The sequence below is a fragment of the Mesitornis unicolor genome, unplaced genomic scaffold, assembly GCF_000695765.1.
Source record: "Mesitornis unicolor isolate BGI_N332 unplaced genomic scaffold, ASM69576v1 scaffold617, whole genome shotgun sequence".
NCBI lineage: Eukaryota > Metazoa > Chordata > Aves > Mesitornithiformes > Mesitornithidae > Mesitornis > Mesitornis unicolor.
In genome coordinates, this window is record NW_010195506.1 from 1 (window position 1) to 65,196 (window position 65,196).

Below are 65,196 nucleotides of genomic sequence, written 5' to 3' on the forward strand. Positions count from 1 at the left end.
GGACAACTGATTTTAACACAAGACTTACCATGGAGTTAAATTTCTTATGGACTTTTTTTTGTTTTAATGAGCAACTACTGCTTTTTTATCTGTTTTAATTTTGTTAGTTTTGCCAGCTTTGTACATTCTTCAAGACTCTCAGCATATTTTGGTGTTATTGCTGGTTTCCACTGCAACCATTAATCTCTCATGACTATCCTTCAAAAAAAGTTCGTGTGAACATACCTACGATGGGATACCTATAAACGTTTAAATCCAGTCAACTGAAGTTTTGAAGTTAATGCTTTAAAACCCTACAAAAACCTCCTCGTTCAATAGCAGATTGGTTTTAGTTTGCTGTAGCTTATTTCTCTGAACCAAGGCCATTTTATCTCTGACTGAGCACTCCCACGGGCATTCAGCTTCCCCGCACCAGCTTCACCATTTCAGCTGATTTCTCTTAATGCACTTCTGAGTGTCCCTGTGAAGGAAAGCCACCAAGGCTGTGAAGCCCAGACTATTTATTGGAACTTTGGCTTTGTTTAATGAAATGTTTAGATCGTGCAAATGCTAAGGTTCTTTTCTCATAGTTTTGGAGCAGCTTCTCAAGCTGATAACTTCACCAATGCCTCCATTAGAATTAGTGTGTCACATCTTCTTAAAATGCTGCTTCATTCAAATTGTTATCTGGTTTATACAGAAGATTAAATATACCAAAGTACTGTTTAAATAATTTAGCTAAGGCTCCCTTCGTGCAAGAAACAGCAAGGGATTCTTAAAAATATCCTTTGTTTTATTATTGGACGTTGATTTTTCTGAAGTCTGCGCTCTTGCTCTTATTCCTACCATGCTGCGCACAAGCAGGCTGTTTGTGTTTTAAAAGCAAAATGCAAAATAGCGCTTAATTTGTAGTCCAGGCACAAAGAGCACTTTTATTCCTCTGCACTTAAATGAATAGCAAAGCTTGAAAGAAACTTTAGTTTAAAAATGCTGCCATCCAGTGGTTATTTGGTGTGTAAAACTGCTGCTTTTTGATCTGTACATCTGCTATCTCACCCATTTGGATTCTCAAAGAGCCAGATCCTCATAGCTTAAATAACAGGGAGACCTTAAGTACTTATTTACTTGTACTTGAGTATAAGTAAACAGCGGAATGCAGTTGTTCATGAGTGACAGGCATCATTATGTACATTGATGTTTTGTCTCTGCCTAGAGCTTGTCATGCCATACAACAGTTTGAAATTATGCATTCTTTCAGAATACTTATTTCAAGTGATTCCACTTCACTGCATGAGGAAAAGCTTAGGAGTGCAAATCATATCCAGACATCCTTGGATGGGATGTTTGTCTTCCTGGGAAGACAAGCCCACAAAGTAATTGATTTCTAATAAATGATTTCTGCGTCTATCTATGGTACAGAAAACTTGTTTTTAGTAATAACTCAAAACAGATGGCACTTTAGAGCATATCTATATAGAGAGAAAGTAAAGCTCTAAAGATTGTAGGTTTTTTCCAAAATAATTTTATAATGATGAATATCTTGATAAGTAGTATATTAATTATCTCTTTCCTGCAGGGCTGCTTTGTTGGGTTTGACCTGGCTCATGCGGTTGGGAATGTAGAGCTTCATTTGCATGACTGGGGAGTAGATTTTGCCTGCTGGTGCTCCTACAAGGTAAAATAGCTTCATCGTGTGAGATTATTTTCCATAATGTTACTCATATGATGGGTCAGCAAACAGGTCAGGTGAATAAGAACTGCACCTGAACTGTTGATCAAGACTTGGCTGAATCTTTGAACCAGCCAAAATGAGGACAAGGGACACTGACATTAGTGCTGGTTTTGTTATGAGAGGTTCCAAAAGATAATAGTGTCAATGACCTGCAAGGTCTTGTGAATGTGAGACGGTGCTAGTGGTGGTTAAACATCTGCTCGAAACACATTTTGCTCAGTGGTCACAGTGTCAGAGGCTCTTCTTTTATTTCCTCCACTGAGATCTTGCGGCTATAGGATTTTCTTAAGTGATCCCTAAATAATATTAAAGAATATGAAATAATTTCAGATAATAGAACAAGGTATCTTTAGTTCCTTTGACTTCTCTTGAAATTAAGAATCAACAGACATAGTCAGAATAATTGTTTGATGACTTTGCTATATGTATTATTACATGGGATTCTTTCAACCCTACTTCAATTTTCTAGTCTTTTGTCTGTTAGACTTCAGATATCATATGTAAGCCAAGAAAGATATTTGCAAAACTAATCTGAAAAAATATATCTGCTTTTACCTACATCAGCACTTCAAGACAAATGCTAAGATCTGCAGTTAGAAACCACTAGAAATGTTAAAATTGGTCTGTTTTATAGAGTGGGGTGAGGGAAGGAAAGCTATACTTTAAAGATAATGAGCACAATGTGTACATGTTGATTTATTCCTTGCAGTATTTAAATTCTGGAGCAGGAGGCCTTGCTGCTGCCTATATTCATGAGAAGCATTCCCGGAGTATTAAACCAGCGTAAGTGCATTTCTATGCCCAAATAAAAGGTGTTCTGAAGTTTAAATAGGAAAATAACTTCCCTTTGAGTTGAGATCTGAAAATGGGAAAGTGTACATAGCCCTCCTCATAGACTATGGACACATGTATCTATATATGTATATATACATATGTATGTGTATATATATATAGATGCAGAAGAAATTCCTTGCTTCAAAACTCCCTTATTGGGCTAATATTTTTTACTGACTTATCACTTCAATGAAAAGGGGTAGTACAAGTTTAGGTAATTTGGTTATCTGACTTTACCTCAGATAGGGTGTTTTATGTTAATTATAGTAAATTCTTAAATTAATAATGCACATGCTCACATCTTAAATAAACTTCCTCTTTATAGTCTGCTATCAGTTCTGAACTAAATGTAATCATAAAAGAGAATGCTTATAATGTTAAAACCAAATAACTTAAATCATGCCTATGAGACTGCTTAATGTAAAGAGAATATTTAACATCTTCCTTTAAATATGGATTTTTTTTTTTTAGTCATTGAAGTCTTTGGTTGATGAATAAAATCAAAGACAATCTCAACTCTGTCTAATAGCTCTTTAATACTGGCATGTTTTCATTAAAATTATATCCACTGGTAAAGCTAGGAAGCATTACACAGAGATCTGTGTTCTCAAAGACTGTATAATCCATGAAAAGCTGCGCTATCAACTGAGGTTAGGTGCATTAAAAAAAAATACCTGTTATTTAAAAAGTTGTATGACTGTACTCTATGTATGCATATTAAGAACAGTAGGTTTATTACTTTTAATGCAACAACAAATGTAAACTTTTCTTTCTGGCTGTAATGCTTGGAGAAATTGCTGGCGCTTACTTTTATTTCAGCTTGAAGAAGGAAAACTAAATCAGGTTTCAGAGAGAAATAATATTATAATAAGCATCTTCGCTGAGCTATGTGCTGGTTTCAGACTGTCTAGACTCCCAGTAGATAACAAAATAACACTGATAAGTTCCTCTCAGTCACCCATAACAGAAAACTCATTAGGATGACATATGACCTGCTGCGAGCTGATTCGATCCACTCATGTGGACACTGGCAAAATATTCCAAATATTCTGGGTATTTCTTCTGGAAAGTTTTTTTGGGTTCTTTCTGCTTTCCTGTTAGCCCCATTGCTCTCATGGCCAAACCTCTGGGCCCTGTCTGTGGGAAGCTGGAAGATGCTGAGCAGTGAAAAAATTGTGGGCCAGCTTGAAGTCGCAGAATAGCAATAGGAGGAATGAATAAAACTCAAGGACTTTAAGTCTTTTTTCCTCCTTGATGAAATTCTGAAACTTCTGTGAGGGTACAAGCTTGGTATTGTAGGTAAGAGCTTAAATTAGTTTTTCCTGAACCAGCTTCTTCATACATAGTCATTAACTTGTGTACTGAATCTGGATACTAAATGTCTTAAATACAATTGCCTGTATGAAATGGACTTTTTCAGCCTGGGGCCCAATTAAGGACTTCCTACATAGACCTTCTGCATTATTTAATCATAGTTATTTCATATTCCCTGAGATTTGATAATCACTCATCAAATTGTTTGTAGTTAATATGCCTGGGTTGCATTACTTTCTTTCTTTTCCACATCAACCAGCCATTTCAGGTCTCCAAATAAGGCAGTGAGACAAAGGAGAATTTGTCTATGTCAAAGTATTCAATTTTATAGCTGATTTAAATGCAGAGCAATTTGCTGTATGTTGTACAATCAAATAGAGTGGAATTTAACTGCTCTGGAAGTTGCGGGTTTTATGTTGTAGCTGAAAAGTCTTTGGCTGTCATCTGAATCAAGGATGACACCCAGTGGCCACATCACTTCCTTCCAACACAGCAGCACCAAGCACTTGGTTTCTTTGCATCTCAACCTGCACATAAGAGGGTAATTAACTTCCAATCCAGCTGCTATCCTTTTCTCATTTAAACTGTCTGAAATATTGTTTTTAACTCATGGCTGATATTATGCAAGTCACTTTACCTCTCTGTATAGATTTCTTTAATTTGTCACATACTTCAGGTTTTCTGCAAGCTATTGACTAGATAGTTATTTTTATATTGAAATAATGTATTGTATTTTTATATAGAAATATATTTTCTGACCATAATTCAGAGAGGCAGACCTAGAACGTTTGCCAAGTGCCTTTGCCTGTAACTGAGGCAAAAACAACTTGGGTACTTACTGAAAATTGAACAGCTCAATCCAAAATTTTGATTTTAAACCCTTGAGACCAGCTACTGCCCATCACCAAAAGCATTCAGGTATTATGTTTTAACTTCCCTTAATTTCATGAGTATGCTTTTGTCTTGCTAATAAGAGCAGCATAAGCAAACAAGCTACACAGTTTCAGAAACTGGGTTCCCCTCCAGCTGCTCCATCCAGAACCTGCTCCCTGGACAACAAAACAGTTATTTGCTGCTCCTTTATTTAAAATGCAACTTGAGAAAGGGTTATTAATTTATTTAACAGCCTTACCACTATAGGTTAGGGCCATGCTGAAACTGCTTTCAGCTTTGAGTCTGCAGACCAAGGTTGTGCCTAACGGCAAACCTATGCAACCCAAACCTGGTGTTACTCAGTAATGCCACGTCACATCCCAGCAGATGTAGGGCAATGCCAACCCCACTTCTCTTCTTTATGGATGTGCAAGCTTCCCACAAGAGTTTTAAAAGGTGGAAAAGAGTTTATACCCAAGAGCACCCTTAGGTGTGACAATTAGAAGATGGGGTCTATGGGCTCGACTCGTGTGTCCCCTTGTTTTTTGTCACTGCAAATACTGTCTTACGCTCCCTGGCTTAGCTAGGGATAGTTCTCTAATTCACTGCAAGGGCCATGGGTCTGAAAGTTACATGTTGTAACTGTCCTAATTAACACCTGGACCCAAGTATGTTGGGTAGTCCTTTGCTGGTCCTCTATCTGTCTTCCTAGAGCAGTAAAACTGAATCAATCTGACATATATGGGTCCAATATATCTCCATTCTCTCATGATCTCACCTTCTTTGAAGTCTCTTTTAATACTCAAATAGCTTTTTTAATACCTGCTCTATATATCTCAATGCAATATATTCTTGGCTAATCGTGCTAGGAGAAGGTTTCAAATAAAAAGTGACCTGGACAGAGCAGAGTTATGAAACACTACTGAAACTGGTCATGCAGGCTGATTCTGTGCTACCAAGTTTCCACGTAAATGCAGTTATGTTGTGGAGGGGAGGTTGCCAAGACACAGAGAGCTCTAAGCTGACCAACTAACACCAAAATTTTGCTTGACTACGTTTTTCGGCTTCAGAAAATTTTCTCTTTCTATTTTTTTTCTTCCCGTTTCTCAGTTTTTCCATTTGTAAAAAGAAGGATAACTAAAATCCACCAAGCAAGTTAGCCCTAGCAAAATGTGGATGTTGGTGAGCGCCTGGCATGGAAGGAGCAGGAGAAGTCAGGGGTTCACAGCAGAGTACCTGCAGCTGTAAAGGTGCAGTGGCTTCAGCTCTGCTGTCAGCTGCCATAAGGGACAGGAGGGGAAAAACTCCCAAAGTCCTGAGATAGGAGAAGAAAAAGAAAAACTCCTCCTAGTCAAATCCCTGTAAGGAAAAAGTAAGGCACAATTTAAAAAAGATGAAAGGGAAATAAATGTATGTAAAGCAGCCAGGAGAATAATAATAAGCCTTGGCAGAGGATTAAATGAAAACTGTGCACAGCCTAGTGTTTAAAATGAAAGGATTTATCAAGACTTAACTTTAGCACAGACTAGCAGCAGGTAGAGTTTAAAAATAAAAAGTTTGTGTGAAGTGAAGAAATGCTGTATGTGCAGGAAGCAGCTGATGCCCAAAGAGCGTGTCGGCTTTTACTGTAGGATAAAAAAAAGTATCAAAGAACAAGAAACAAAAAGGTAACTATTTCATACCAGCTTTGAGAAACACAAGTTATCTTCAGACAATTTCTTCATGGACAGCAGTAAGGTATCAACTCTTTCTCTTAGATCACTTTCCTTTCTGTTGTCCTGATTCCAGAGAAAATGCCAGAGCACAAATGGCTTCTTGCTACTTCTTCATAGAGACCTGCACAGATTTTTTGGTATGTGAACTTCTACTCCGGTGTGAGTTAAGCAAAAATAAGCTTTTCTAGCTCCATACATCTCTCCCTTCTCATGTTACCCAGGTGCTCTGGGTAATAATCCACCTCCAGCGCAGACCCTTTCTGCCCTGTAACTTTGTTTTGCAAGAGGTTGGTCAACCCCTTCCAGGGGTGGTAGCTCCACCTGAGTTGTTCTTTATTTTATTGATTTATGAGGAGAAATCACATTATTTCTATTTTGAATTAAAGCCACATAATCTCTGACTAAATACCTGAAGCTTCTGTGAAAATGCTGAAAATAATGTGGCTTTGGAGCAATGCACAGTGGGAGCAAAGGACAGCCATAAAAAGATTGGAAAGGCTGTTTTATATCTGTCGTATTGGAAAGAACTAAACCTGCTCTTATTTAAAATGCTTCTAGGAATAATAGATTAGGATGGTTCAATTCTGACTGATTTTTGGAGTCTATCAGCTCTGAGTATCTCAAGGCCAGAGACTTCTAGGGACCTGCTCTGAAGGCAGCAAGGTGGAAAGTCAGTGGTCACAGGTGGAAGTGTACCCCCTGCTGTCTGCAGAAGGGTTTGTCACTGGTCCTACTGGACCCAAATTGTGGACTAATGTATACACAAAATGTTTGTGGAGTGCAATGTGCGTCCCAAAGTGCATAAAGTTATCCCATACTAAGGTAGAAATGCACTGTTTCTTTGCCAAGGAGATGAGAGCAATTTAGCTCCTTGAGCTAATTTAGAAACCAAAAGTTAAAACCTCCCTTGGGAAGAGACTGTTTAGGAATAAAGGCATTGGCTAATTAGGTTTAATTGCATTGTCTTGGGACAAGTGATTTATTAGGCCAATCTAGACCCATGATGTGCCTGCAGGGGTGTGTTCTCGGATTCACCAACCGAATGGCAAATATCCAAGAGCATTTTTTAACTTTGGAGTGAGTCTCCCAGAGAAAAAAAGAGAGAGGTTAATGTGCACTCACATCATCTGTTCCCATCCTCATTTCTTCAGCTCTGCATATCCTTTTATGTGGCTCCCATGATTGTCTCCTTGCTCTCTGTCAAGCATTTTTGTTTCTATCTTCCTTCAAATCCTCCCTTGTAATTAAGCCGTATCTTCAAGCAATCTTGCTGCTTTTCTCATTATGAATAATCTTCTCATTGTTTCCTCCCTGAAGGGCTTCCTCTAAGTTTTGTCATCTTTGCCCTGGTCAGATTTTAAGGTCTTTGAGAGAGGAGCTGTATGTCTAATTGTAAACTTATGGGACCATGTACAAGTAAATGTTCTGTATATCAAGTCGGCATCACCGATAGGGTAGGTGGAGTACGAGTGAAAATAATGTGCTGTTTTCCTTCCCTGTGTGTACTCCCATGCTACCTAGATGTTTACTCTTAGTTTTGAAAGCTCAAATCTTGAAATGGAGCATGTGGAAAATCAGAGGCATGGCTCCTGTCAAATTTCTCAAATATATAAAGCACTGTTTTCCAAAACTGTGGTGCTGGGCTGTTTCCTGTTATCAAGGCATCAAAATGCTGGGATAAGTGGAGATAAACAAGTAAACAAAAGTACTTAGCTTGTATGAGTCATATCCTCTCCAAAATAATATTTATTGCATAGGTATGTTTGGCTGCAGACATCCGCAGGTATTCTGGGGGCAGATTTGAGGATTTTATCTATAATGAAATGTTTGCGTGACAACTTGCTGTTTGTTCAAAACTCCACCAACAATATGAAGATTTGTCATGTAAATCATGATGTTAATCACAGCTTTTTTTTTTTTAAAAATAATTTTTACTTAAAGGCTGAGGTTGGTCAAATTCTTGCTATAATCTATAATGGTATTAATTCTTCAGTAATCGCTAAGCTAGTGAGTTTACACGTTAGATCTAAGGAGGTTCAAACTTCTCATGCATCTTCTGGGCCATGCCGTTTGGACACACACTGTTTTGTCTGCTCTGCCATGGCCCATACCCACTCCCAGCCTTGGAAACGAGAGGGAGGTGGTGGTGTTCCTTGAGGATGTGCTTTCCCATCTGCCACGTCTCATTTTTCTCACCAGGTGGTGTAAGACACAACTACTTCAATACATGAAAGGAACCCAACAGGCTTAGCCTGATGGAAAGGTGAACGTAGCCTGGGGGCAACTCTTGCATCCCTGTTAACTAGCAAGGAAGAGATCCTGGGGCTCTCCTCTGAGTCTGTATGGTTGCTGTGATTTTTTTTTTTCCCCCTACTTCAAAGGAGGTGTGTTGTTATCTGGCTGCTCTTTGTGCCTCAGTTCTCCACTTTGAGACAGGTAGTTTAGAAAGCAGTTTGCTGTGTCTTGATTTTTCCCCAATAAGAGAAGGCTGAATGAACTTCCAGAGATGCAGTGTTTGAGCTGGTGTCAGACACCTCTAACAAAATGAAAAGAAAACGTTCTTTGCCTGCCTTTTTAATTAGTCACAACTGGAGATCTGTCTCCTCTCTTATGCTTATCTCAATTTGTGCTTTTCTATATCCACCTCACAGAACCTTACTCTCTTAGGGAGGACAAAGTTTATTTTCAACAAAAAGCATCAAGTAAATCTTCTGCCATTTCCACTAAGCTTTCTCTTACCTCTGTGCAGAAATGTGCTGGAACTAATGTAATTCTGCATTTGGGATTTTCTACTAGATATTGACTCACTTTCAGTGTTTGATCGTTTTTCACTTTTCCTACTTCAGATTTCCACTTTTGGTGCTTTCTATGAAGCTTTTCTCTGAAGATTCTTATTTAAAGCTGTAGTCTACACATGTCCTTTAAAAATGAGGTTCGCTCATGCTTTTGTGTTATTTCATTAGCCCACAGTGGGGAATTGTTTCTAATTCTTCCTCACTGAATGTGCTTTGAGATCATGGTATGCCTTGAAATTGCTCTAAGCTGAAAGTACCAGCAATATCCATTATACTTTTGAGCCATTAATACAGTTACCTTTTTTTTTACCATTTATATCCCCTGGAGTATGGTCCTGTAATTGTCACTTACTGGTTCAGCTGTGGTCTCCTGCACTGCATGTCTCCCAGAGCTATTTCTGTCCCTGTCCTGGCTGAACACCTCTCTGGCCTCAGCCGCAGCTCTAGGATCACACACGCAGCTCAGATCGTGATTCATATCACAGCCGGCACCTGATTCAAGCCATAAGCATTTTTAAAGGTAATTGGAAGGTCATTGGCCAGGTTAAGGAAATAATTCACCCTCTTTATTTCTTGATAATTTGGTATTCTCTGTGTGTGCATGCTGGGGGAATTGTGTGGGGGTTTTCTTTTTTGCCTAGTTTACACTTGTGCTTATTTGTTTCCACTTGTTCATGGGGTTTCTGGTCCTCATACCCCCTCTTTCTCCAGGCTGAACCACCATCTCTCCAGCACTCAGCCAGGAGAAGATGTTCTCATCAGGGAGAGCAAAGCAAGTTCACATCCTACCATCCTTTCCTTTTTGCCCATCTCCACACATCTCTGCAGAGTCAGGAGCTTCTGAGACCTTCATTTTTCCTTGTTGCCCACTTTCTTTAAGCCACCCTTCCTCTCATTTTCCACTTGTGAAATATTTATTTTCCGAGCTGTTTGCTGATGGTAATTCCTTGCTACCACAGCCACCACTCCTCATTTGAACTCATTGGCAGTGCTTGCTGGCAGTTGTCTTTTGCTGCCTTCTACTGTGTGGAAACTATAGGGCAGCTACAGAAATGCAGTGCTCAGGTGTCTGAAGAGCAGTTTCCTGTGAGATGCTGTACAGTTTATTGAGCAAAAACCTAACAATTTCCAAACCTAATTCAGTTTAGCATCCCTCTGTTTTCATTGACAGTTTTTTGACTTAACTTTCTAGCAACCCATTGCAGGGAGATTTGATCAGTGTATGTTGGTGGTCACTGTTGCAGATACAGGTAGTTTGTGATGTGAGATTAAACCCATACAAGCATCCTTATCCACTGGCTTTCTCACCTTCTTCTACCGTGGGAAGAGCTCAGGGGCTCCTGAAACCAGTGTTGGACCTCATGTCAAGCATATTTTAGGGCCCAAAATACTGGTAGTTTATGTGCTACTTAAAGTTAAGTCAACTACAGCCCTGTAAAGAAAAGTCCCTAACTCACATTTACCTCATGTTCTCTAGTGATAGATGAAATTTAAACTCTTTGAGGAGGAACCTTTTAGCTATGAAAGATGCGCATTTTTGTTCTCCCTTAATGATTGCATGTCTTAGACTTCAGGTCAATAAACTCTGAGTTTTTTTCTCCTCGAGTATCACTTAGTATTAGTAAGTGTTTTGTAACACAACGACTGGGTTCTGTAGCAACTCTGCTGGCACTTAAAACTTTGAATTCAATTAGTTCCAGCCACTGACACTGAAAAGAAAAAAAGAAATCTCATCTAATGTGGATTGCTTCTTGTTTCAGGCAAAGAGCAGAGGTGATAACTTTTACATTTTAACTAATAAGTATTCTGGTATGATAAAGGTCTTGCATTAATATTGTGACTATTGTATTCAAAAACAACAAAGACCCGAGGAAGTGCAGCTTCCCAGGTCTTAAAACTTTTATCTTTCAGTTCAGTCAGATACATGTATTATTTAGAAATCTATCTAGATATTGTCCCCTCAAAGATTCGTTCAAGGGATCAAGGAGATTGTGTAGTTCAGTAAATGTATCATAGCAATCAAAACCACCCAAGTCTCCTTTAAGTCAGAATTCACATTTAAAAGTACCTCTAGGAGAGACTGTTGCTTTCGCTTCTTGTTTAATTTAATCTATTTGAAACAGCCTAGGAAATATTACTGAATTCTCAGAGAATATAGTATGCTTTTTTATCACCATAATATAATTGGGAACTATTCAATACTTCATAAAATCGCTGAGAACTTTATTAATATCTCAATGGGTAAATTGGCTCCCCGCTTGATTTTTAATTTCTGGTGTTAGGCAGAATATTTGATTTCCCTTTACTAAATGTGCTAACACACTGTTGGCTGTATTCCCCCTTTTCATACAGCTGATATTCGGCTAGTGGAAGTGATACATGAGCACTTTGTGATAATAGTTGTTCGTAAGCTGATTTAACAGTTTTTAATTCAACTTCATTAGCCTTAAAGGGGTTGTTTTTTTGTGAGATCTTTTCCCGGGATTTAATTTAGGCTCCAATTTTGTCTGCTGCTTGATCATACCTTTCTTTTGCCTGATCATGGTGAATGAAATTATCATCCCTCACCGCGGGCGCCTTGGAGGCTTGGCGGAGAGCGACTCCAAGGGGCCCTGATTGGATTCGCAGCATCGCAGCCATTTCTCTTTCTCATGCCCCGATCACAGCAGCTTGTTTCCTGCTACAAAAGTGTACTCAATCTCCTTTTTGTTTTGACCTGGAGGGATAATATGGAGGGACATGTTGAAATTGGTGTATTCCCACTTGTGTTGAGTCTAAAAGACTAACAAGGAAAAAATCAATTCGAGAGGAGCGTGTGCACCCTCTTATCTTCAAATACCTATCAGCTGTAAATCACCTTGCACTTGATTGACCAAACAGCTTAGGTTTTTCAGCCAAGAGTCTCTTTAATTGTGGCAATGGTTGCATTAAATTCCCCACCTGGAAGAACAGCAAAGCTCAGGGAGCTGAGAGCTGCCTGGCTGCTTTTGGAAAAGGGATGATTACTCAAATGCAGAGATTTCTTCATTTTACCCATTGCATGGTTAAGTGAGTGTCACTGTTTAGATTATGGAACTGTTTTTCAGGATCTTGGTCTTTGCCATTAAAATTTGCTGCTAGGCAGAAAGTGAATGTAGCTATTTTTTAATCAAGACAAGCCTCAAAATAGAGGAGAAAAATTGTCTCCCTTTAGATGGTACTGAAAATGCAAGCTACTTAGCAGAAGAAAAATGTCATGCTATTAGCCTGTAATACAATCATATTACTTTGGTCTTTTGACAAAGTAAAGCCTCATTGATATTAAATATGAAAAGTTACTACTTTCACAGTAGCAACTTTTCATAAGGAGTTTTGATTTTTTTTTTCACGGAGTTCTAAGAGACTGGTCCATTAATAATGTATGGCATTGCTCACAAGTCACATATGCTTAATAATTAGGAAACATTTGTAATGAGTTGAAAAGGGTAAGGAAAGCATCAGAGTACGTGCAAGTCCTAAACTACAGAAGTCTGAGGCTAATAATTACCTGGGCTTCAAAAGCTTTTCTACTTCTAACAACAGATCTTACTTAAAATTAACAGCACACGTTGCACAGAACAGAATAGTGAAAGAAGTTCAATCTTACCATTTGGGATGGAGGATATCTAAATAGATATAAGGAAGGGGGAAAAAAGAGGCTTTAAATATAGCTTCTGGCAACATTGGAAAAGTTTTCTGAAGGAGGCAGTGAGAGTTAGGTTGCCAAACATTGCTCTTCTAACAGGGGCTAGACATATACTATAAAATATACTCCACAACTGATAGCTTCACAGTATATGGAGAATTTCACTTGCACAGGGGAGTTAAAACCTTTGAATTCTGCATTTCAGCGATGAAACTGGGAGTCACTTTTCAATTATTCTTTGTTTTCATTAAACAGACCCCTTATCCCCAAACCAAATATTGTTGGAAATATTTTTCACCCTTCCAGAGAGCTGTCAGCAGTGGAGCCCTGGCTCAGAGCAGGACCTTGCTGTGGTTTCCAGTACAGCAAGGACACAGTTACAGTGGAATAACATTGTCCATTCGCTTGGGCTCCAGTCTTGTTACAGCTGTAAAACACCATGTGGAATTAAGCAATAGAAATTTTAATATTTTTTTTTAATTTATATTTTATTTTCTTGAAGTAAATCCCAGTAAAGTGATACGGATAAAGAAAATTATTAAATTCTGAGCTCAAGAGAAACCTGACAGTGGAAATAACTTTTGAGGCTGAGAGGAGAATTTGAGGAAAGACTGAGAGGAGGGAAAGAAAACAGTGGCGTCTGCCACTACCTCCAAATCCCCTTTCCATATCTGTATTTCAAAAAAATCCAGTGTAAGATACTCCAAGGAAATCTTTTTCTCCATTCTAACATGGCCCTCATTACTAAGTATGTGAAAATGTTTTAACAAATGTATTCTCACCACTCACCAGAGAGTCAGGGCAGTACTGAGCAGCATTGCTAGGGATGAGGGCTTGAGGCATGGAAAGACTAATGACTCATCCGTGGTCAGACAAGTCTGTGATAGCAAAGAAAATTGAAACTCGCTCTCAGACTCCAGTCAGTGAGCCAAAAATATGTTATGTAAAGCAATGAGAGGTTTCTTCTGTTTTCTTGTAAGGAAAGGGGGGGGTCATTCTTGGTGTTTATTCTAAATTTAGGCATTGAATCCGAAGAAGCATAATCGTGCTCATGTGTTTGCAGTAAAATTAATGCAATAAAAATGAAATTAAAAAGTATAAAAAATTGCAATTAGAAAACTGCAGTAAAATTAATGCAGAGTAGAATGCAAAGACTGTGCCCTGGCTCTTGAGCCTGGGGATCCTGTCTGTGCTCAGGGTTTGCGAAGAGCTGCTGGTAAGTGAGCAAGGTGGCTTTGAGGAGGTGATACAACTGATTGTATATACAGAGTTTGGCTCTTGTGGTTGATCTCTGAGTGCAGCAGCATTAGGAGATGCTCCTGCTCAGAACCCGAGTCCTGACTGCTTTTTCAGTCTCTGTTGTGCTATGTGGAGCCCAGGACACTGGCAGAATGTATTTTAAGGTTTAAAAGTAAACTTCCAGATGAGCTGGAGATTCATAGATGAACATAAAGCACGTTAAGGAATAATTTTGGTCTTTGGAAGCTGGCTATACCATTATTTTTTTTTTAAACTGCCTTTTGAAACACAAAAACTAGGTAGAGGTGGACTCTGGATGTGGCACCACTGGTGTGGTGTCACCAGGTTCTCCTGGACAGCAAGATGATGATCAACCATGGCCAAATCACCATGACTGAGGTCAGATGTATTTTGTCTCTAGCTTCAGGCTGGCTCCAGCCCCAAAACTTTCTGTATTCTTTTGCAGTCTAATTCCTAAGATTTTACGGGTGGTTTATTTAACACATTTCTGCTAATGGAGTGATATTGGAGAACCTCTGTTCTCCAAACTTGTGTCACACTCTACTGGGCCTCTTGGTTTTCTGTTACAGGCCTTAAAGCTGTCGTGAGACATAAGCACTCGGCATGGATGTGCTATGGATGTGCTCTTCAACCAGCCAGTTGTGTCAGGGACATATAGGACTGCAAGAAACCAAACTTAATGATTATTGTTGGTCTTTTTGTTTCTTTTCCTGCACGAGGCAGCTTTTGCAGGTATAGCATAGTATCTGCCTCAGTTTTGTGTAGCAGACTTTGGGAGCCGGGAGACACCTCGTTAACTCCTCAGAGTTGATTCTTACTCATAGCTAGAACAGCAGCATGAATACTCAAACAAATCTTCACCAACAACTGGAAGCTTTTGCAAAAATAAAGTGAAGTGTGAATGAAGAACTTAGCTGTCACCCAGCAGCTGCACCAGCCGCTTTGCTGATACTGCCTTCCCCAAAATTGCCTGATGATGATTTAGCTTAATCTATGGTTTCATAGACATACTGTGCTTTGCTGGTATATGCTCATAATATAGATACAATCTAAGTAACGAGTATGAAAGTTTTAGATAGCATTGTGACCCGATAGCAGAGAGAAGACAAACTGTTCTGTGCCCAGTGTAATATAAAGTATTATTAATTTCACACTGCATTCCTGTTGTAGTTTGTCAACACGCTTTCTCACAAATGTAAAATGAATTCTCCCACAGTATGATGACAAGATACTTCCAGCACATTGCCCTGGACTGTGAAAGTTGGGCCACATTAATAGTATTTCCCTGTTTTCTCTATCACTACTCAAGAGTTTCTTTTTTTTCCCTTGCCAAGGAGGGAAATGAGACCCATGTTGCTTCAGGCTGTAAATTATGAATGAGTAGCATGATCATCTGTAACTTCGAAGCAAAGGTCAAAGGAATTTTTTTTGTATTATTCTGTGTTCTTTAACTGGATCGTCTTTGATGTTTACACGGCACATACATCATGATCATTATATCCCGCTCTCTTGCATCATTAATGTCACTACAAACCAGATGATTCAAGTTATGAACAACCAGTGCTTCAGCCTAACGCAGACAGATAAGAAGGAGGAAAATGAGTTAAATAAAAATGCTTATCAAAGGGATTGTTCCCTGGTGTAAATACACTTAAAGAGAGTATGACTAAATGAGAGGATACTGTCTCTTTCTGGAGTCATTTTCCAACCCAGGAAATCTTTGTTCATTGATCTGTAAAACCAGAGAACACTTTGGGGTAAAAATAAGGAATCTGAAAACCTTTCAGCAATATTTCATTATATGCCCGCTTGTTTCATGAAATTGAGCTAGTAACAGTTTGCTTTAAATTTTCTGTAGCACATCTAAAAACTGCTTCTATGCATAGACTGGAAAGCTGCAGAATAACCTGGGAAAGCCTCAGTGTTATCAAGCCATGAGGATGTGGGTTTTGTTTGAGGCAAAAAATAGAGCAACGCATTATTTAGTTTAAAAGTTGTTTTCTTAGAGAAGTGGATTTGTAAAAACATGAACACCTCACAGAAAAACCCACAGCTGATTCATCACTAATTGACTCTCTTTTCTGGCATGATTGCAATGGGGAAGAGAAGGCTGAGGGGAGACCTCATCCCCACCTACAACTACCTCAAGGGAGGTTGTAGAGAGGTGGGTGCTGGTCTCTTCTCCCAGGTGATGGGGGATAGAACAAGGGGAAACAGCACCAAGCTGTGCCAAGGGAGGTTCAGGTTAGAGATAAGGAGGAAGTTCTTTACTGAGAGGGTCGTCAGAGGCTGGAACAGGCTGCCCAGGGAGGTGGTGGAGTCACCGTCCCTGGATGTATTTAAAGAGCGGGTAGACGAGGTACTTAGGGATATGGTTTAGGGGGTAGACAGGAACAGTTGGACATGATGATCTCAGAGGGCTTTTCCAACCGAGCGATTCTGTGATTCTGCGAATGGGTTTCATGTTGACTGTTGCTGCTGGATGGAGAGATGTTAGATGTGGAGATGCTCCTTGGGCGGCTGCAGGTACGAGGGCAGTGTTAAAACAAGGGCTCAGTTTGGATGCATTGACATGTAAAGGGCATGGACCGGTAAAACGTTATTCTCAAAGGTTTAGAGTGAGACGCTGGCAAAATTAGACCCTTTTCTCCCCAGACACATTGATTTTTAATACACTTCACAAAATAAGTTTTATGTGCAATGAAAAGGATATAGCTCTAGAGTTCAGTTACTAACAAATTTAAGGTCTTTTTAAACATAACCACATGATATAAAGCTTTTCAGAGCCTTCCACATTATGCATTTTGCGAAGATTATGACCTGGAATTCAAAGTCAATTTAGATCTTGTTGTCTTTGTTTTTGAAGCAGGAATAGTCAAAATGGGGCCTGCATTTCAAAATACTCATTTTGCATGCAGAGTAACAACTCTTTAATAAGACATTTTACTGCAGTATTTTAATGTGCAGTTTTATTGCCTATTATTTTTAGCGAGCATTTATAAAGCCTTATGTTTGGGGTTTAACACCTTAGCTATTTCGCATCATAACAGGTTGAAATTTGGCATAGCAGTGGCAACCCTCGTTTCAAACTTCTCACAGAAAATTGTAAACAGCAAATTGCTAATTTGTAAAGATTTTGTTAATTTCCACACTTTGAAGCCTGTCAACTTAAATGTCAAATAATATGACATCCATATGGACCATTAGATCAATGAGAGTGTAGGACCAGAGCTGCCTCAAAGTGCACATCCTGCAGTGACACCTCTGAAGTTCTAGAACAGCCAAAAAAGAAGAAAAAAGAAAAAAGCAAATTGTCAAAGTTATGGTAGGAAAGGGCAAGAGAGCTAAAACTGTCATTAAAAAAAATCCTTCATTCTGTCATTTTGGAAACGTTCCGAAATTTCAATTTCGAAGTTGCAAACGTGGCGCTGCAGCAGAGGTCTGATTTTAAGCCAGCTTCAGAGTTAACAAGTTTTCAGCACTCAAAATGCAACCAGAGTGATTTCATCAGGCCTGAGCTGGGTAATATTCTGGTTGATGTTTGTTTTGTCTTTGACTTTAGGACGGGGTCCAAATAGGAAATAGTATTGTTTTCTCCTTGCTACAAAATAATAGTTCAAATATTGTATTTCCCATGGATTTTTTTTCTGCTTAAAACTTTTGGAATTCATGGAATGTGTGTGCCGTTGACATCAGGAGTATGTTGTAGTAACATACAATATTCAGGGTTTATCGTAAAGCACTCTCTATGTATTATACCTTTCATATTAAATAGCTGGAATATCTTTTATGATTCAAAGCATCAGTAACTTGGGCAGAAGATGCATTATACTTTATTTGGAGTATATTCGTTTTGGCAATGTAATATCTTACTTGAAATGGATGTATATTGCACTATTGATTTTCATGGGTCTTAGAATAGTAAAAACATCATGCAGCAATAAAGAAAAAACATGCTTTTTCTGTATATGCTATGTTTGGATGCAGCTCAGAGCCTTCCATAGAAGCAAACATAAAACCTGTGTTGTTACACAGAAATATGAAGTACTTTATTTTACACTATGCAGTATTCATATAACAAGTTTTTAACTCAAATGTGGTCTTAATTCTGCAGAGCAAAGCTTTTTTAAGGATACCGCAAAGAAGCGTTCCTGCTTTAGAGAGGGACAGTGACTTTCTTTTTTCTTGTTTGCTTCCAGGAAGGCTGATCTGTTGTGAGTTTCACTTAAAGATGTTTTTACTGTTACAAATCTGGAACATTTGCCAGGCTTCACTCCTAACAACTCTGCTACCCAGCTCAGAGAAAACTGAGCAAAGCCCTGGAAAAATTAGTATCCAGTAGGTCCAGTCTTTAGAAGATCAAGAAGGAGACTGTGGTGGTCACTTCCTAATATTGTAATAGCATTGATACATAGCAAATTTCAAGTAGTGCTGATATTATTAGTCACCAATGTTACCGTGTACTGAGTTAAGAAGTAGACAACCCAAGAGAGTTGGGAGAGACTCCTTGATTTGCAATACTGACCTTATCACCTTGGGCATTGGATGATTCAGTGGATCCAGCTGCTTTAGAAAGCTGTTTATAGCTATGTCCTTGAGCATAATTTTCAACAAATACGAGTTAATAATGTAAAGTCATCTTTAATGTACAAGCTTAGATAAATGATCTTCAGAATAAATTCAACTTTAATTGGTTTCTTGTAAGGTTTTTTATTATTTTTTTTCTGGATATTATCTTACAAAATGATTTTTGGATTAAACTGGCTTGGTTTTTATTTTAAAGTTTTTTGAATAATAATTTCAGTTCAGAAGAAGAAAGCTTTACTCAGGATTCACATTGCTGTCTCACAGTAAGGAAAAGGCAATGTCCACGCAATCATTCGAGGTCCTGTTGTCTGCCTGCTGTCCACCACCAATTCCTTTTCTCAGTGAAACTAGGTCAGATTTTATAACCCTTTTAGCTTTCAGTATTCATTAACTTAAGCTCAAGGCTTGAATTTTTAATGCCTTGGAACAAAACACTGGAAATATTTCTCTTCTATTTTTCGTTTTGTGAAATTAATTCAGACAAAAGAGATATTGTTAGAAATCAATAGTTAAATTGAAAGATCACAGAATCACAGAACGTGAGGGATTGGAAGGGACCTCAAAAGCTCATCCAGTCCAATCCCCCTGCCGGAGCAGGAACACCCAGATGAGGTTGCACAGGAAGGCGTCCAGGCGGGTTTTGAATGTCTCCAGAGAAGGAGACTCCACAACCTCTCTGGGCAGCCTGGGCCAGTGCTCTGTCACCCTCACTGAGAAGAAGTTTCTTCTCAAATTTAAGTGAAAGATGTGGTACATTTTATCATTAGTAGTTAAAGGAGAAATTCCCAAATAGTAATATTAAGTTTTTAGTGTTAGCTATTTATAGAATTTATTGCATTTTTTTGTCATTGTTGGAAATACAATGTACTCTTAAAAATGTATGTATTTCTTAATCTTTCTTATACATTTCTTAACTCCTAATCTTACTTATATGATTCTTAACTCTCAAATCTAAATTAAAAGACATTATTCCAAGATTGCTATTAATTTACTTTCTTTACAAAACCTTAGGCTAATTGGCTGGTGGGGTCATGACTTCAAAACACGATTCCTCATGGAAAACAGTATGTACTTTTACACTTTCAATTTTAACTTATGTGATGTATTTATGTATAATAAACTTCACTTTTGTAGTAGTTTGTGCAGAAAGTCTTAAACTTTGCATTTGCTCACTTATGTTGAGGGTATTAAGCTAAACTCATCCTGAATATGTAATACAATGGAGTTAACAAAATAAATGTGGGAATAAATTTAGTTTCTGGGCATATGAGTCTGACTGCTTCTAGATATTTTGTTGAAATACCTTCAAAATGCAGATGTAGAATATGGATGAAAGTTTCAAAGGATCTCAGTGCATTAAATGTATGAATCTCTGAGGAGCGAGGTTCTGCTAACACTCACCTGGGTGATATCTTAATTTAGGATTAGTTCCACTGGAATTAATGAGAAATTATATAAATACAGGTAAGGCAACCTGACATAAGTCATGAAATACCACTAATGTTTCAGCATCTCCAAATCCTCTGTGCTAGCAAAGGCTGGGTTATAAGACAAAACCAAACCTGCTCTGAAATAACTAAATATTTATTGTCCCATAATGAAATGAGGACTTTTTTCCAAACCTGACAGCTTGACTGTTCAGCTTCATTTTAAAGTATGGCAAAGAGAATATCCTGAGGGATCAAGAGGAGAAAGAATCTGTTTTTGGTTTGTTTGGTTGTTTTGTTTTTAATATCTTCTTAATTTTCTGTGGCAGGGCCTATTGATGTGACTTTGGCTGCAGAACACCTCTCTAATAGCCTCAGTCTGCTCTCTGTTTCCTGACCAAATATAAGAAAGTGGCACTGCAAAAAGCCAGCAGGAGACACAAATTGCCTTGAAATAACTGTTCGAAGAATTTAAAACCTTGTTTATTCACTTCCATGGGTATTTTATAGGGAAGAAGTTGGGCAACGATCATTATAAAATTAACCAGTCTGCTGTAACTGGAAAGCATCTCCTCCACAACGTCTTGCTCTGGTGCTGGAGCATGAAATATAAATGGTGACACAGAACTTACAGTGAGGCTTTGTAGGTCCATTAAATGGATTTTGTGACATTTCACAGCCGAAAGTCTACGCAACTTTCCTCTGTGGCCTGGAGCTACGCTGAGCTGTGTACGTGGTCTCCCACGTGTCTCGTCAGTTTAATAAAATTCAGGAGTATGATTCCCTGCTCGTGGCGCCTCCGCCAACGTGGAATTTCTCTGGTTTGACTGAAAGAGATTCCAGGGTAAAGGTGGTTTTTAACACACACACCATTTAAACAAATTAATCGCAGTTCTCTGGTTCCCATGAAGCTCCTAATGAGGTCTTCCGCTGGATAAAATTGGGCTTCTCTCGAAGTTAAAAGTATTAGCGGTGAATAGATTACTATTTCCTTTTAATGACTGATTCCTACAGGCCACATTAGTGAAATATTTTATTGCGTGGGGACGGACTTCAAGATAAGGTCCAATCCATTAAAAGGAAGAAATCAAAAACACTAACATAAGTTATTCATTTTCCAGAATTGCAACTAAGTGAAGGAATTAATGGATTTCGGTTATCGAATCCTCCAATTTTACTGGTCTGTGCTCTGCAAGCTAGTTTAGAGGTAAGTAATTGCTTTACTTTGAGCCTGAATTTGAGAGTGTAAAAATGTTAAATGAATGTTAGGTGTTTTATTGCTGTCTCCCTTCAAAAATTAATTGCAGAACAGTTAAAAAGCGAAGAGGAGAAAATGAAAAACAAACAAAATAACCCCAACAACCCTGAGAGACCCAAGGCCTTTAATAAATACACCTGTCCCTTCATGATTCTCATAAACTTTGTTATTGGACCTCATATACATGAGGTTTGCACCTCCAAGCCTGATTGAAGGCATTGTGTTTTTCCTGGATTTTATGGGCTCAAACAGGAGCTCTTCCCAATGAGATACTCAGAGTGACTCATGCAAAGGATGCCATTAGACATTTTCCTGGGAAAGAACCACGTAACCCTAAAAAGTTGCATCCAGAGTTGCTTCTACAATATAGTTTCCCTGGGCAAAACAGACTTAGCTCCTTCATGAAAGAAAAATGGCTGTGGTCACAGGGTGTCCTGGAGTCTAAATGGAACCAGTGGTTCTGGGAACCTGTTCTCTGCTTTAGTCCCTTTTATTACAGACAGAAAAACCAGAAGCTGTCTGCGAAAGCTTCCTAAAAGAGTTATTGTATAGAGTGTAAGAGTTATTGTAAGAGTGTCTTATTGTAAGAGTGTTGTATAGCTCCAAACTGGGTTTTGTTCCACCTCTTTGTAAGTTTTTTGGTGGCCAAAGGAGCACAGCCACATCTTTGACCCATCTCTTTATTCATTGCTGAGATCATGGCTGTGGTAAGGGCAGTCCTGCTGCACAGAGCTGATCCCTTCCTGGCTGGCAAGAGGCCACCCATGTGCTGAAAGCCTCTGGTCCACCTTGGAGAGCAAACACAGCCTCATCTGAAGGCATGGGGCTGTTCTCCAAACCCCTGGTACCATGCTGCGTTTTATAGTGAGACATAGCACCATTTCTCTTATGGATGGCTTACCCCTGAAATGCAAGATTCTAGGTCTTTGTGGATGAAAAGGATCATTTCACATAGATTTCCCTACTGCGTGTTACATATGCTACTATATTAAAATTTTTCCTAAGCTGCTTTTCAAGCCAGCCTTGGTTAGCAAGGTTTTGCCATCAGCATAAATGGGAGAAATTTATTTCTGCTGGCATTCCATTAATGCTAGTGTAACAGCAAAGCTGATGCTGGAACAAAGAGCAATGCCCATACACTGTATACCCCTCTTTATTTACTGAAAAAACAGTATCTTAAGCAAACAAAATCAGAAAATTACCAATTGTGCTCTCTCCAGCTTTACATGCAATGCTGAAGGACTGCAAAGGGCACAGCGATGCTTCTTGTTCTGCCTGGCAATTTATTTTGCTAGTCCTTAACCATCCAATATATTTTTTTAAACTTTATGTGACCTCCGAGATGAGCTGAACGCTCTTCTGCTATGACCCAGATTGTCAATGCTCCAGTTTGTGTGGGTTGCTGTCATTTAGCCCGCTGCGGGGAGCCGCAAACAATGAGGGCTGGAGCAGCTTCCAGCGCCTCCCGTTTCGGAGCCTGCATTACCTTTTGGCACAGCCAGGATTTCCCAGTGCTAATCGCTCTAATACAGTGGGAAACAAAGTAGTTTTCATGTCTGGCAAGAGATGGCTAGTGAAATTGCATGCCACCTTCACTGGGACACATTAAGCAGAAGGCAGTGTTTCCAATGGAAACAATGAAAACTGCAAGTGTTAATGCATGTTATTCCTCAATAATGCCTAAAGTGACTGTTACGGCAGTAGCTGCTCCCTTTTATGGAAAAAAGGGGAGCGCTCTGCAGCCACATTCAAAAAGATCTTTTTCCAAAAATTTCACCCAGGAGGCCAAATATTCCTTGCACAAAGCCCGAGCAAACAGATTTTTGTGTGCAGCCTAAGGAGATCCATCCCTCATCCTGCTGTGAAGCCCCGAGGAGCAGGAGGTAGGGCTTCAGTATACCTCCATAACATGCTGAGCAACTGTGAGGATGCTTTGCCTGCCCCAGTGGCAAGGGAAGCACCTCCAGATTTCTGGTGACCTGTGCACGTACTGATTGCTGTGCCTCTGGTCCCTGTCAAATTTATTCCCACAGCTGCACTTTCACCATGCAAAGTCTGCCTTACAGCAGCTGTGTTTTGTTTCACAGTAAAAAACATTGGGGTTTTTGGGGTTTTTTTTTGTTCTAAATAGTGGTTATGATAGAATCACAGAGTGATACTTCAGATATTCTACAAAACAGTGATTTCCAGGTGCTTATGGAAAATAGACTTTATTGTATTTTGTCAAGGATTTTGCAGTTACCTCCTCCATGTTACGTTATAAGTAATCTTAAAAGCGTTACTCCTTCAGAGTGGAGCAGTGATTTCTTGAGAGTGAAGATCGTGGATTTTCTTACAGGACCTCTGCCTTGCCCTGATTTATTTTGCCATTTTTAAGCCATCACTTTTGCATGTCTTGTGATGTTTTTGGATTTCTGCAGCTCACCAGTTCTTGTAGATGTGTAAGAGCATAGATCTATTAAATCAGAATCAAGTGAATAATTTTTGTTTGCTTCAAATAATAGAGACAGAACCTGTACAGTACTTAAAGCAGTAAAGTCCATACATTAGTATAAATTTTGTGCTCTCAAAGACAAGAATTTGTAGATTGGTCATGGTGTTTTTGGTCTTGAGCCTTGGATTTTGTTACTTGAGGTACATACAAGGAAAAGGTTGTATGTGTTTTTTGAGTTTCATAGAGTCCTGTTGCATGTATAGAGAATTTATGGATCATCTTCAGATAAGCAAATGAATGCTCTATTAGCAAACTGGTTTTGTGTACAAGTTCATTTATGGATATATGGCCGTGTGCAAAACTTTTTAACAGCAGATAGAAATGTCTTTCATTATCTAAAGTAATAACATTATCCTGTGTTTTCAAAAGCCCAGTCCCTCCATGTCTGTCTGCTATTACCTCTTGATTCCAGTGATAATGTGTAGAGAAATCTGCTATGCTTTTGGTCTTCTTCACTTCCTTTTTATTTTCTATAACAATGCATTATCATTCTAATGAATTAAAAACGTTACAGGTTTTTGGTCAAACCACAATGAAAGCATTGAGAAGGAAATCCATTCTCCTCACCGGTTACTTGGAATACCTGATAAAACATTACTACAGTGAGGATAAAACAAATCCAGAGAAGCCCTTTGTAAAAATAGTCACGCCGTCTCGGATTGAGGAAAGAGGATGCCAACTCACGCTATCCTTTTCCCTTCCAATCAAATCTGTGTTTAAAGAGCTGGAGAAGAGAGGAGTAGCTGTGAGTAAATCAAAGTTCATCTTCCTATGAGCTGTTTTGTGAGCCTGCACTGCAGTGAAGTAATAATCTTGTTTTTATTCAAATGTAGACTCATATTCAAATATACTCTTTCCAAAAAAAGCAAATGGCCAAACCCTTGCTCTTGGCGAGGCAGAGGAATTAAAAAGCTGTAATTTCCTTAGAGATGTGTCTTAGCACTCAGAAAAAGAGGCCACTGAATGGCACTGCCATGTAGTGGCACAGTTACTGGTGAGCACTGCTCAAAAAAGAATAAAAGTTAAATTTAAGGCTTCGTATTTGGTGATTTAGGAATGCTGGGAGGCGAGGCTGATAGCGTAATGCCGTAGAAATGAAATATGGGTTTTATTTCTGCTGGTGACTTGTGTCCCCGAAGGACAATTCTTCTAGGCTTAAATACGCTGCTGTTTTGGTGCTGCCAGGGAATTCCAGGAACTGCTGCTTTTAAGAGGGCACGGGGCCTTATGCTGTTGGCTTGTCTTTGCAATGCAGTAATAGGCTTCAAATATGAGAGATTATTCTATTCAGTAAAATGTTCAAATTCACAAAGAGGGAAAGAAAAATACTGCAAACCCCTTGATATTGCTTGTACCTGTAATACAAGACACTCTGTCTTGCTGGCAGCTTTCTGTTTCGTGGTGACTTTTTTGTCACCTCCGTGCCTCTTTCAGCTGTGGGCTGCAGTAGGTGTAAATATAGGTAATTAGTAAATAATAGGTAAGAATAGGTAAATTACAGGGTTTGGAGCCCCTCAATGGCACTGCTAGAGTCCTGCTCATCATTTTTTAGGCAATACACTCCTCTTCTTGCTATGTTCTTCCCAATAATTCCCTTCACAGTAGTTTCTTGGGGACCTCAAAGTCTCTCCTTGGTGGTCCAGTCATTCTTCCCTGAAGACAGGGATGACATTCAAAAATACGGTGTGACAGATAGATATGAAGTGACCTGAATTTACTAAGTGCTCCCTTTCTGTTTTGCAGTGTGACATGCGAGAACCAAACGCTCTTCGTGTTGCCCCAGTTCCTTTCTACAATTCTTTCCGTGATGTGCACAGATTTATTGAAATCCTGGGATCCGCAATTACATCTTCAAAACAAACAGCAAACAATACTGCACTATCTGGGTCTTATTGATGGCTCAGCTGTATCTTTTAATCTATTTCTGACTAAGATGCATTTATCCCGCTGAGCGATTCTTTGCTGCGAGTAGCCTGAGCTATTTCCCATGCAATTTGCAAAAAAATGTCTGTGCTTGAATAGTTATTTACAACAGACATAGTTTTATTAAAGCTCATATTTCCACTCTGCTTTGACTTTGACTTCGTGAATTAGTATGCTTTGTATATTTTAATGGGGCTTTTCTTAAACATTTTATGTAGTTTTATTACATTAGCTCTGAGAAGCATGGAAGAATTGCTATCAACTAGAACAGGAATGAAAAAAGAAATCCCTTCTTTATTATAAAAATGATGCATAATAAAAAGTGGAAAAGAGACAAATCACCAACGTTAAAAGATACAGGCCAATTTACATTTTTAATTTATCAATTCTATTTAAAGTACATGGTATACTTGAAGAAGAAACGTTGAACAATTAGTTGTTTCAAAACTGCATACTGAATTTTCCAAAGCGCCTAACATTTTTAAATTCGAGTTTAATCAATGGTTTAATTGAAGAATGAATTTACATTACAGGTACCTTCCTTAGTGTGATACATTTGGCTAAAAAAGCCATTTACTCTTTATCTTTCTAGGTAGTCATCATGGAGATGATATGCTTGAGAAAGCTGAGAACAGTTTTAAATGTGTGTAAGTCTGAAGGGCTGTACGAGCACTCACTGCGGTTTTTACAAGGCTTATTTCAGATTAGGCAGAATGTGTATGCAGGAGCAAAATATCTCATTGTTAACTTACAGTGTGGCCCAATTTTTTACAGAGATTTGCAGTAGACAGCTAAAAGCAACAAAGAGAAACTGCTTATCTTCAATTAACTTTTTGCCCAGAGTTGTTTTAGGATACAGTTAACACCTTGGCATGAATGGCAACTAAGATCCTAGGTCTGTAGCTAGACATTGTGTACCCTTCTTCAAGAATCAACTAAAAATTTCTCTCTGATGATACTCTGTGTGTGTGCTTTTTGGTATGAAAGAGTCATTTTTATTCTACTTCAAGGGTGAGAAAAAATGTGGAGGAAGAAGGGAGAACTATTCCAGTTTGGCTCAAGGGCATTTTTGCTGGTCGAAATTTTCACTCTTTGACCATCTCCTGCTGCAGATGGAAGCCCAGAGGCCTTCAGAGTATATACGTGTGCTCTAAAATTCCCCGAATATGGGTAGTTTTAAAATCCTCGCTGCAGTAATACCTATTTTGTTGGTTGTGATGTGTAGGGGGAAGCTGAAAGAACTGCAAATAAAGCATTTGTCGGTATCTTTAGTCCCTGTGAAGAGTAAGAACAGTTTCTTAAACTAGGCTATTGTTATAAAGAATAGCACAGGAGTCTCTTCATCGCTTTTTAATTCAACTAATTTAATACCATTGTATTGCAGACCGGGTATCTCTATTTCAGTGGCTGTGGCTTTGTTTTTATACTTGTATCTGCAGCACAGCTACTTTTATCCGTTAAGTGATGTGATCTTAGAAAAGGAGCATTTTCTGTAAAGTGACTATTGATGACAAAAGCACAGAATATAACACTGCGATGATCTACAGTGTTGAAAAGTGTTTTAATTCACTGCTGCTACCTTTGAAGTGCTTGTGCTGCTGTACAGCTCTGGCTAACAGTCACTTATGTCTTCCAATAAGGTTAGGCAGGCTTAATATAAATTCAGATATGATGCTAGGTCATAGTATAATATGCCTTATTTTGATATCAACTGGATCTGGTTTGTGTGACAAACCCAGGAAGAGTAAGAACCTCAAAATCTCTTTCTAAATACCACTAGACAACTGTTTTGGACGAGTGTCTTAGGAGTTACAGGAAAATAAATGGTGAATTTGGAGATTTTATTTTGGCGTCTGCATTAAAGTCATGAACAGGGAAAACAATTCCTTGTGTCTCTGATTGAGGAAAGTGAATCAAGTAGGGTAGGTGAAGTACTTACTGGATCTATACAGTCTAGGTTTTGAAAGACTACAGATTATTAATAGATGTTTAGAAATATTTTGTTTTTGTCAACACTTCAGACTACAGGTACAAATATTGACCCTATAAATAAATGTTTGAGTTCCATTTGATGAAATTCAGAGTCAAAACTCACTTATTTCAGCCTTTCTGAATTACTTTCTCTTTAACCTGTGAGCTGTGAAGATAAACATAAAAGCTCCTTGCTTTTATAAGCACATATATAAATTCAGAAAATTATTTCCAAAAAGTGAAGGAAGGCTATGTTGCATTTTACTGAAACAAAATTGTCGCATAAGCATCAGCTTCACATGGTCTTTCCCTCCTTACAGTAAAAGTTTTGCAAAATGAATAATACTGAAAGTTAACATTAGGTGTCAGTATTTTACATATTATTTAGTGAGGGAATATCAAGTGAAAGAGCTGTGCAAAAAAAAGGAAGAATATTACAGTCTGCTTTTTCAAATGCTCTGAGTTGTAACAGTTAGAGTAACATCAGGAATAATTATGTGTGAAATAATTAACTGTATATACCCCAAATGCTTCCTGCTAGTTACATGTCTGATTTAAAATTCAGTATTAAGTACTGAAGCTTTCTAATTGTGATAACATTTAGTTCTTGGAATGTCGGAGGAAATTACATTTTTCAAATAGGACTGCGAGACGTGAGTGTCTGTAGATGACAGAAAAGGGATACCTAGATAGAGAGGTAAAATGCCTATGAAATGAAGGAAGATACACGTGAATATGTACATTTTTGTGATCTTTGTATGTGATATGTAAGTGATCTTTCTCAGCACAACAAAATCTAGTGCTGTACAGATCTGTCAAACTCACTGCAACTGTTGAAAATGTGAGGGAAAAATATTACGGGATCCATTTGTGCATTTTATTACCCTATTTTGCTGTGGGAAGATTAAAGAGAAGGTGAAGTCCTCTTTCATAAGCAGAAAAGGATGGTTTTGTTTTTCAAAAGAAAATGAATGAAGAAAAAGGTATGACATGTATTTGTTTTCTGATCTGAGCTTGCTGCATGATTGAGAATGAGAAGGACGTGACCCATTTGAAGAGCTTAAGTTGCAAAACATTGGGAGCCTTTGGTCTGACTCCTGCAAAATCCACCTTGCTTTCATTTTATCAGCAGAGTATTATTTATACATGGGTAGATTAAGCAAGAAAGATGAAAGGAGAAAGAAAGGATGGAAGATAATAAATCAAAATAATTCACTTTTTAACATATGTTACATTATGCTATGGTCATGTTCCCAAATCCAACTGGGATGGGAATTCCCCATCAAATTCTCCCCCCAGGGGTAGGGATGGGCCTTAGTTGTCTTCCCGAAGGTAAAAATAAACATCTGGGGCAAAATTCACAGAGGGGCCTTACAGGATGTGTAAACATCAAAGCAGTGACAGCAATGTAATGAAGACATGGCGGTGTAGGTGTTTTATTTCATATACTCACGTCTAAAACTCGCTCGTTCCAGATGCAATTAACATGTCATGTCTAACGTGTTTCAGAGAGAGCTGACCTGCTCAGAGACCCTTAAAAATCTCAACAGGCTCCCAGCAGAACCTCTGGGCTCCCAAACTGATGAAAATACATTTCTGAGAAGCTAGCCACTCTCTACGACCAGCTGAGAGACAGTTTTGCATTGTAAGCTTCAACTTTTGTCAATATTTGTGAAATATATTTAGAAAGCTTCTTCAGAAATGAATAAGTTATAGATCAGTAATTCATACTTTCTATATTCCAAGTTTTTATTACCTAAACTTACTCTTCTAAGCATCATTTTATGTTTCTAGTTAAATATAAGTGAGAATTGATTGGGGTATTTCTCAATGGAATTCTATCTTTATTTCATCATAATTGCTTCATATTTGAATAATGACAGATGAACTACTTCATTCAATTGCAGTTTTAAGGCTTTGAAGTCACAATAGCAGCAAAGGATTTAAATCCTGAAGCCATTATTATGGCAAAGAAGACATCAGGGAAAAGGAAAACTTATGGTGGTGTAATTTTCTAGACAGAAAAATACTTTTGTGGTTGCACTTTTTTTCTCTCTCTCTTTTTTTTATTCCTGGACATTTTGCTAACATTAAGAGGAGTCACAAAGCTTCAACAAAATGAAGTAGCTGCAACTTCTAGCAAAACAAATGGCTTCCATCCACCCTTGAAGAAGACATTAGAAATGTTGAATGAGAGTCCACGCTGTAAGTAAACTTCTGTAGTTATTTTCCTTTGGAGTTAGCTATAAACCTTTTAAAATTCTAGGCAGCTGCAATACTGTATTTCACCAATAAAGAGTTCATTAGATCTTTTTTCTCTCTGACATTTACATCTAGTCCTGAGTACATGTTAATACTCCAAGGTATGAATTTCAAAGTTCCCTTTATCTTTGTGTACAGTTTTAAGCAATTAATCAAATGATAAAAAATAGCTTTAAAATAAGAAACGAATTGTGAATTTAAAGTATATGTTCAAAAAGTTGCTACATTATAATTTGTGGAGGATAGGGCCTCTCATCAACTGGGCTAAGCACAGAAGTTATTTTTAAAAAAAACCTTACATTTTATCGAAGGATTTTGAAGAGATAGCCAAATTGTTAAAACATGACCAACTCGTATATCCAAGATAGTCCTTTCTCCTAGGAGGCTACATCAAAGTGGGAGAGGCATAGAAAAATCATTATTTAATATGTTCAAAATGACTCCCACGTGGGGCAAGATTTATACAGGCTTCTGAAATAAGCATGGGGCAGGCAGCACTGAAAAACCTTCATCTGAAATGAAAGCAAATGGCAGTCTTATCTTCACACACATGTATGAAGATATACATGAAAACTTTTCCGATTCTTTCTTCCTAACAAAGCACATTCTGAATGAAACAAAGCATCTGAGCACAAGATATCTACAGCTTGAAAGGAATTATGCCTTCTGGGCATGGTGGAATATAGGTTGTGTAGATGCCCATATAGATTGCAGTGTAACTCATGGTCTCACCTATTGCAACACAGAGCAAGTTCCCTGCTACTGAAGAAATGGCCTTCACTGGGATAGGTGTTACCATGTGTTTGTGGTAGTAGAGTACAAATCGAGCCTCATGGGCCCAACTTGCAACTTTGGCAATTTTCCTCGTGCCTCAGTTTACCAGCTGGTGGTGGTTGCAACGCTAAATGGGAGCGGACATCTGCAAAGTTCACACTGATACTCAAGCACAAGATATTAATGACTAGGAGCTATTTAAAATGTCATTTATGAATCTCATCAGAAACAGGTCTGTAATATATTTTCTATTTTAGCATTGAGGTATGTCTGACATGCCTCATGCATATTGACACTCTATTTCTTTTTAACAAGTGTTTTATTTGAATTTCCACCTGGGAAGTGAAAGGAAATTTTCAGAAATATTCACTCTTCAGACAGGACACAGAAGCAGTTTTAATGTTTTAGCTGAAACTTTATGCAAACTGCTCAGATGCTCTTGTGTGCGATAGCGAATTTAAACCAGTGTGGTCGAGAGGCAACAGATTCTGCCAATTCCTACCTTCTTAGACAGAACAACACCTTGCAACTGGGAAACTTGTGAATGTGTGAATGTTTCTTTTTAAGGATGCTCCTAGACTTTCCTGTACTGCTGCTTCCTACAGAGAAAAGTATGGTGAAGTTCTCTGAGAAATTGTGAGTGAAAGTCCAGGTTCACCTGCCTCTGAGTTCTCTTAGTTACCTCTGAGAGGAAAATTGTTCCTGATTCCACAGGTGAGTTTCTGTATCTCTGAGACTATAAGGGTTTTGAACTCACAGCTATAAAATGAAGAATTTATGGCTGAGGGGTAAATGTAATGGTTAACAACATACATTTCTTTACAATAGGCTGTCTTAAAAGTTCTTCAGCATATCAGATTGGAAAAAATTTCAGTAGAATGGGGGATTGAAGAGTTGACCCTTCGTAATCCAGGACCAAAGATGTTTTTCGGTCTCCTGAGCAGGAAAGTCAAAGCACATATTGAGAAAACATCCCTAGCAGTGGATGAAACTCAGTGGTAAGTAAAGCCATGGTAGTTAAACTGGCAGAAAAGCGTGTGGTGGAGCCATTGGCCTTACTAAGAAGAGCTCACTGGTGGGACCATGACCCTGGGTGAGAGTTCCCTGTACGTTCCACCTTTGTCAGCCCAAGGAAAGTCCATGTTTTTTTCCATTATAAATAGATGCTATCCAACAGCTGTGATGAGGGAGGTAGGTACCATGTGAGCTTCAACCTGTAAGGGTGTGCAACCAAGTGCGCCAGAGCCATTGAGCTTAGCAGGAACTGACAAAAAATTTAGAGACATTTCTCACTGCTAAATTTAGGGTAACTCTGCTCAGTGAGGCGTTGCGGGAAGCCCTGCTGAAGCCCAGTTCCCTTTGCAGCCTGCCTTTGGGGTCCCTGAACTCCTGTGTACCCAGCAGGGAACCTCAGGACACAACTTGATTCCTATGGTTCACCATCCTGGTGTCAGATATTTGAGTTTTACTCAAAAAGAAACTGCTCTCAACTTCTCAGATTTAAATAATAAATCAAAAACTACTGCTCTGTTTCAGATATGGATGAAGGATAATGTAATGGGTCAATTTTTTCTGAGAAGCTAAATTTTGTGTAAGTATGGATGTGGCAAATGACTTCTCCATTGTATTCTTATTTTATTCAAACTTTCTTGCTTTAACTGGATATAAAAATTGAAGATATAAAATACCAGAAAAAGTATGAATCACCAAAATTACATGCTAAACTCTGTTATCTTGACATTTTTCTGAATGAATATTGAAATGCTTAGCAAAAAAAAGATCTTGAAGTTCCTCCATCAGTAATCAGACCCTGACTTTACTTGAAAAAAAATCCTTTTTATATTTAGTTATGAAAAGCATGCCTTTAATTATAATGATGTTCATTAAAACAAATGCCTTGAAAGACTACTATTTTAAATTCAAAGGCAAAAAATCTGAACTGCCACCCACCCCTCCCCACACCAAATCTACAATAAATCTATCCTGGAAAAATCTTAGACAAGAAAAGATGTCAATTGAATGTATATGATGTATAAGTACATCTGTATATGTGCATATATATGCTCTTCTACAGAGAGTCAGGATGTTTGGTTCTATATTCTATTTTCTTTTTCACATTAACGAAAAGTGTAAGAAGTGGTTTAATTTGATGAAATCAAACATTCAATGAAAACAAAGGCATTAGCTCTGAAATAAGACATCAGTTTTGCAGGGCTAGAGATCCTTTGAACTTGGATGACATTGTCTCTGAGGACAAGATGTTTGATGAATTTTAGACTTTAAAGCCTTTAGTAGGAAAAAATTAGTCCAGAATCTGTTCCTGTAGGATGGAAAAAAATAATTCACTCTTCAAAAGATCAGGAAAAAAAATGATGTCATTTTCTATTTCCCTTAAGTACCTTTCCTTCAGATGCTTATATTGGAAGAGGCTCAACAGCCATGAATTTAGGGGCTTATGCTCCTAGTGATCTGGGCATTTATGTCCTCTCTGCATAGAATACTGAGGAGAGAAAAAGTAAACCCTTAGAATATAAGGATAAAGGGATCTACGGTTAAGATGGTCTTAAAAAACATCACTGACTAATTTTAATCTATTAATTTAATATAATGAACATAATGATTTCTGTAAAACTACGTTACCCCTGTTATATGCCAAATCTGTTAGGAACAGCTGCTTTGCATTCAGTATATCATAATGACATACACGGTGGAGTTATAATGTTTAAATTTTGTTTCATTAAGGTCCTATTTTAGATTCACAAGCCTGTGCACGAGGGGAGAAGGGCTGGTGCCTCCACCGCACTGTCGCTGTGAAAGGTTATCGAGAAAGAACTCTTGGCTCTGTGGAGAGATGAGTAACGAGCGCAGGTTGGATTTGCAGACACTGTTCCAAGAGAAGAAAAAAACCAGGATTGAAAAGTCTCATAGAGGACATTTTTCCCAAGAGGTCAGATGTTTAATGCTTTTTTCCTCAGAAGAACCAGAAGGATCATGATAACTGAAGCTTGAAACAAAGGTGAATCATTAACATGAGTGGGGAGGTGTACTAAAGGGACTATAATTAATTTAGTCATTATGAACACGCAGAGGCTGCAGCAGAAATGCGCTTCTGCTAGCACTCCTGTCCTTGTGCATGACCAGAGAGTGGGGGATGCTACCTCCAGTGCCACAGATAATGTCTTAAACTCTCTCTCTCTCTTTTCTAAATCCAACATACTTGCAAAAAACAAAAAATGTTCCCTAATCCTAAATACCACTTGCCTTCGTGAACTGCTAATGATACACTTTGTCCTGTTGCAGAGGTTGTCTTGACTAAGAGAAATAATGAATCTGGATTAATGCTTTTTACAGCTCAGAAAGTATAAATCTATCTGGTAAGAAATCACCACTGTGATATTTTTGCTAAATACACCCCCACTCCAACACCAGACAAGAGTGGAGATGATGTAAAATGTGGCACAAGGCACCTGCTATCAGAGCGTGAAGGTGATTCTTCTGTGGTAACCTAAATGGGTAACTACAGCATATGACAGCTCTGTGTACCTGCATTAGGGAAGTCCCTGTTAAGTGTGGCAGATATAGAGTAAAAAGGGGTTCATAAAAGCAAAATTACAAGCATGAACCAGAGGAGAGGGGAGGACAAAATGGTCTTGAGAAACAAGGGAAAAGGAAGTATATGACTTCAGAGACCACAGGCCGTAGAAGTTAGGAGGAACTGAAAAACTGGAACAATCTCAAAGGCTGCAGAATGAAGGCTATCAGTTTTCTATTTTTGCCTGCTTGGAGCAAGCTGAAGTTAAATGTGTTTGTGAGGATGTGTGGGAATGGTCTGAGGAAAGACCTCCTTATCTTCTGTAGGTCGTTGCTGTGAAGAGGTCTTTCAAAAAGTGCCAACAGCCGACTTACCTAATTCTCAACCTGGTGGCTAATAGTTGCACTGATGGTGTATTTCATTTTTTCTGCCTTTTATTTTTACTCTCCAGAAATCTGTATACCCCCGTTCACCAATAACCAGTAAGATCTCCTGACATCTTCCAGATCGTATAAGTATGTACAGTTGCAATTGCTTGACAAGAGGAGGGAGTTGGGGAAAAGGGTAACAAAGTACAGCTACACAAAAAAACGGGCCCTGTCCTTGTGTTACATGAATAAATAAAAGTACAAGAAGGATTTAGACCTGACATCCTCAGCTGTTTAATACAACTCCCTGCTACAAGTGTTTGAGAAACTGATTCTTTTTGCTTGTTTCCCACTGCGTTTCAGGCAGCATTAAAGCTTCTGGAAACGAGAGAGGACAAACATCTGTCTGCAGAGGAGTTACACTTCCTCCATCTGACTTTCTCTTGTTTTTATTGACTTCTTTCTTCTGGCACAACTGCCCGGGCAGTTCTGACTCACTCTGTGATGGCAGCGTGGGAGGGAGCAGAGTAAGAGCAGAGCCTAGCACAAGGATAAAAGCTGTGTTAGGAAGAGACAAGCAGCGACTTCAACAATTCTTATTTCCACCCGATTTGATGGGAACCACATTGTTTTTGTGAATGCCTTACATTGCCGTACACTTACGTTTATCTCTTTGTGAATGAGGAATTTGATAGAGTAGAAATGAGCCTCTTCTTCCTCAAACACTGAAGTAAAAGAAGAGAAATCCCAGAACATCTCAGCTTTCATCCTCAGTGTGGGATTTTACACGGCTTGATACTTTCCCCACTGTTATTCACCACGCAGCTGGAGCTTTTTTAATAGAGGTAGAAACAACATTGGCTGGATATCAGTTTTATATCAAGGACAGTCACTTCATACTTCAGTTATTGTGAAAACATTGACAGTTTTTGGAACATCTCCAGTCAACAAGCTATTGATGTGGAGAGCTTGGGTCACACCTGAAGCCAATGGTGAACACCAGAGAGAAGAGAAGGGCTTTGAAGAGGACTTTCCTAGCACCACTTTGTAACTCTGACTTGCTCACAGGTGCAGAGATTAAGATATTCTCACCCAAAGTGCATGACTCATTTGTCTTTTTAAGGTCCGTTACTGTGTGATGTAAAAACCACCTTTTTGGCAGTTTGGTATTGTAGCACTTTTAGCACTCGGAGGCCTAACACTCCAGAAAATGCATTTACACTGCATTTAAAGCTTGCATGTAACTAAATCCTGTCAAGGAAAGTCTTTACATAATGCATCAACATATGCTGGGTTTATGTCTCTTTTTTAGTACAGTATAGCTATACAATGGGTTGGGGTGCCTTTTCTAAGTTATTAAAAATAGCCCCAGGCAAGGCTGGCCTTTAAAATAAATGTCAAGATTGCTAAAACACCTGGGAAAGAGAGAGAAAAGGAATGGTTTGGATTTATGCTGAAATTCCTTACCCAGTAGTTTTCATTAACTTCAGTGTCCTAATTTTTTTTAAAACAGTGAGAAATTGCATTAGGTAGGCTTGAAAAATAATGAGTGTAAAAACAAAGAAATAAGTTATTTCGTTACCTATGAATATTTCTAAATCCAAACCTCATTATAAGGCAAAATTATCTTTACTAGGAAGTAAATGTCCAGAGATTTCTGTCCTAAACTTCTCTGCTGCTTATCAAACCTTTAGCTGCTCAGCTATTAAGAGATGTTTCAATGCAAGATCATTTGCCTCCTAAAATTTGAATGTTTTAGTTTTTTTTAGAATGTTTTAACGTGGCTTTTAGACCTCAAGTCACAGTGCATGTGTTCCTTCCATATAGTCAGTAATAAACTGCTGGAGAATCTCTAAAGATTCACCTTTAGCAGCTCAGCTATTAAGAGATGTTTCAACGCAAGATCATTTGCCTCCTAAAATGTGAATGTTTTAAAGTAGTTTTTTTCAGAATGTATTAACGTGGCTTTTAGACCTCAAGTCACAGTGCATGTGTTCCTTCCATATAGTCAGTAATAAACTGCTGGAGAATCTCTAAAGATTCATTTTCTAACACCTCTGACAATTTTTAAAAAAAAATATCTTTTGCACTTTTGAGACTGTGGTAAGTAAAATGGATTGTTTAGGGGAAAAATCTGCTCAGAGTAAAAGGTTTTGGAAGATGACACCAGAATGTGTATAATGCATGTTATGGTTGGGAGAGTTGTTGGTTGAATTTAACCATTACTGTATATTCACGGCATGTACATTTACATTCAAGCTCCTACATAGTAAGCATTTATCACCCAAGCAGGTAATACTAGAGATTTTTTTTCACGTGGATGATAAACTATTGGAGCTGTTACATGGCCACATGCATGGCCTGCTCAATACATAAGAAATGCTTTTACTAGGATTAAATATTCAAAGCACTTATAGAAAAAAATAACGGCTACTGAATGGACATCAGCTCTTTGAGCCAACAGTTGCTGTGAGCAAGAATAAGAATTACTGTCCATAGAGACAGTTTCTTTGTTCTCCTTTTTACTTTAAATATTTTAGAACCTGCTACAAATATGAAAAATATAATTTCTCTGTTGAATGATGTGGGAAATAATAGATTAGTTCTTCATTAGCACATAGTCTACTAGTTTCCTAGGGTTTTTCCCAGTGAATTGCAAAGTTTTGGAACTTTATCAATTTTCATTAATTAAAGATTATTTTCTTCTGGAACCAGCCATTGCATGCAGTTGTTCTTCCAGCCTTGTGCTTGCATCCTGTCCAGGTCTGTATTGTCTATCGTGGCTTGATTTACCAACTGAATTAAATTTGCCACTGGGTATCTGTTATAAAACCCAGACTCAAGGCTGCCTGTGTGTCACCTCAACAGAGAGTAAAGGCTGAACAAAGCAAAAAAGAAAAAAACATCAAGTTTTCTTTTCCCCTCAGGAAACCACTGGTCCAGAATAAGTCTTGGAATCATTGTTCAAGCACCCGATGAAACTTATGATACTTTGTGAATTTATTAGAACTGAGTTTTAACAGCTGCTGGGCATTCAGTATCCTCAGTCAATAGGGATTTTGAAAAAATGCTGGTTTTGCCTTAATGCTCTGTGTTCTCAGTTACGAGATGCAGAAATCTGGATGTTCACCAACTTGATGACACATCTCGTAAGCAATGACGCCACGGGTCACTGAAAGAAGGACAAGAAATCTGAACTTCAGAAATGATGCTCCATGTTTGACTTGTGCAGCAAACACACAAAGACCAACCTATAGAGCAGCGATCTGCTCCAGGTAACATCTATGCAGTTTCTGTTTCCTGTTTAGTTTTACTTAGATTAAACTAGCTCTTAGATTTTGCTAAACTGTTCTTTTTTTTTCCTTTTTGCACATCTAAAGTATTTTCAGCCTTCCAGAGATCACACAGGAAGCTTGTGCTGCATAAGTTTGAGCAGTATGCAAAGCTGCCACCCTTTTATAGAATTTTGTCACTACTGACATACTGTCAAATGGATGCGAAGGAAATCAGACAGAGTATGCAACTTGACTTGAAATGTTAGGTGTACAGTGAAAGACATTTTCATGACAAATGTCATGTCCTTGGTAATCAAGGTTTTGGACAAGGTAACGTAAAAAAGTTCTGCTGCAGTATTTTACAGGTTTGCTGATGTTTTTTCATGTTTTAAACATGAAGTTCCGTTGTCCACATTGTTCACAAATGTTTTCTAATTGTAAAAATGCCTTTGGTGGTTTTATTTGAGGATAATTTTAAGATCTACATGGCTACAATAGATTTTCTAATTAGTGGTTCTCTAAAATGTACTTCATATGACAAAATTAGTTGAAATATATACTGCTTTTTAAAAAAGCTAGCAATTAATTAGTGCTGCTTCAGGTTCTTCAAGCATTAACGGTTGTTACTTAAAAAAAATAATGATATTGCTTTCTCACTTCCTCACACCTGGCAGAAACACCTCATCACATTCATATGCAACATTCTTTCTCTGTTCCAAAAGTCCATCTTTTAAAAAAAATCCCTACAATTCAGTACCTACAAAGAAATGATATTTTAGTGTAGACCAGCTGTCATGCTGTTCAATTCCCTCTCCTGTCTGTATGTGTGTGTTACCTCTTGGCATCTGTAGCAAGAGTTTGGGAACAAGGACAGTCTTGGTTTTGGCATTGTATGGCCTTTAGCATAATTGGATCTTTGGCTGTGAAATGGAGGTTGTAGCAGTTATTAGAAAATCAATGATAATAATGTAAGGGTCACTCTGTAGCCTGATGGCTTTGCCATTCCCTGTGCAGTGCTATGTTTCTCCCTTTTCTTCCTCGTATTCTTCTTGAGTCCCTAAAGCTCAATGCATGATGTACTAAAGCTGTACAGGAACTTGCCTGCATCTTTTTTTTTGCTGCAATAGGAAATGATCTGCCTGCAAATCAGTTTTTCTTTTACAGCCTTTTAAAATTTATGACTCTGCCTTTCTAGATCTTCCTACGTTCTACTCCAGCCTCAGCCCTCATTTCCTAACTATCATCACCCTTTCTCTTAATGCACATCTGTCTTTGTATCCAAAAGACTTCCTTCAACCTTCAAAACCAATTAGCTCTTCACTTAAAATCATAGAATGGTTTGGGTTTAGACCTTAAAGCTCATCCAGTTCAACCGCTGCCATGGGCAGGGACACCTCCACCAGCCCAGGCTGCTCCAGGCCCCGTCCAACCTGGACTTGGGCACTGCCAGGGAGGGGGCACCCACAGCTTCTCTGGGCAACCTGGGCCAGGGCCTCACAGCACTCATAGTGAAGAATTTCTTTCTAATATGCAGTCTAAATCTCCCCTCTTCCAGCTTAAAACCATTCCCCCTCACTCTATGGCTATCCAACTCTGTAAAAAGTCCTTCCCCAGCTTTCCTGTAGGACCCCTTCAGGAACTGGAAGGCCGCAATAAGATCCCCTTGGAGCCTTCTCTTCTCCAGGCCGAACAGCCTCAACTCTTTCAGCCAGTCCTCGTAGGGTAAGTGCTTCAGCCCCTGATCATCTTTGTGGCCTCCTCTGGACCCACTCCAACAGCTCCATGGCCTTCTTATATTGGGGGTCCCAGAACTGGAAACAGTACTGCAGGTGGGGTCTCACCAGAACAGAGTAGAGAGGCAGAATCGCCTCCCTCGCCTGCTGCCACACTTCTTGTGATGCACTTTTGGCTTCTTCCTTTCAGCTTCATAAAAGCAGTCTCAGCATAGGAGGTTTACCAATGTGTTGACAGAAGATGTACAGCTGAGTGTAATATCCAATTGCCTCGTTCACCTGGGCACCTCATTCTGTCTCTTGATTCCCACCTCAGACGGACATTGTCCCAGTTTTCCATAAGGAAGGAAGGAGTTAGAGACAAAAAGAACTAAAAATAGCAGAGGAGAATATAGGAACAGTGTGAGTGACAAAGGTTGCTGGATGAGGCCTGTATGTAAAGAAGGAGGAGGAGATGATGGGAAAGGTAAAACTAGAAGGAAAATAAATACCTGTGGGCTGCACCCTGCAGCCTGTACTGATGATCAAGCCTAGTGCCTTATGCTCTTCCCACTGACACCAAACTGGCAATATAATACTCAGCCCAAATCCACCTAGTAGATAGCTCGCCTCAAGGACTGCAGTGTTCTGCATGATCCTTCCTTAGGGCTCCTAATGAATTGCTGGTTGGACATCTGCGCAGATGGAACACATCTTCTTGAGGAGCTCCACTGGTAAGCCCTGTCAATAGGGTTCATTTTACTTCACTGTTGAGACAGATCCTTAAACTTCAGGATGGCCTTGACTTTCTCAGTTCTTATGGCAGGTCTTTGTTTTATTGTGGTAAACAACAACAAACCTCTCCCTATTCTGCTGCAGCATCGACAGAGGGCTCTGTAGCCTGACCAGCACCGTGGCTGTCTTACCCTGCAAGGGAACCCATGATGCTGAGATGGGCCCTCATTTTTTAGGTCAAGCTAGAAATCCGGGAAAGATACTATCATTTCTTGCTGAAAAAAAGGCCACGAGGGAAGATGCTGGTGAAGACGTAGGCAAGGGGCTTTTCTCAAGCTCTGAAGGCACAGAGCTGGGTCTGAACCTGCTGGTTCTCTGGGTTGTTTCTGCCTGAGAGGGTCTTTTGCGATGAGAGGTGCTGTGGGAAGCAAAGCGGGACAGCAGCTGTGTGCTCCTCTGCTTCTCCAAGGGCTTCTTCACGGAGAAGTGTTGAAACAGAAAATCAAAGAAACACAAGTGTTTGTCTGGGCAATATTTACTAGGCAAATAATACAAGTAACTATTTTTATTTTTTATTTAGTAGCAAACTCTCTGATTGCTTAGAACTTGCTGTTTTATAAATCTAAAGTAACAATATGGTAAGCCTCATGTTTACTAAAGCTACATTTCAAAATAGCAAAGCAGATTTGTTGCAAGCTATTTATTTTAGTACTCAAAGGGTTTCATTGAAGGTAAGAAAAGGGAAGTTGTCTTCAGGCTTAGAATCGTAATTCCTTTCAGCATTTCCTTTCAAACCTCATGTTTACCTTCTGCAAAAACGAACCCTGAATGTTTGTTGCATTTTTAACAGCGAAGCTGCTTTCATACCTTAAAATTTGGCTTTTTATCCAATCCAGAAGAGTTTTGTGCTAAACCAGGGTGTAAGTTGCTCACTGGTGAGGTGGTTAGCTTCTGCTGTTGCAGGAAGTGGTTTTATTTTACTTTTTTTTCCCCCTGCTTTCTTTCTAACTTTATGAGCTGTGGGGGATTAACCCAAATGCTGCCTATAGACATGTGACCTAGATGTTTTCCGTTTTTTGAAATAGTTAAAACTGTTGCTGGTTGATGGCAGTTTGAGATGGGACGACAGCGCCTCTGAGGCTGTAGGTAAGGAGCCTTAAATTCATCTTAATGCAGTTTAGGGAACCTGTTGCTAAAGATTTTTAAAATAATCATAACTACATGCATTTTGTATGCGTTCAATAGAGATTATGTTAGTTACACAATGATTTTATTTCTATTGGCATTTGCGAATTTGAAAGCAATGAGAAACAATGTAGAAGGTGCAGATGTGAAATGATATTTTAAAGGCAAAATTAGTATTCAGAATCTAGCAAATCTGTTGCATCCTATCCAAGTGGCAACCACGTCTGACCCTCTCTAGTATCCCAAACCACTAATCACTTCTCATATCCCTGCCAGTACTAACTGGTTGAACCCAAAAGGTAGAAAAAGCTGGTGACACTGCCTGGGAAATGAGATTAGATCATGATTTGCAGTGTTTGTCTTTGCTGGATGCAGTTTAGCACAGTTTGATTAACTGGGTTCCCTGCTGGAGACCACAAGGGTGATGGTTGGTAGCAGTGGATACTGTAAGAGTTAGTGAGTGGTAAGGGTAGGTACCTAGTCAAGACCTCATATCACTGGGGACTGAAGAGATGGATAGAGGGGTTTCTTGCCCTGCTTGGTATCAAAAAGTTTGGTACCACTGTATTTTTCATCAGTGGTGTTAATGAATAGGACACGGGGATGCAGAAGGGAGATTGTACAGAAACTCTCCTTTGCTTGTCTATGGGCGCTCTCAATGCTGTTTCTTATGGAGTTGTTCAGTAGAGATACCATGGTAGCACATTTCCTACATGAGGCTGTTTAGATCCAGATTAATTCCTCCTCTGCCTCGGAGCTGGCCAGAAAAATTTTGTGTGTCCTTAGTCCCCATCTTACTCAAAGTTTTCTATCAGAAATTATCATTTTGCAGTGCCGTCAGCAGGCAAACACTGCTTCTGGGCTTCAGAGCCTTACAAGGAAAAAGTAATTTAGGAAGATGTTCAAATAACACAATATAACACTTTGATTCTGGGCCACAGAAAGGAGAAGCAGAATTAGCAAGATTTGTTCTACGTTGAAGATTTGTTTTCCTGGTAACGTGTAGTTTGCTGCAAACTTTGTGACATGTGCCGGTGTTTGTAACTGATAGCCTTATCGTAAGAAGCAACCTGTTTTTCTTTTGGAAATATGGGTCAGGGTTGAAAGATATCACACGTGGCTTGAAGCTCATTTTGAAATTGTGCATGCTAACTGGAGACAGATTTTAGCATAGTGCTGTAAGATTACATTTCAAATTTTCTGTACTTTTTGGAGAAAAAAAGCTGTCCCGCCTGCGTACACAAATCAGCACAGACAGGGAAACTGTATAAAAAGAACATGTTCTCTTCCTGGACTGTGTTTGCAGTGGTTTTTATGCTACTGTTGCAATGTCTTAGAGTAATTTGAAATGCATTTTCCACAGAGCTGTGAGATTTGGTGAAGTAGTTTGAATTCTCAGAGTTATTTTTCTTTATTTTCTCCCTTCCCTGCAACTTACCTCTTTGTGTCCAAACGAAATCCATTTAAGAACAGCATCTCTTGTTCACTTTACCTCTCAATCCAATTACAGCTGTAATGTACATTTGTTCATTTTCTTTTCCAGATAGAGTGAACAGCTGAAGCACTCTCTGTATTTTAAAGCTCCTGCTGTACAATATTATTGAATTACTAGAAAAAAACTTTGCCTTTTTGGCAGCATTTTTTGTAGGAACTTCCATTTGCTTTGATACAAGAGGTACCCTAGATTGGAAGAGATGCTCCATCTTCTTCCAACCAAGTATGAGCATGTGGCCCCCTTGGCAGTCCCTCTCACTAGGGCTGGTATTGCTAGGGCAGCAAAGGAGAGGTCTGTATCAGACCACGGTCTCGGACATGTTTCTCTCCACCTGGAGAGAGGCAGGAACCAGAAAATAAAATGGTGAGAGACACATTTCAATTCTTCTCCTGATGTTTGGGTGGTGCATGACCACAACCTCCAGTGTAGTGTAGGCTTATTGAAACAGCTGGACACAGCTCTGGTTTGGATTTCTCTATTTATTTCTGGTCCCAGAAGCTATTGCTGCATTGATGACCTTCAGGTCAGGCTCTAAAACACAGTGTCCCACACAAGTGAGATGGAGCATCCATCGTGATCTCTAGTGCTCTTATGAGGATGGCTTTTGCTGTGCTGCTCAGAGGCTTCAGCTTAGCTCTCTGCTGAGCAGTCACAGGGACTTTTAGCAGTGGGAACTGCTGTACTATGGCCTACTTCTACTGAGTCACATGAGGCTTAGTCGGCTATCAGCGGAGTCTTCTTGATGTTTTTGAGGCTCACACTGTGTAATTCTGATACATGCTTTTGTTTCTTTTTTTTTTCAATGCTTCTGTCCTGTGTCAGCTCAGCCAATGTGAGTTGCTAATGATTTAATGAATTGTTAAAGCCTGCATGCTTCTAAAACAGTCTTTTGATGTTGGAGAAGTCTGTTTGTGCTTAGGTGTGTTCTTAATTGGAAACCTGAAATATGGCAGTTATACAGAATATATCCTCATCTTGTACATGTAGGTGGTGTTTGGGCCAACCTCTTTTAAAGGCAAAAAAAAACATCATTTGAGCTTTAGCTACAGTAAGTCTCTACGTTTCATTTTTGTCCTAAGACTTCCATATGGATGCATCAAATCTATTTCTCAGTGCTATTATAAAGACAGAAGCTGGTACTGGTGGATATTCTCTATAGGAAGATGCTTTGATTGTTTTCCTGGTTTAATTTGCTGATATCATTAGTCCCAAAGAAAACAAATGGGATAAAATCTTGGCCCAGCTTTTGACCATGTATCTTCCACAGTAATTCAAGTGCCATTCAGAGCACAGTGGCATATTTCTCTACCTGTTTACACAACCTGCATCAAACTGACCTAATTTCCATCCTTTGGTGGCTTCCAACACCTTTAGTCACCATCAAAGTAATTGCTATAAGCCTACCCTTAGTCATAGAGTAGGCTGAAGGCCCTGCTGCCTTTAGCTTGCTCACAACAGCACAGTTCCCTGCTGGTGTCCATTTGGGAACCCGTGACCTTGGCCTAAGTCAGGAGGCATTGATGTTACCTGCTTCTGAAACCTTCTGATAAGGTTGGTGTTCTTCAACCAGTGGTCTCATTGAATCTTAATTTCACTGACACGTGAAGGACTCAGGTGGTTGTTCTTTTGCTGTGCTGGGTATTAAGACTGTGCCTTCATGCACTTGATGTGCCTCTGTCAGTCTTCCTACTTTAAGAAATACTATTAAAAGTTTGTTTTGGAGACTCACTACAGAACAAACACTGCTAGCTCCTCATTTACACAGGGACTTCCTCATTCAGATCTGCTTTCATTTTAAGAGTGAGGCCTCTTACCGCAGTGTCTATGGACTACCATCATCTTTATTACAACTTGAAGCACCTTGGAGTTCAAGCTTCCAGTCTGGCTGAAACAGGAGCAAAAGAAATGCTACTGGATATTTTTTTAAGAAGTCTGTCTGAACAAGAAAAGCAGGCATTGATTTTCTGGGCATGGATACTTAGATGTTGCAAACTGACCAGGGGGCAGATGTAACCAATGCTTAGAGCTCAGTTTGTGGACCCAGCCAGGTCATGCTGGAGCAGATTTTCAGTACATTACTGGCTCATGCTGAAGTCAGCTGGAAGTGTTGAAGTTTGGCATGTGTAAAAGTAAGTCCTTTATGCCAGAAACTAAGAACCCAAAATTCATATGTGCTTGAAAATTGTGGCCTTTTCCTCTTTGTTTCTCTGTATTTCCATTCACCTTAGTTAGCATGAGAAAAAACTGTTTTGGGAATTGAGTAGGAAAGAAATCAGAGGATTATTTAACAGATATTGGTATTCTCCAAATTAGCTTCTAAACTTTTGGGGGTATGTGCAAGTCACAGAGTAAAATACTAACTTAGTGCACAAATACCTCCTGAAGCCTTTCTTCAATAAATTAACTAAGCAAGTTTGATATTGCTATGGTTAGTGGTTTAAGGTTCGTTAAGAAGCAATATAACACTTCCTGCTGTTAGAGATTTTCAGGTATTAAATCATTCATTTGTAGTTAAGTCGAGTATTGAGGGTTTGTAGTGTGGTTTTTCATGAATATTTCTTCTAAAACATTTGTCTGATATACTAAACAAGCAAGACCTCAAATGAATGAACTTAAAGTGACTTCTGATTCCTTCACCAAGACTTCCATCAGTTTTCAGTACAACTGAAACTGGGTAAGAGGAGAGGAGGTGAAAAGGAGGAAGAAAAAGCAGAAGTGGATGTGTGGGAGAGCTGAAGAGACGTGCTTTATGTATGTACGTGCTCCTTGTTTCTTGTTTCTTTTCCTGCCACACCCTGAGCAGGAAAGCCACCACTGCATTTGGTTCTGAACCAGATACCAAAGCTCCTCCTAGGCCAGGCATAGTGCGTAGCACCTGTACTTGTTTGTCTGCTGCCCAGGATGTTACTAAACGCTCTTAGGAAATGACACAGATATTTTCTGAAGACAACTGAAGCTCTGGAGTTCTGTCTCCAAGAGAGTCACCTCAATGGCTGGTGGGTCTGTCACCAGCCTCCTGGGTGTCAGGATGGTCTCAGCATTTCTGGTTGTTTTGGCTGTAGCTGTGGCTCAGGAGGCACCTGCTGCTTGGCTAGCCAGATATCTGCTTGGGACAGAGGATTTGGAGGAACTGAGCAGCCCACGGTGCAGGAGTGGACCCAGTGTTGGCAGCATGTCCCACTGATTGAGGGATCCCCAGCCCACATGGTGATGCCAGAGATGGCTGGAGACAAACCCCCTCACACATTGCAGGAGAGACTGATGGTGACACCATGGACATCCACAGCAAATGCCAAGAGAAGCCTCCCTGAGGTGTCTCAAACAAAATGCATTTCTAAAGGATAATTTTCCCCTAGGAAAGTGTTACATCAGACTTTCCAACTGGCCAACCTGCTCTGATGTGCTGACTTTTGTACTTTGGGCTGAGTAGCACTCAGGCTTGATCTAGAAAAATTAATATTTCTATTTTTAGCAGTACATCACATGCTTCATAACTTTATTAGCAAAAAAGGCAAAGTTAGTAACCACTAGTAATAAATAATCAAATTCCTGTGATGATTTTTGGACCAGGCAAATGAAACAAACAGCCCAAGTAAAAGTATCTCAGTTCCTTCTCAGTCATTAATTCTAGTTCCTGGCAAAGGCAGGAATACCCTGGGTATTCCTCAGTCTTAGCAGAGGCTTAGAGAAATTCATCTATTCAACCCATTGTTGAATTTCCTTTGGACAGTCTAGCACTGGCTCTAGATTGAGTAGTGTGCAGTCAAACAGACCTGAGACATTCAGAATTGCTACACAGAGATTTTAATTAGAAAACTTACTTTCTAGTTTTATTTTTTTGTCTAAAGCTTGGGTCTTTTTATAAAATCTTTCCTAGAGTGTAAGTCAGTGACAATAGGGAATCTATTGAGATGTGAAGCAAAAAATTGCATAAAATAAAAGAATGAAAAAGTTGAATGAAAAAGTTAAATGCAGAGATTTCTTACCAGACTTGTATCATGCACCAAGATACAGATGTTTAGGGAATAATACTGTTGCACTGTAAGGACATTTTAACTCAGCTATGTAGGACTGCAAGGGCTCACTTCAGCTGAGTACAGCTATTTCAGCCAAGGGATTTGAGGAGTCCATCAGGTTATCACAATACACAGCAAACCCACAGCCTACAGCAGACGTACTGCTTGTTAAGTATTTTTGCTTTTAATAGTGTTGGGGCAGATGAATGGCTGCTACTGTTCTCACTGAGACTGCTGGTGTTCGCACATGGATCTGGCACCATCGCGCTCCTGCTGTCATTGCTGCTGCCTCTGACTGCTCCTACCAAGTGCAGCTCATCTGTGGTGGGACTGGTGGTGCAGGTGGGCTCTGGTCCCCTGGCCTGCAGAAAGCATCCATACATGGTTTCTGAAGTAATCTTAAACCCCTTTAGTGAAATAAAGCGTTCATTGGCCAAACTTCTTGCATAATCAAACACAAAATTACATTTTTGACACAGCAATGCCCTTCGTATTTCCTCTTTGTTGAAAGTAGACATCTTAGCTACACAATGTGATATAAACACGTGGCATAAAACAAATGTCTTTATCTTCTCCCTGCTTTGCCACGTGCTGCTGAGGAGCAATGTGTTGGGGCAGGCAATCCTGCTGCCTTCTGCTCTGTTTTGAGCCATGGATGAGGCAGCTGCTGAAGAAAGCAAACTGGAGGCCCCACGAAATGCAGAAGAGGTGCTTGCTTGATGCAAGCCACAAAGAATTTCCCCTTCTAGTTCCTGCTGTAGCTTAAAAGTTTTCTCCTAAAACTGTAGGCGCCGTCTCTGCTGTGTTTCACAACAGCATCTCGTACAAGAGGAGCACAGGGAGCTCTGCAAAAGAAAGTGGAGATGGAGTGTGGGAACAGATTAGAAGTGTCTGGAGCTTTTTTCCTCCCTCAGATGGGAAGTGGGAGCAGTGAGAAGAAGTTAGGGAGCAGCTGCAGGATTGCAGCACGAAAACTGCTGCAGATATGTATGGAGGAAGATTGAGAGAGGGTAGGAGGCACTGTTCCCTGTGCACAGCATGGGGAGTGGAAGGGTGGGGGTCTTGCTGTCTGAATAGGGGACAAGCCTCTTGTTGTAGACAGATAGTGTCAGAAAGTAATAGTTTTATTTTAAGTTGGGGGTTTTTTTGTTTGTTTGTTTTTAAGTCTCAGAAGCTTTATAACTTTTCCTGTTCAACAATCTCAGTACCTCAGTTTGACAAATGTTTTCTGATGGGTATATGGAACTGCAAAATGGATTAAGACATGGTAAATATGCATTTAAACTACAAAGTTGAGGGACTCTAAGATACTCTAAGAGGTTGAAACAACTGCTATGGCTTCACCAAAGGTTTAACAGAGCTCAAGAAAGCATTTTTTCTAATGAAGGGGATGCAGCTGCTGCAGGAATGAAGGATCAGGAGGCAAACTGAGGCATGACTTCTTCATTCAGTAGGGCATAACAGATTTAGAAGTAGAACGGGATAAAATTTGTGTATAGTTTTTTACTCAATGATGAACATGAGGTGCTTCCTCCACTGTGGATCAACCAGCAGAGTATGTGCATGAACTTGAATGTGGTGCAGGTCACAAATGTGCTGTAACGTCCTATCTGAGCTGGCCTTGTTGTCAAATGACGTCAAGATGTTGTCAAATTGAAACCGAAATTTCTGTTGGCAAAGCTATGAAATATAGAACTTATAGGAAGTTTGTTTCTTTGGCTACTTGCAGCAAGCTTTCAGGCGTTTAAAAAATATTTTTCTAATACATCAGTTTGTCTTGCGGTACAAACTCTTCCACCTCTCCAGAGAGTTTTGGCTGTTCCAAAATTACCATCACCACATGTCTAGTTCAGGTAAGCATGGAAAGTTTGGATGAATATCTGTATCTCTGTGAGGAGAAGTTCTGCAAAATTGAGCTGGAAGTATTTCAAGCAGTCTTACTTTGAAATTTCTGTCACTTCTGCTTCTGCTTGTATCTGTAAATACTGCAAGGGTAACCTTTCCCATAGTATCTCATCACTTCAGAGCTGGCAACATTAAAAGTAACAACACTTTTCTGAACATTTAGGCTATAGGAACAGATTTCTTTCAAGCACCGGAGAAAATTTGTGATTCTTATGTGATCTTCCTAGAGAAAACATTGGCTTCATTTTATTCAGATTTAGACAGCTTTAGACTAAAAAGTTACCTTGTGGCAAGCATCACATGCAGGTGTAAAATGAGTTTAGCAGTGGTCAGTCTTACCTATGGTGGTTGGAAAGACATGAACCTAATCTGTACTTATCTGCAGTACATAAATATACATTGGAAAGGAAGTAGATGGAAGGAAATTATCTTTTCCTCACGTGATAGGTGAGGGCAGGTCAGAAGTAACCAAGCAGTTCTCCTCTGGGCCCCTCTAGCTCTTCTCGGGTCCTATTTGGTGCTAAATCAATTAAATTATTATGAACTTTTGTGATACTGGGAACTACTTGCTGACATTGTTTTAATGACTAGACCATGGCCATTCTGCTATTCAGTGTTGCAGGATGTGTTACATATCAGACAATATTCATAGATTTTTTAATACTGTGCATATATGACCAATATTCACCACTTGAAGGATTGCAGTCTAGCTTGCACAGCATGGAAAATAGAGGCAGGTGTCGTGGATCAGATGCACTCCAGAAAGACACGAAGCGCGCTGCCAGCAGCAAGACCTAGAAGCAGCAATTTTTCCCAGGCATGTTCTTTTACATATTCAACTGAATTTCTACTATGGACGACTGTTCCCAGAACATATGCAGGCCAAACTGTACACAAAGGATACTTTTAGCTTCAAGTTCTACTTGAAACTGAGATATTAAAGTGACATAAGAGTGGCGAAAATAGACTCCATTATGCTACCCCATCTGATATATTGGGACAGATGAACTTTTGAAACAACTGTTACCTTCCCTGAGACCTTCACTTGTAATATAATTAAGAAACTAAGTGATGCAAGAAGAGATACAACCATATGCAGTCACTTGTGATTTGAAGAAGCTTTTTTACCCTATTGCATGTGCTGTATTGTTTCCAATAACGTCCTAGAGATTTTCCCAGTAAGCTTTATTTGTGCAGGGAAGTCCTGTAGATAGCAAGTCGTGGAGGATTACAAGATTAAAATTGGATCTGTAGGCATTGAATATGGGTGTGAAAAGTTTGGCTTTGTAATTGCACAACTTTGGTATAGTAGCACTCTCCCATTCTCTTAAGTTTCTAATTTTCAGGCAATTTCTATCTAGACAGGAAAGCATTTCCAGAGATAACTCATCTCTGCCCTATAGGGTACAAGGAGCTTTTCCAGATCCCTGTATTTCTTTGTCATCTCATCCTGCTATTTTTAAAGGTCTGTGTATGGCAGGAAACAGACCCCAGGGCTTCCAGCTATCATCTACAAATTTTCAGAATGTCACAAAGGAGAACCTTAGCTCCCTGCTTAAATCCTCATTGCTAGTCTTTGCATGGCTCTCCAAATCTTCTGTCTTCATGTCTCTCTTCATCCAGTCCCAGAGAAATGCCGAGCAACAGTCTGTAAAGATTTATTATTTATATTATTATATTTCCACTGAAACTGTATATTTGGTTCAGATATTTTGCTGCCATCTGCTAGAAAGTGGGACTCCATATCAGCCTTCTATTATTTTATTTTATCTTTTAAAATTTTTAACATGTAAAGTGCAATTAATTGTTTAAAAAAATAGAAAAAGCCCCTACAGTCAACCCCTATAGCAGTAAACCCCTCCTCGTATTTTTAGTATTGCGGTCAATGGGCAGGAAATCACTGAAGCATCGAACTGTAACAGTCTGCAAGGTATTGTGTGGTGTAGACTCCACACCCATGCGAGTCTGTGACGTCCTGTGCGTGGAGTACCACATACTCAAAACACATGTGGTAGCTATCGGGAATGAGAAATCAGGCCTTTAACATCTATCTGGAACTGCATGTCCTGCACTGCACAAATAGGAAGTAATTACTTTAAATTATAATAAACTTCGTTCCTATTGAACATTAAGTAGTGAGATTTAAGTTGTGAGAATTATGTAGCTATTAACCAGGAGTTATTGTAAAAATAAACTTGTCTTGATACAAGAGAATAAACCAAAAGGCTGAAATCGTCATAGCATCAAGGATCGAGTTAAAATCTCAAGGATAAAAGATTCTGTAGCCTAAGAGCTGTATAACAGCAATGCTTGAAAATCCTTTATATCTTGTATTGCACAAGGAAGTGTGCTATGATTCGGGCCAAGTTTTGTCAAGAAATTTGCCTTTAGATGCAGCCTTCATAGAGACTGGATTACATACCTCAGAACAGAAATCAAATTATGAATAATGTGCTGAGCAGTGTATTCCACATGTGGTAGCAGCCAAATGCCAGGCAGTGAGCTATTGCTACAAACAAAACAGAAAAGATGTTTTACTCTTCTCTGTGACCACAGGGGAGGCATAGGTAACTATGTGTAAATTTGAGTTTTCTGAAGAACCCTGTAGGCCATTTCTGTTTTTATTTGCAGAAAATCCTTAAATAGTGGCCTAGAAAAGAGTGACTACAAAGCCAGCTTTGAGAGACATGAGCTAAGATGAGCTCCATGATCTTTGCTCAGGGTGTTGTCTGCTCTAAGAGACACCACCAAAAGTCCAATATGACTGCAACAGGTACAAAAAGTAAAACGGATTGTGATAATTAATGCTGATGAGCATGGCTTTTGTAAGACTTAGGATGTATCAGCTAACTCACTGGTGTTTGCTGATGAGATTGCAGTTTAGGTTGATAAGGGAAACTGTTCTGTTGAGTTTAGGACGTTTAACATTTTACAGCAGACTCAACTCAGCAAGAAATTCTATTTTATTATCTGTCTGATATAAAAGGATAAAACTGGAGTAAAGGCCCAAGCGATGGTGATGGAGTATCATTTCTAATCGACTTTGACTAGAGATATGACTGATGGTTGAAATTAATGCTACTTCCCAAGTACAAATTATTCCAGGCTGGATGACATCTTTCTGCAGAGGATAAGGCATAGGAATGTTACATCTGCTTTGTGTTTTCATTACAATGGATCTTTCTGTTTTTCTAGTGCTCAGATAAGCTGGCTTCAGGACACTTCTGGGCACCAGCCCAGGACACCATAACCCTCAGCAGCTTTTGCTGTTTGCGTCCATGCCCCGAGTGCAGATGTGGGACGTGTCAGCTGTGAGAGCAGCGTGGTGGGGATGGCTGAAAAAAAATTAAGACAGATAACACTGCAGATAAGAATAATTTAAAAGAGTTATGTGACGATTTACTTGTTATCCCTTCTCTTTACCTATAGTTGTTTCATCTGTACTGCTTTGTTTCTATCAGTTGTGTGTTTAAGAACTTACTGTCCCTGAGCTGTACTTCAGCAGAGATAGCAAACAGTTGAGCAAACCCCAACAGCAGAAATATTTATGTAGGTGTGTTGATTTTAAACACTGCTTTCACAGACACAGCAATATGTTTTCTCCTTTACAAGAATGCTCTGACTCACCACGTGTGTGGCATTAACTTGTTTTTTCACTTGTTAACCCTCACTTCCTCTTCCATTTTTATGGTTTTGCAGGCTCGCATGTCTCGTGTAGTGCTGAACCCAGTGCTGTTTTTTATTCTCCTGTAATATTGTTGCATTAGATTTCAATGGATGCTCTTCATGTACAGCATGCTCTTCAGCAGAATGGAATTAGTGAATGTAACAAAATGCACTTTAATTTTACAGTCATTATGTTGAGCATTTTTGTCGTGGTTTAGGGCTGGGCCGGCCACTAAATCCTGGACAGATGCTCTCTGTTAACCCCTCTCCCCTCCCCAGAAGGGAAGAGAAAAGAGAATAAGGGAGAGAGACTTTATGGGTTGGAAAATAAAACTAACATTTAATAATACAAGAATACTGATACTACAGGATAATAATGTAGATAGGAAAATAATGAAATATATACAAATATGTACAAATATATAGACAAAACCAATATAAAATCCTCCCCCCACTCTCACCCCAATGACTAATACGTCACCAGAGGCTCTGCAGAGCCGGGCACTGGAGAAGTCCCAGACCAAACTCAGCAGCAGTGGGAGCTGATGCAGGACACACAAATCAGGATCAGAGGCAGACGAACCAGCAGGGTTCTGCTCAGGCCTCGGCCACTGCAGGATCGAGACGGACGGAAGGGTGAAGATGGAAGGAACGGTGAAAAAAAAGGAAAAGGCACGAGACCCTCGTGATCTCTCGGTTTTTATACCGAGTATGACGTGTGTGGGATGCAATACCTCGTTGGTCAGTTTTGGGTCCGCTTCTCCCCCCGTAGGCACAGACACAGCACCCAGGATGAGACAACTGACCTTGAGCTTATCTTCTAGCAGCTCTGTTTGGGAAAAACATGCTGCCAGTTTTCAGCAAGTTCAGTCACTTAAAAGAGACTGAGCTGAAAAAGTAAAGTCACTAAATAGAAAATTAGTTCTATTTAGCTCAAACCAGGACAGTTTTCATGTTCATTATGCTTCTGATTTGGTAGTGGTAGATAAGTCATAAGTAGTGAAGTTGCAAACTAAAAGCTATTTTGAGAAATCTGAAAATTATATACAACATTTTAGATCTCATAATCTCATAAAAAATGCAACAAGTTGGGTTAATCATAGATAGATTTGTTTCCTTTCTTGGATAGAAGTAGTTGTTACAATGACTGCTTGGTACAAGTTACTAATGATTTAACATTTACATTCTGTCTTTCACTGTAGGTAACTGTAGGTAGACCAGGCATAGCTCAACTTAAAATTTAGAAATACTGCTATCCTTTTTTCTTGAAGAACTAGTGCTTTGCTTTTAGAAAACCTATATACTAACTACCAATACTGTACCCAAACTCATGGCATAAAGTTATTGGGTAATACCAATCAGTCCACTCATTATATGATCGTTTTCTGGACAAAGCAACATGTCAAAATGGATTAAAAACCTGATAAATGCAATATGAAACTTCCTCTAGCTCCGTGAGCTTCTATAGGAGGGGAACACTTACTGGCTGTCATTGGGAGGCAGAAACCGTAGTTAAGCTACCAAAGACGTAAGAATGGGAGTGATACGAACAAATAACTTTTAATATTTTTTTCAAAAATCTAAGAAGTGTATTTTTCCTTTTTTCGTGGAAATTGTAAATGGCAAAAGGAAGGGTTCGTTTTGGTTTGTTGTTCATTGGAAAATTAACAATGTTGTTTTGTTTCCTTTATCGTCTCCTTTCTTTTTTCAAAGAGAAAAATCAGAAAAGACTTTTTTCCCCACAAAGGAAGATGAGAAACAATTGAAGTATTTTAGCTGTTATCAAACATCAAGATTTGGTGAAAGCGCTGTTTTTAAAAGAAATGTTACGCAGAATGTTCTTGAAAATAGTCTTGCCAGGATGCAACGCTTTGTGGGGAAGCCTGAGCTCCGATCTCTGTGATTTATTGTTATACTCTTTTAACCTGGGCCTGATTCTCAGAAACGGGACGGAGTTACTGTGCATACAGATTTGCATCCGCCATAACCGATCTGTTTTTCACCTCTGTAATACTCATTACTTCCACACCATGTGTTTGAAAGTCAACTGTGCATTTAGAAATTGGGGTTTTTGGATTTTAACCATTGATCTGCCAGGTATGGATAATATTGCTTGACTTTTGAGCAGCCACCTCAAGCTCGTAGTTGGTGTCTGAGCTCTGACTCCAGATCAACCTGATTCACTACAGGGATGCTGGGCCACTTGTTGGCACAGGTTTGTCTCCTCTCCGAGCATCCCAGATACATGGACCCCTTTGTGGGAAAAGTGACTGCAAGTGTTGAACCACTGAGGTTACAAATTTCATTTAAAGTATGAACTACTTCTTCCTTCTGTGAGGGCTTTTGAACTCCTGAGAGTCTCCAAAAGTAGCTGTTTGTGTGGGACTGAACTGGATTTGCTGTTTCAGCCAGAAAAATGATTTTGTCCCTTCATATCAGTGATATTTCTTACCCCATAAGTAAACTGATCTGCTCTCTCTCCAGAAATCAATGTTCTCCTTTCTCATATCCAATGTAACCTTTTTTCCCCACTCTATGTATGAGTTTTCCCTTCCTGTATCATCCATCCAACCTCATGTCAAGGATTTTTTGGTACCCTTACTGTTCCCTGACTTTCCCCCATCCTCATCCAACCTTCCTCTTTGGTTCCACAGTGCCTCAAAACAGGTATTTCCAAGAAAGTTTTTTATGGTGTTCCCTTGTCCCTTTTCTCTTAGGTGAATGCCTTAAAATTGTGCTGACCCTTTGCTCCAGGTACCCTCTAAAAAACAGGGAGGGGAGAGACAAAAATCTGTCTGGTTTAATGACTTTCTCCAGCAAATCAACCGTAGGAGGTTTCAGAACTAAAATTTATAGCCAGATGCCAACTATTTGCCAAAAGGCAAATTAGCTAATTATATGATGAACATGGAGTGCCTCACAAGCAGTTGCACAGGGTTTGGCAGCTCAGCCTTCCAAAGTAAGTGGAAATACTTTCCCTGCAAAACTGGACTAAACTTGGCCCTGATGCTGCTAATAACAGTTCGGAAGCACCAAATCATAAAAACGTCAGATAAAATCCTTTTTCTGTTTTCTGTTAATATTTTATCTGTTTCCTTATTGTCTTCTCCACTGTTACCTTTTTAAAAGTTTTTTTTTAAAAAGAGGGTAGAGTATAAGTACTATCAAATTCTTCTTGCAAAAGCAAATGCAGCGCCGTTGCGTTTGTGGAGCTCATATTCAGGCTGCCATCTACTGGCACACCGAGCCGATAACGCTGTCAGGAGTTGTAATGGAGTTTGGAAAGGATTTCTGCCTGGAAGTCCTAAGGGATCAGCTTCTGTAACTTGTACCTTTCCTTCATATTCTACAAGATCTACTACATATTCTGCAGGATCTCACCATGCTTTACACTAAGACAAATAAAATCTGATGGAGGAAATGTTGTGGTTAGGTTTGGGTTTTTTCTCTCTTTTTTTTTTCCTTATGGTAGTTCCTGTAATTTTAATGCCTCAGAAAGGCTCCCTGTAACATTCTGATGAGTGTGAATTAGTTCCAATTTTGAGGAAAATTAACTAAGTTCCAACAAGATCAGGATGAAAATTTTCACAAGTCTTTGCAGACTTGACATTTATTGACTGTGCTCCTGCTTGAGATCCAGGGCATGACTTTGTCATACTATTAAACTTTTGTACAGCACATCATGTACTGACAACACCAGATTAAGACTACCTCATTAAAACTCATAATGCTCCCAAGAAGAGATATGTCAGAGTTTTAGAGGTGGGAGATTTCAGAAGAAAATCTGAGAGATGTGCTCCAGCCAAACATTGGATCGGTGACAGAGCCAGTGTTGCTCTCGTCTCTCGAGTCTGATCAGCTCTCCAGCCTGAAGCCTACTGAAAATCTGTTGAGAAGGGATTTTGGTTTGATACCAACATGAAATACAAAATGGTTTGACTCTCCAAGTTTAGAAGGAGGAAAAAATCATTTCCTGCTTAGTGCTGCTGCAGACCTCACTGCCAAAATGGCAAAGTGTCCCTGTGACATGGCTTTGAGTGGTGACTGCTCCGGAAGGTGGTGAGAAATGTCTCAGGGAGGAAGAACACACAGTGCTGTCTCCCAAAGGTCAACGTAAAGAGTTTTCCCCAGCATCATACACCAGCTCTACAGCAGAAATACACATGCATACTACTGAGTAGCAGGAAACTGCTTTAACTGATTTTTTTCTCCACTTTTTCTGTGGTTCAGCTTCTGTAAGGATCCTTGAGTAACTATTTCAATGCAAGAAACAGCCAATGGGTATAAGCTTTACTGTTGCTTTTACTAAGGTTAGTGTTTCTATCATGGCACATAACATTGAGTAATGGCTAATAGTGAAGCACTTATTTCCTCTCATTTCTTTCTTCAAGGTTTCCTTGTTTTTCTATATCTCTGGCTGTATGATTTTAAATCCTTCTGAAAATATTCAGAAGCCATCTGGGCATGGCTGTGGTCAACCAGCTCTGGGTAGTCTTGCTTGAGCAGGGGAGCTAGACCAAGTGATCTCTGGAGGTCTCTTCCAACCTCAACCATTTTGTGGTTGCATGACTTCTCACTATTGTCTTCTACATCTAAGGCAGTTTCCTGTAAGGAATTGATATATCAATCAATAAAAGACGAAGCTATGAGAGATGTGTCCTTCCACCAGCACAACGTCCAGAGATATGCAGTAGCACTCCTCATCTCCCTCTCCCACCTTCATGCCTGTACCTTGGCTTCCTCTGCTCTGATGCCTTCATAGAAACAGACTTTCTTGAAATCAGTGAATTTCATCTTTTAGAGTCTTCAGAGGTTGCTAGAAAAAGTTTTATTTTTCAAATCCATTTGGAAAATGCTGATTTTCAATAGTTTATATTATAACTGCACTTAAATGGATTTCCATTTCCCTGCCTCCATAGTAGGGAAACCAGCAATTCCAGCTTATATAGTATCTCTTCCTTACACATTTTCTCATATGGTTACATAGCAATATAAATAGCAAGTTTTCTTATGATTCTTACCATATTACTTCACCCACAATTTACGTATAGTAGTGCCAGAGTGTACTAGGGAGGAGAAAAATAGAGCAAGTGTTGTACATCACTGTCCTGGTGCTTTGTACAGGAAATATAAATCAGCTCTTGGTGATTGAAAATGTTTTGGGAATTTGAATAGGTTGAACAGTTTGTTGAGTTGCACTATTGCTGAGACAGGAGGTTGGACAGCAGCACTGCTAGAGAAGGTGCTCATTCTGTGCAAGTTCCCTCTGATCCCTCCAAGGGCTCTAGAGCTCGTGTGCTCAGCCATTTCCTCATTTCAGAATTTTAAAAATTGAGAAGACAAACAAAGAGCCCATCCATGCTTTTGGTAGAATTGTTGAAATTAAGGGAAACATTACTAGATCTGGGTTTGAATCTAGGTTGCTAGCAGGGTGGCAGCGTGGTCCTGTAATGCACTTGTAACATGCACGTATCGAACTGTGGAGGTAAGATATGTTAATTGGCTTCCCAGTGTGCCGTTTTCCTTTGCAAGATTTAAAATGTGTACTGTGAGCAGGGCCAAAGACAAAGTGTAGTGGCTGCCAGCTGGACGTGACAGAGGCTTGCAGGGAGATTACACCATAGAGGAGAATGGCTTTTGAGATAAGGATAATCTTTTACATAAACTAACTCTTCCAAGGCAGCTTGGATGGGTGAGTGATAAGGACAATAATAAAACTAGAGGATGACACAACTGATAGTTATCCCGGTGTTCAAAGATGATCAAGATCTTGCCAGGAAGATAACTCAGCTTCTTCTCCTGACTACAGTGACATATAACTGGCATTGATCTGGTTTTGTATGAAGAGTCCCTACATTAATACTCTTATTTTGTGTTCTTCAGGTTCACCCAGTAACCATGGAAAGGTCTACAACTTCTCATACGGCCTCTGAAAAGCCAAATCCTTCCCACCACAGTACAGGGGCTGTTCAAATGAGGATCAAAAATGCTAACAGCCACCACGACAGACTGAGCCAAAGCAAATCTATGATCCTGTCTGACAACGTGAAAGTCCCTGAGCCTGTAAGTAAAATGCTCCTGATATTTACTGAGGTTTCATTTTTTGTGTGGTTAAAATACTTGTTTTATGACCATCCCTTGTGGGGAGACATTTAATGGGACTATAAACATTTTTAGGAATATACCTAGGCATTGGAATAACAACTTCCCTTCAATGAATGACAGAATTTGGCTTTGGTGGCCAGGATCACAGCATCTACTCAGCATTTCTACTACCAAGTGTTACAGGACTTAAGTGCAGCTTCTGTAGAGGATAGTACTTGCAGTATGAGATATATGCCACAATACCTCAGAAGGCAAATGCTAAAACCAGGCAAAAAGAAAATAAATGGAAATCACAACTCTGTAAATAAAAGACAACTTTGTCAGTAACAGTCTTGCTGTAAGAATGAATGAATTGTAAAAATCAGACACTGAAGTTATCTTACTATTTTAACAGTTGACAGAGTTGAAAGAGTTGAGTCATTTTTTATCCATTACCATTTTTTTGGGAAATTAAATAGTTAGTGATGAACTCTATTGCCAGTTGCGTCCCTGCCCCTGTACTCCTTCTGAGCTACTAAACAAACTGATTGGTATGAGTCTCCCCTGGTTAATTTTCTTCCATAATGGTGGCAACTTGCAGCTGAGGCCATATGATGTTACAAAATTATTTATGCAATGTTAGCCACTTTTTTGGACTCCAGATCCATTTTGTTCTCAGAGAATGTAAATGAGGGAGAAAACTCTGTTCGCTGGGGACAGAGTCCCAGGTCTCAGTCACTTCTCACAGCCATGCCAGCCATTAATTTATTGTTTTGTTGATATAATGGATTTCTATGAAATATTCAGCTTTCTAACAAAGTTATTAAATGGAGGAAGCCTCCAAGAACAGCTGTATTTTCTTCCCTTTTCGCTTGAAGTTCCATTTCAAAATTCAGACTTATTTAGAAATACGTTATTTTAATCATTAATTTTTTCTGCTGTAGCGTAACTCATTTCACCTTATATTTCTGGAGAGAAAAATCTGTTCAGATTTTAGCAGCTGACAAGAGACTCATTTACCTTCCATTTAAACGATATTGTTTGCCTCAGACACGCTGTACATGGTCCTTCCTATTTATCTGACGCGAAATGTTCCTCCATTGCAAACCCGAAACGATGCTTATAGTAATTTACTGGGAATACTGTAATGTATTATCAGGAAGAACTGTACCTTTGAAAAAGTTTAAAAGTTAAGTATATTTAATGATGCCTAACATATTTTATTGGCTGTGTTTAACAAAAGGCACTAGGCTGCAGTTGTTTTTGACAAGCATGAAAACATCACAGCATGAGACTGCAAAAGGAATTATGTAGAGAAATTACAAGTGATCCATCTCTCAATGAATTATCCACCTCAATAGCCTGCAGAACTCAGCTACCAATTAACACCTACTTTATTACATGTTGGGATGTACTTAATAACTTTCATGTGTTTATGCACTATTACCTTGACTGATGCCTCTTGTACAATTAGGCATAATTGGCATATCAATATGCAAAAGTTAAAAGGATTAACCCTCTTAAAACTAATGAGCATTTCTGTATCCAGCTGCTAAATGAGACAAAATTAGCATTTTTCACTTTTGGGCAGGATTTTATCATGCAGTTTCTCATTGTTGATATTACCTTGTTACATAACTTTAGTTTTGGGGATAGTATGCTGGACTGTTATGGAGTAAGGGCTCTAAAAAGTTAAATTAGACATAAATATTCACTGCCGCATTCCGATGATCATAGCAGGTACAATATATGTTCATTGGCTGCGAGCTGAAAAGTTGCTCTGTGTTACATTTGTTTGGTAGCTAATTATATAAAAGTGGAATTTTACTGAGTATATGTCATTTTACCAAGCAAACTTGGCTCCGACATAATAGATTGAAAGCTTGCCATGCTACTAATTTCCTTTCTATTTCAATTCTTTTCATCTCTTTTTGCCATGCAGAATTTTCTGACTAGATATTGACAGACTGAAAGTGTTTTGGCGTATTTACTTAAATAAGCCTCTTAAAGTTGTTTGCTGACACCCAAGCTAAAAGCAGAATTCCTCAGGATCCAAACATTTTCAAATACGTGCTTGAAATGCAGTGAGATTCAAGTGAAAAGACCAGAGAAATATCAATTGCGTGTATCAATTGCATGCTGTCACATCTGAATCTGGGCATGTGAGCTGGGAAGGATTTGGGGGAAAGTAATGGAGGCAAGTAGTGTCTGCCTAAGTGACTTGAAAAAAGCAGGGTCTAACTTATATACGTGCGTACACATACAGATATATGTGTATTTACATATACATCTACATTTAGCACTCTTGTTTTAAATTTTGTGATGCTCTTTTTCGGTCCACTTGTATACACTGTCTTTCCTTTTGCATTTTGGGCTCATAAAAGCTAATTATTTTGTGCTAGAAGAGAAAAAGGATTTATGCTCATCTACCAATTTGAAATTTTTCTCTTTTCACCAGTCTGCCTCTGTTTAGATGCTGCATCTGATCTATGATGTATCCACTGAATATGCTTACTTTCTATTTGACATTGACTAAGGAACTTTATCTTTTGTCTTTTTCTTTTTAAAAAAATAGAAATATCTGAATAAGAGACTCCATATTACTTTTTGCAACCTATACTTGACATGTACTCTATACTCTATGTTCTATTAATAAATGGCTCAAATCCTCTTTACCCAACTTATGCAAAACCTACGGACTTCAGTGGATTAAGGCAATCAGCATTTGGGACATTCTGGACAATCAATATAAATACAAATACATATTTCCAAAACATATTTGGGAAAAAAAAAAGAAGTAACATTCTTGACAGCAGAGGGCAAACACCAAGCGCAAAACTCGAAAGATCACTGGTGATTAATAGAGAAGAAAACCCATAATTTTCTCGAAGGGATTTGCGGTATTCTCAAGCATTTGCTGTGATGCTTGTAAGCACACCTGGGGCTATACTTTTGAAGGTGGACAGATTATTTTCCATAGTGTGACAAAGAGGGATGTGCACCATACATCAGTAGGGCCATATGCACTTGTGCATTTTATAGTAGTGAAGATGCAAATGTGGAATGCATGAGCTAACCGATGCGAAAGCTACATGTATATTCTTGGGGGTTTACGTTATTTATTTATGAAGGAAATGCTTGAGCTTTGTGCAAAGGTTGAAATTGATATTAATGTAGAGTTTAAAGAGCACAAATCATGAAGCTGGACACAGATGGTGGTAAGCAAGGGCTCTTTCTGTGCTTAATGTTAGTCTCTGAACTAGCAACGTAAATGAATATTTGCTATTTTCATCTGTTAAACCCCAGGGAAGTGCATTTTACTTCGTTCAGAACAACTTCAAACAATGAAATGTCTTTTTTATTGGTGTCTATATTAAGAATTAGAACCTATTTAGACATTCCAAAATGTTAATGTATTAGAGATTTTTCTGATTAGGTTAAACAAACTGGTAGGTTTATTTATCTCTCTAATACATTATCAGGGAAAGGGGAAGCAATCTTCTTTTGTTTCTTATTCCTGTGATCATAAGAACACTTGCCAAAGTTATGGCTAGCCAAAAAGACAGAAATAAAATTGCTAAAAATATAAGCCTTCTGTTTAGCAGAGTTTTTGAGCCATATTTTGCAATTGCAGGGCTTGTACATGTTTACTTCAAATCAAGCTTATAGTCAAGTTTGAGGCTTTGTTTGTATAGATTGTCCTGAAGTAGATCCTGATATTTAATTAAAATGACACTAAATCACACTGAATTGATAAGACTTGGCATCTCAAACAAAGGTAATTGCCCGTATTGGTTTTGTACAAAAATAGAGCTGCTTGGAAAATGTGCAGCCAACACAGACTGTCAACTCCATTTATAGATCAATATGTGAAAACCATTGATCAGGCAGGCATGTGTAACAGTAACACTTTGCATTTATTTGTTGTTTTTATACCATGTTAAGGCTTACAGGATTATCGGCTTCCAAAATATTTTGACTTCCTCATAAATATGTTATCTGTTTAATGTTAATTACAAGACAGTCTCCAGCCCTCTTTTAGAGTATTTTCAGTTTCATTGCTATGGGTAGTTTTAGCTGAAAAGAGATTATTTCAATCTCGGAATGATCATCAGAGCTTCATTTATATTATAGTTTATTTAGGGAAAGTTTCTGAGAATTCTTCTTTTTTTTCTCAGTTTACTTTTTTTTCCTGGAGGAAAAAAAAACAAATCCTGAGAAGTTGCTATATTCCTGTCATAGTTGTGCACCTTTGAGGTGAAGGGGAATGATATTCTCTTTATTTTCTTCTAATAGTGACTGCCCAGGCTTTATTCGCTGCGAATTTTATCATCAGACTCCAGTCCATTGTAGATGCATCTACTTCTACCACAGTAAGGAGTTAGCTGTGTTCCCTTCAAGTTGTTAACACAGATAATAGCATTGGGACAGAGGTAGAAAAACCTAAGAGTTTCACATGACGAGTGCGGTAATCACTATTAAATGCAAGTTTCTACCTTATCCACTCCAAATATTTCAGGGTAGGTATGAAAGCCGTGATTCCATAAACACAGTCTGGTTTTACTTTTTGAACATGAAAAAATGAAAAAAAAAAAGAAATCCTGTTGAGGAACATTAGGCGGTCTCCTTTCTAGTGCAGGAAAATGAGGAATGAAGTGTGTCATATGTCCTCTTGCTGTGTTCAAACCGGGTTCGTGCTCTCAAACCCGAGATCCGCTCTTTGGCATGTGTCGTGCTTGCAGACACCTCCTTTGGCCCTTGGGTGCTCGTTTTCACCCATTTCAGCACACGCAGCCCTTGCTCCCCACCTGAGGAGCTGCCCTGGCTCTGGGGCTGAGGCCCTCGGCCTGCGCTGGGCACCATTCCCATATCTGCCCCTATGCACTCATGTACATCCTACATACCATAAACTCCATTGACTCAGAGAGTAAAAGTAGGCTTCCAATGCATTAGAATATTTTGGGTTCTGTTTACCTTCACTAAGCAATTTTTCTCAATGGAGCAATGCAAGTTGTCTCCCAACCCTTTTTCAGGATAAACATTTTGTGCGTAGGCATGTTTTCATGCTCTGAAAAAGCTTTTTGTTTTTTCTGAACATATTTTTTCTTTTTCATTCTTACATATGCCCTGTGAGAAGGTATTCTTTATTGTATATTTGTATTCTAGCACTTCGACTGAAATAATCTTGGCTAAAAAGGAAGAAGTTAATTTTATTGTTAAACTCCCCATTTCTTTCTCCTCCAAACATTTGCACTGTACCATTTCTGCTGCGTAGCTTGATAGGCAGCATCATAATGAGATCATAGAAAAAAGAAATAACCAGCACCTATTTCTTCTTAAAAGCGAGGATAAATTCATTTCAGCTCTATTAAGGGAGTGGTGAATGTAACTGGTCTGGCTTCCTTGTTAAACCAAACTGAAGTTCATAAGAGATATTATATGAGTCGGAATTGCTGATTTTGACTTTTACTCAGTGTGACAGAAGGGTAGAAAAAAGGTTCAAAAACCTCTAGGTTTTTTTTTTTCCCCTGCAATCTTACATTATCTCATGCTGTGAAAATCTTTACTCTATTTACCAAGCACAAATTAGTCTTGCCAAAGGTTCTGAAAGTTTGCTACTTCAGCTTAGATCCTAAAACTTCAAAGAGAGATGCAACTCTACAAATTAGTGTATGTGCTCCGCCATGGCTATTTTAACTTGAACTCAACTAAATTCGTTTATAATTTAGTACTGATTGAACGCTGCCATAAACGTACACGGGATACATTTTTTAAAGTTAGTCCTCTGATTACTAATTTGAATAAAAAACTCTAACCTTGTTAGCATCTGGACTTATTTCCATAATAACAACCCCTTCAGAACCTACAAAGTAATGAATAATTGACAACAAATGAAATGTTTTGATAGTTGTCGGCACAAAGCATGTTTAATGTTTTGTGTTGCTTCCTAGCTAATTATGTAGATGACACATTTGTCAGACCTTGACTGCCATTAGAAACGTGTTTCCAGAGGGGAGAAAAACAGGCTATTCATAGAGTAATTAACTAGAATGCTCAATGACCTGTGAGAGATTCAAATGGCTGCCAGTTCAGACATTGTTTTGTTACAGAAGCAGAGGGGTAATTAAAATTCCAAATTACAGTGCTATGATGAAGCATTTGTTTGTTGACAGTATACTCTTACTCTAGTTTGTTAATTCTTTTTTAAATTGCTTCTAATCCATTTTATAGCTTTAGGAGTTCCGTCTTTGAATTTACTGACAACTAATATTATGGTAAATTGTTCTTCGGCGGAGTACTGCGGGCTTGGCAGTTTCATGGGAGCACAAGGTGGGTGGGATAGAATGGCTGTTCTTTCCCT

At 39.0% G+C, this 65,196-nt stretch overlaps 1 protein-coding gene across 1 annotated transcript; it reads left to right on the forward strand.

The window, feature by feature from the left end:
- Nucleotides 1-1,555: 1,555 nt before the first annotated feature.
- On the forward strand, nt 1,556-25,995 carry LOC104543493 (kynureninase-like; the record flags this gene model as incomplete). The annotated part of the gene is made up of 6 exons (XM_010188120.1): nt 1,556-1,654; nt 2,421-2,494; nt 19,765-19,817; nt 21,302-21,387; nt 24,447-24,677; nt 25,676-25,995. Coding segments are annotated over 6 exons (696 nt in total), but the record flags the coding sequence as incomplete, so codon positions are not given.
- Nucleotides 25,996-65,196: the final 39,201 nt, after the last annotated feature.